This window comes from Solanum dulcamara, chromosome 5 (assembly GCF_947179165.1).
Source record: "Solanum dulcamara chromosome 5, daSolDulc1.2, whole genome shotgun sequence".
NCBI lineage: Eukaryota > Viridiplantae > Streptophyta > Magnoliopsida > Solanales > Solanaceae > Solanum > Solanum dulcamara.
Window position 1 is genome coordinate 69636533 of NC_077241.1, and position 64845 is coordinate 69701377.

The 64845-nt window shown below is 31.9% G+C and overlaps 3 protein-coding genes across 18 annotated transcripts in view; 2 read left to right on the plus strand and 1 right to left on the minus strand.

Moving 5' to 3' along the window:
- Positions 1-8800, plus strand: part of LOC129890708 (pectin acetylesterase 8-like) — an 11883-nt gene extending 3083 nt beyond the window's left edge. Inside the window, exons 2-15 of the mRNA XM_055966202.1 lie at positions 105-212; positions 6112-6176; positions 6353-6480; positions 6558-6640; positions 6732-6861; positions 6988-7067; positions 7175-7261; positions 7418-7542; positions 7644-7704; positions 7797-7850; positions 7965-8042; positions 8158-8263; positions 8359-8504; positions 8624-8800. Coding sequence (XP_055822177.1) covers positions 105-212; positions 6112-6176; positions 6353-6480; positions 6558-6640; positions 6732-6861; positions 6988-7067; positions 7175-7261; positions 7418-7542; positions 7644-7704; positions 7797-7850; positions 7965-8042; positions 8158-8263; positions 8359-8504; positions 8624-8716 — 1344 coding nt within the window. The 3' untranslated portion in view covers positions 8717-8800. The remainder of the gene's footprint in view (positions 1-104; positions 213-6111; positions 6177-6352; positions 6481-6557; positions 6641-6731; positions 6862-6987; positions 7068-7174; positions 7262-7417; positions 7543-7643; positions 7705-7796; positions 7851-7964; positions 8043-8157; positions 8264-8358; positions 8505-8623) is intronic.
- Positions 8801-33725: 24925 nt separating this feature from the next.
- On the minus strand, positions 33726-51645 carry LOC129889529 (carbon catabolite repressor protein 4 homolog 4). Of its 16 annotated transcripts, none has more exons than XM_055964860.1 (11): positions 51237-51645; positions 41973-45848; positions 39286-39386; positions 39154-39194; positions 38488-38537; positions 37923-37992; positions 37489-37610; positions 36886-37013; positions 35461-35608; positions 35218-35365; positions 33726-34226 (listed from the first exon to the last, which is right to left on the minus strand). In XM_055964860.1, exons 2-11 carry the CDS (start codon positions 41984-41986, stop codon positions 33921-33923), a joined length of 1128 nt encoding a protein of 375 aa, XP_055820835.1. In that variant the 5' UTR covers positions 41987-45848; positions 51237-51645; the 3' UTR covers positions 33726-33920. The 16 variants fall into 16 exon arrangements, with proteins under 16 accessions (XP_055820835.1, XP_055820841.1, XP_055820842.1 ...); XM_055964866.1 differs by lacking the exon at positions 41973-45848 and adding an exon at positions 39497-39565 and having other exon boundaries at positions 51237-51644; XM_055964867.1 differs by lacking the exon at positions 41973-45848 and adding an exon at positions 39497-39565 and having other exon boundaries at positions 51362-51412.
- A 7250-nt stretch (positions 51646-58895) lies between these two features.
- On the plus strand, positions 58896-60655 carry LOC129890709 (uncharacterized). Its single transcript, XM_055966203.1, has 3 exons — positions 58896-59222; positions 59462-59908; positions 60626-60655. Exons 1-3 carry the CDS (start codon positions 58896-58898, stop codon positions 60653-60655), a joined length of 804 nt encoding a protein of 267 aa, XP_055822178.1.
- The last annotated feature ends 4190 nt before the right edge of the window (positions 60656-64845 follow it).

Below are 64845 nucleotides of genomic sequence, written 5' to 3' on the forward strand. Positions count from 1 at the left end.
GGAAAATAGAGATCTAGAAGTTTGAGCTCCAAGCCCCTATTTCACAACACATCCCCTTCCCAAGACGTATTAAAATAGACCCTTCATGTCAAATTCGATTCCAGGAGTTTTACTTGTCGAATGCGATTCCACAAAGCCGTAAATGTTCTGTATCATCCTGGCTATCAGCTTATCCAAATAGAGCAGAGATTCGATCTCTCACTATTCACCAGGTCACCCTAGACTTCACCTGACTCAGAATTCGTCCAAGTCTGGCCTAGGCTAAATTTTTCTCAAGTTACTACCCGAAGTATCTGGCCCAAAAATCTTTCCCCACTGGCCTATTCATAATGACGGGGGACAGGTCGTTACACTGATAGACTCTTTGTATTTTAAAAATGAAATACTTACACTTCTATATTACAAAAATCCCGCAGTTATACCCCTATGATGTATTCCTTTCCTAAAAAATTTAAACCTCTTATATAATGGAAACTTTGCAAAAATGAAACTTCATCTAGCTAAGTCTAATTAAAATTATTTGGAGCGAAAGAATTAAAAAAAAAAAGCAGAGAAATTTCAAGATAAACAAATATTATTATAATTAAATAAAATTATAAATAACTTACATATTTATAATGCAAGAAAGTTATTATTAATTAATTCACCTATGGAATTGATAGTATTATCACGGCTTATAATTTAAGATCGTGACAAAAAGATTCACTACAGAACAATGTGGGCCTCTTATTGATCACATGCAGAGCAAAGTGAGATCTTGGACCTATCTTAGCGAGGTGCGGGTAAAATTATCGGGGCTCAGTTAGTTGGAAACAAGTTATTTTAAGATAATTAATTTAGAAATAGATTATTTTATTATGTATATATGATAATTTATTTCATTATTATGACAAAAATGATGGAATAAATAATTTAAAAATTATCTAATATCTCCAATCAAAACTGAGATAAAATAATACTATATCTTATCCTAAGATTGTTATACCTTATATCTCATGATTAGCTCCTTAAACATTGTATTGTTTAGTTGTAAATATTAAAATTCCATATAATAATGCAATGTTATTTACCCAAAAAGGCTATAAAATTAGAGAATCAATTAGATTTTGGATAAAGTTTTAAGTATTATGCATTACATTTAATTTATCATGAGAAATATTATTCTTATCGTAATAACATTACATATAAAGTTATTTTGATAATTTTCTTAAAAAAAGATGTAAACCATGTTAAAGGTGTGATCATAGTCTAGGACTATAGACATGGCATTCTAGAGGATCTAAAAAGGTGTTTTATTGACGGTCTCAACTCTTAAGGCTACAAGAGAAGTTTGGAAATGATCCTTCATACAGATTTTTCCAACTTCGACAATATAAAGAAAAACACACGAATCTGCTCCCAAGCCATCATTTTGTTCATATTTCCTGTGAAAATAAATAATTATTCAATAACATTAAAGAGTTTCATAAGCACAATTAATACCACTTCAATTAATATTTTGAATAATTCAAATGATTATGGAGTGGAGGTAGACAGAAATTACGTCTAAAACAGATCGATGATTACTTTTCTCGAAATATATGGTCTTTCCAATTAGGATTAGCTCAATTTTGGTTCTTAAAATGGCATTTCAAAATATTTTACATGTGCCTAAATGTCATTTTTGCCCTCACATAGCCAATTGTTTTGCCTTTATCCAAAAATTTAAATGCAGTTTAACGTAATTAACATAATAATTTACATTGCATTTGTATGGTAATTGGAGTAAGCTTTTAAACATTTTTGGCGTATAAATAAGTGCCTCCATTATTGATAAGAGATATTTGTGTTTAACAAATTTCAAATGTAAAGAATGAAAATTGTATTCCAAAGTATAGAAGCATGAATATTAAGAAAACAAGAAATACACAAAAGCATGAATATTATAAAAATTATTGCTTATCTTTTCTTCTAATACACGTCATGAATGAATAAATATTTAATTAAGAGCTGAAAAACTCTAGTGTTCAGATGAATAATTTATTCGGTCCATATTTACTCAATGGTTTTAAAATGGACATCAATGAAGTCTCATTAATATGAGAGGAAAAAACTATTAACAATTTAATAACATCACACTCTTCTTTACATAACGAAAAGAAATAATCAATATATATATTTGTTTTAAAAAGTGATGTAGCACCTTTCTTTGCCAAGGATCCGATTTATCTTTTTCTTATTTATTTGACAGTTTTTTCACTATATTTTATTTATTTATTTATTATTATAATGATAATAATAATAATAATAATAATAATAATAATAATAATAATAATAATAATAATAATAATAATAATAATAATAAAAATTATGTCAATTACTACTCCCTTCATTCATATATATATATATGTATATTACTATTCCAACCTTTCATTTCTTTTTTGAAGAAATGTTTTTGTTAAAATAGAATAGTCTAATATATATATATATATGCCATAAAATCTTTGTCCTGTTCAATCCGTCAATTACCTTTCAAATTGGGGGGTCAAACTCAAAAACAAATATCCTCCGAATAAGCCTCGTTATCCAAGCCATCGAGAGATTGTTTGGATCTGATATACTACAAGTATACATGCTGAAAACAGGAAAAAGCAAGCAAAAATACAGAATATACATCAGTATACATCAAATGTATACATAAGTATACATACATTATTGAAATGGGTCAAAAACCCAAACGATTAGCAGCAGCAGTCCAAAAGGACTAAAGTAGCAGATTTCTGGAGGAAGAAAAATGGGCTGAAAAGGGCCCAAATGATGCAGCCTTATGAGAATTTAAGAAAATTACGCAATATATATTAGTTAATTATTTATTATAGCTATAATTTGAAAAAATTACTTCTCGCCACTAACATATAACTATATTTACGCGGGCCAAGTTTGATTTTGGATAAGGGAGTATAATTTGGTTTTAACCAATTATACAAACTATACTTTCTCGGTCTCCATAATCTCTTTACTTTTTTATCTCCTTTTTTCACTCAACACAATCAGATATCAAAATTTAAAAAAATTCACCTTTTCCTCTCAAATTGTGCTTCCATATTTACCGGCCAACATTTGTGCGGTTTATTTATTATTATTTTTTAGTTCTGACGATTTCAAGCTCCTTTTTTCATTTGTGTTTGTATGTGACTCTTATTTTATTTTATTTTTCAGTTTTTTTATTAGATACAATCAAAATCATGGATGAACACAACAAATTTTGTTGGATTTTAATTCAAAAGAAAGGAACAAAAAGAGGATGGTTCAAGCGAGTTCAAAAAAGAAACCGAAAGTAAAAGAAATGATCTAACTTTGGTCCGTTTAGGGGGTTAAGAATTCTCCTACTTAGGTGTTAGCATAGAGTAGGTGTCCGTACGGCCCGATGGATTGAATCGTGACAATAACATTCTTTCACACAAAACAACAAATTCATATACATCACCACTATTGTTTAATTCACAATAAATAATTTCGGTAGAGTTAGATATGCACTTTACCCACACCTAATTTAATTGTACTTTGAGGACATGATATTTGAAAATTTTCATTTAAAGAAAAGTGAACATATGATGTAGGAACAATTTGTATGATAATGAAAGGTCTATTAAAATGAGTGGGCGGCAAAATTTTATGTTCCTGTAGAATATAATACACTAAGATATCGGTTGTATTTAAGAGTGGTAAACGGTGAGATTAGATTGGATATGGGTGGATAAAAATGATTAAACAAAAATAGTTAAAATATTTGATTTATTCATATTTAATATTGATAAAAAATGAATTAATCAATGAATAATACAAATATATATATTATTCCTAGCAACGACATCTTAAATTTTCTTGATCGTTCTAGTAACTACTTAGCGTATGTTACTTTCTAGATATTTACATTATTATCAAAGAATGTTCTGTAGACCATTTGAATTTTAGATTATGACAGTCTATTCTTGTTAAAGAGCATTGATGAGAAAACAACAACATACGTAACATATCTCATCAACTATTCCAATTAAAAGAATACATAGTGCTCAGACACAACCTAGAATCTAATTGTATTTCAAGGGCAAAATGAGTTTTTCTTGGCTTCTCTCTTAGTAATCAACATTCTGAAATTGTTTGGTCTTTGAATATTAGTAGTAAGTAGTTTCTTTTCACTATCACATAATAAATTACTGCCATCACATGTGCACTTAAATCTTAAATGTCAAACGCTATATGTGCAGTGCAATTATTAATTATGAATTAAAAACTTATTATTGAGATATATATAGTATTAATTATCTTTTTCATAATTGCCCTTATCTAATATAAATTCTTTAAAAACTTTCTAAGGATTAATCTTTCAAAACCTAGAAGGGGAGCCTTGGAGTAACTGGTAAAGTTGCTGCCATGTGACCAGGAGGTCACGGGCTCAAGCCTTGGAAACAGCCTCTGGCAGAAATGCAAGACAAGGTTGCGTACAATAGACCCTTGTGGTCAGGCCCTTTCCCGGACCCCACGCATAGCGGGAGCTTTAGTGCATCGGGCTGCCTTTTTTAATCTTTCAAAACCTTACATTTTATTATGCATTTAATAAAGGATAATTTAATAAAATACTCACTTTATTAGTATTAAAATGTTTTTTAATGAACGAAGAAAGTAATTGATATTTTATGTGTCTTTTAGCAAATCAATTTTTCAAAATTCTTTTTCCTAATATTATTTTTATCATCAATTAACTACATAAAGTATTAATAGTCCAATTTAGATTTTTAAATCATAACTAATAAATTTAATTTTATAAAATTCACTCCTAATAAATACTTTTTTAAGAAAAGTGTTAAGTATCCAAGTAAAAAAAACCATAACATATATAGAAAATCTGCCAAAAAATTGCATTTGAAGTGCGCACATGCCATGTAGCAGTATGCATTATTATTTAGAATAAATGACTTACAGAATATTTGTAATTTACATTCCCTTGAAAGAATAATGCACAGACATTTGATGTAGCAATAAATTATGTGGGAATGAAAGAAACCCACTTATTCATTATGATCATTGAACAGATATAATTTTAGAAAGTCTATTATGAAGAAAGAAATTGATAATATTATATTATTTTCTTAATTTCGTATAGAATATAATTAGATAGTTTTGATTATGCATGGCTGACCACTGTGTGTTCCTTGTAAGGATACTTTTTTTTTGACATGTTATGAATGCTCCTTGGAAGACTAGACTAGGGTATTGGGTGAAACGTCAACGTCTATCTCTTCTTTCACTCGACATATAAAATTATCATATGACCGATCATTATTGATAAAAAAAATAACTAAAAATTAATCCGTCTTAATGAGATCTTCAAGCATTCGAACTAAGTTGAGATTGAAAATGGTAGATTTTTCAACAGAAAATGACAATTTGTTCCTACAAAACAAACTTATTTCAATTCTTTGGGCTATTTCAATTCATTTTTCCAAAGAAGTTTGATTCAACCGCCTGACGAGTCATTTACTTAAAATAACTCTTTCTACAATATGCGACTAAATGAATTATTTGGTAATGTATTAATACTTATTAAATACAAAGAAAGATTTTCAGGTCGTTTAGCTTTGGATTTTGACTTCAAACTAGTCCAATCACCTTTAATCATCCTTACACTTTTTATATACTCCCTCCGTTCGAATTTAATTGTCAATTTTTTGACTTGACATGTCTATTAAGAAAATAATAACTAATATAGCGAGTTTACCATTTTAACCCTATTAATTGATTGGGTCATAAATATATTTACTCGTTACATTATTCAAAGACATTAACTCAATGAAAATAAATTTAGGATATATTAGGAAGAAAAATATTGTATTTTCTTGATGAATAAAAAATGACAAGTAAAAGTAGGAATCAAATTAAAAAATTATACAAGTAAAAATAAACGGAGAGAGTATACAGTTTCGTCTATGTGTTCCCAGCGAACTCCAACCACAAAAAATAAAAAATCAAATATAATTTCAAATTAAGGATTCAAATGAGTTTTTAGGAAGAAAACACTTGATTAGTCGTTTGAATAAGAATTAACTGTTTATTATTTTTGTTTATAAATAGAGGTTAACTCCTAGCTGTCCTACAAATCTACTTCTACAGTATAATCATAAGCATTTGTGTGCTTGGTTTCTCCCTCTCTAAAAACTCCTTTCATTTAAGAAGAACAAATTTGTTGCTGTTAACATGTAATTCTTAGCTCAAGCTTGTCTGTTTCTTTTTGTTTCATTTATAACTAACACTTGTCTCTAGCTCTTCTTACCTTAGCTTGTGTAAAATTTACTCTTGTTTTTGCTCGTTGCAGGATAAAAACATTTCACTGGGTTGTTGTTGTTGTAGTACTACTACTTTGTACAACTCATGTTCTTGGCGCCGAAGTTGATTTGTACGTCAATATAACAATAGTTGAAAGCGCAACTGCCCAAGGCGCAGGTAATTAATGTCTAGCTAAATATACTCTTAATTCCTCAAAGAGAATCATTTAATTTATTCATTTGTTTTGTCAACAGTATGTCTCGATGGTAGTCCACCAGCATATCATCTGCACAGAGGACATGGTAACGGACTTCACAGCTGGATTATCTACTTGGATGTTAGTTACTTAGCTTGATGCTTAATTACTTCTTCTTTTTAATTGATTCTCATATTTAACATAACTAATGAGAAATAGTTCATATTTATAGGGAGGCGGTTGGTGCAACAGTATCCTAGATTGTCTTAATCGTTCAACTATGTACTTAGGTTCTACCAAGAAGATGGATAAGCAAGGTTTTTTCGCTGGGATACTTCATAATACCTCCAAATATAATCCAGGTGATGAAGCTCGCACTCATATATATTGCATTTCATTCACACTATTATTGTTATTTTTTTCTTTTTTGTGCATATGTAAATTTTTACACACTTGTTCTAACTGCAAACAATGTTGGAATTTGGTAGAGTTTTACAATTGGAACAGGGTGAGGGTGAAGTATTGTGATGGTTCATCTTTCACTGGTGATGTTGAACAAGTTCACCCTGTAAGAAATATATATGTATATATACTGCACAGTTATATATCCTTACATATATATTATTAATTCCAGTAACGTTTTTCTGATTAAATTTGTCTATTAATGTACATTAGGAGAACAAATTGTATTTCCGAGGGGCAAGAATATTTAAGGCTATTATGGAAGATTTATGGAGCAAAGGAATGAAAAATGCTGAAAATGTAAGAATATAGCATATTGAATGAAGTCACTATCTAGCTTCATATTCCTAATTACACATCATATATGTACTACCTTATTTTATTATATCTTCTATTTCTTCTTTTTTTTAAAAAAAATCCTACTTGGCTATATCTTGAATATCAAAATATTGTCAGGCAATCCTATCTGGAACATCAGCAGGAGAGTTGGCAACTATCTTGAATTGCGACAAGTTCAAATGCCTCCTTCCAGAGAATGCCAGAGTAAAATGTGTTGCAGATCCTGGCTTCTTCATCAATGGGTCAGCACACTCTTCTTATATTTACGTTGTGTGATCTCAAGAAAATGATATTTATTAGTGTTTAATCCGATTCTCTTGTCACTTTCACGATTTATATGCAGCAAGACAATCTATGGTACTTCACATATTCAAGAGATGTATCAGAAAATTGTTAACCTACATGTGAGTCACATCTTCTTTTTTTGTTTTAGTAATTTTGGTAAAGTTAATCGTTTGCTTTAGTAGAATAACTTTTTTCCCTCTCTCTTTCTCAGGGATCGGCTAAAAATTTGCCGTCAGCTTGCACGTCCGCAATGGAACCAAGTTTGGTAATTAGAGTTTAAGCTTTCAAAACAAATTACTTTTCCTTTAATTATGCAAGAGAATAAAGATTGACTTCTAATTATAACATTATTTTTCCTTATTGATGATATATATTGCAGTGCTTTTTCCCACAGAATATTGTTCCATACATTCAGACTCCACTTTTCATAATCAATTCTATCTATGACACCTGGCAGGTCAAGGAAACAAATGTTAATTTCTCTCAGTTTTAAGAATTTTAATTGTTTCTTCTTTAGCTTCTATAAATCTAAAAAGAAATCATTCTGATTATTCAACGCGCTTCAACTCCAGATTACTAAAACTTTGGTTCCTGCATACCTTGATCCTCAACATGCCTGGAAAGATTGCATCAATAACACAAATAGCTGCACATTTAGCCAACGTATAATTATTCAAGGTTAACATTTCTCTGGGTGATTAACTAATGTATATACGACGTTACACATGTATAATGACTCTTCTTCTTCTTTTACTTATATTTTTTTAATATAGTCTTTGGAGTGAATTTCTTGAAGACATTTGAGGGACTACCCCCTTGTTTTACGAGGGGTTATTTCCTCACGTCTTGCTATTCTCATGGGCTAATTGTTGCATCGTCATACTGGTTCAGTGGTAGCTCTCCAAGGTTGCTTAATAAGGTAATGTTTTTGTTTGTTTTATCCATATAAAATTTGAATACACACTTCTTTTTTGAATTTTATTGAATGCCTGTCATTCTTAACAAATTTTAATTTGCCGTAACATTTTATGTGTGTAGACAATTGCAGAAGCTGTTGCAGATTGGTACTTCGAGAGAGCAGAAATTCAATATAGAGACCCCTACCCTTTTGTCCGAAATTGCCCTCAATAAAATTTTGTAATGAATACGCTTGAAGATGTTGTTCTTGCTGCTTATTTGGTGGTACGCATGCAGTTGTTGAGGAGTAGCTGACTGTTGCAGCAAAGAGAATTTTTATGTAGTTAGTTCAATTTTGTTTCGTAAAATGGCATCTCAAAATATTTTACATGTGCCTAAATGTTATCATTTCCTGTTTTCCAAAAATTTAAATGCAATTTAAAATTTAACATAATAATTTTGTTATTGCGTCTATAATTCTGTATGGTACCTGAAGTTAAATATTTATGACCAACGAATTTCAAGTGTAAAGAATGAAATTTGTATTCCAAATAATCAAATATAGAAGCATGAATATAATTAAGAAGCAAAGAAATGCACAAAAGCATGAATATTATTTTAAAAAAATAATCTTTGCTTACCTTTTCTTGTAATAGCAAAACAATGTATAATTTAAACTTAATGCTTGCAAAGACAATGTTGCAGTGTATAAATTACAGGAAGCAATTGATAGTATTAAGTTATTTAATAGACGTTATTGATGAATATTTAATAATTTTAATTAAGGGCTGAAAAAACTCTTTGTTCATATGAATCATTTATTTGGTCTTCCTCTTCACTCAATGGTTTCAAAAGGGTCTTTAATAAAAGCTCATTAATATAAGAAAAAAAACCCTCCTTACAATTCAATAACATCACATGCACTCTTCTTTAATTAATGACCATAAGTGACGTTATCACGTTACTATAACCTTGTTTGAAATATATACCATAAGTTCTTCACAATTCTGAAGTTATTTTTCAATATCTCTTCTTTAATGATCATACAAGTGTTCTTGATGTGATTGTGATTATTTAACTTCTACTATGTGTAGTTTTTCAAATTCAGGAATCATATGCCGTGTTAACTAGTAAAATTGGCGCATTGGTACTTTGAGAGAGAAAGATTGCAATACATAGACTCATACCCTTGTGCTAGAGATTGCAAGCTATAATTAAGTTAGTGAACTTGTGTAACTAATAGGCTTGCAGATGTTGTACATGCTTCTTCTTTGGTGATACATAGCTGTTGAGGAGAGATGTTACACGAGTCAGTATTAGAATTTAGTAAAGTTTCTCATTGTTTAGTTTATGCCCAACTTAAGTTTTAATGTATTTAAATTTAGTCTAATCGAGTAAATTAGAGATTATATTGTGGAATCCAATATAGGAGTCTTTGTTGTATTTAGAAGGACAAGTGTACTGATTTATGTTACTGTGAATGGAAAAATCTTTATCCTCCCGCTACTAAAAAAATATTGATATTTTTCATTGAAAAATGTTTAGTGGCTATTTCTATTAATATTATGGTTGAATCGATGAGAAAATAATAAATACTAGTGTTTTCACATAAAAAAAATATCCAATATTGTAGTGGGGAATCAATTTCTCACCGGCCATGTATTTTTCAGTGAGCTAGTTCAATCGAAAATGACTGGAAAATCATGGCCGTAGAAAAAGAATAGACTGACATTTTAATTTCTGAACAAATAAATCAACTCTTTTAAGAAAGACCGTTAATTATATTACATGTCAACGTCAATAATAATTCTTTATTTATTTTCATAAGTAATATTATTATTATTATTATTGAAATGAGATTACAAAGTTATTGTCAAAGCTAAATAAGAAATATGCAAAGTAATGTTACTATGGGGGAGTACATGATAGATCATTATCTAAGGGTAATTTGGGATTGGAAACGTCACGATTACTCTCATCATAAAATATTTCGAAGTCACAAATAAATTGTGGTACTACTCCATCTTTACATCTGCTTTCTAAAGTCTCCAAAGGAATATTATATTGGCTTTCTCCTATTATTAAATAATCAACACATTATGAAATACATGCTTCTGATCACGGATATGTTCTACAATTTACTAATGTCATAAACAAAAACATGCAAATCTGCTCCAATGCCATCATCCGCTTACAAACCATTGTTTTATTTATTTATTTTTCCTCTGAAGAAAACCAATATTATCCAATAGTTTCATTAGCACAACATCAATTGATTAATTAGTTGAACAATGAAGGAGATGATTGCATGTGACCTACAATTTCAAGTGTAAAAAATGGAGATTTCATAATAATATAGAAGCACTTGTATTGAGAAGTAAAGTTTTACACAATAAATAAATAAAGGAATAAAAGGAGAACAAAATTAAACAGTGTGCTTACTTTTTGATAACAGAACAATATATAGTTTAAACTTACCTTTTCAGAAGACAAGGTTGAAGGTTATAAATAAAATAATAAAGAGAGCAATCAATAAAATTAAATTTAGATGTGTAACGTATGCATGCACTTTAATTAAAGGTTGAAAAAGTTCATCAATTTTGTCACTTTTCAAGTAACTGTTTCAGAAAATATGTTAATTAATGTGAAGAATTGAGCAGATTATTCTTCAATATTGAATCTGAGAGAAAATTCAAGTTGTTGTACAATGACTAGCATACATAATATTTAGGCATAGGAAGAGCTTAGGATTAACTAATTCCTAATTACTGTTAATTTTTCAACCACTCACCTGATAAGTACATGCTAATTAGTAGTATAACACTCAATACAGGATATTTATACCAAATAAGGTTTAAACCTCAACAATCACACTCAATACACTACAAGAAACAAAGGTTTTTTCATCGTGAATCAATAAAAACTTATTTATGTTATAAAACACGATTTTTTTATCGAACTAACTCACTAAAAAAAATACATGATGAAAAATAGATTCTCATTGAAATATTAGAAAGATTCTTAATTTTATCTTGTGAAAACACTAATATTTTATTTTTTCACAAATTCAATTAAAATAATTATAAAAATAACCTCTAAATATTTTTCATCCAGAAATTTAGGAAAAATAGTAATTTCTTAATAGTGAAAAATGTCTTAAAAGATACATAAGCTGAAAGAAGTTTGGTTATCACTTGAAAGAGTCAACAAAGCTCACCAGCTATATCTATAATTAACTACGTACGTGTCTTGTCACCTACGTCCTCAACACCTCTACACGACACAATTCCTCTGAAAGGTAACCAGTAATAAGTCTTGTTGACAACCCCATAAACGGTGGAACATTTTCAATGGTGCAATGCTTTTTCCGCACAATGTCGTTTCATATACTCAAACTCCACTTTTCATAATAAATTTAGTTTTTGATTGCGGAAGTTCAAGTTAAAGAAAAATGAAAAGTTTTTTTTTTATTGGTAGAATAAAGAAAAAGAAAATTCTTTATATTAGAAAATACTTCTTCTAGTTTTTGAAGAGTTAAGTAGAGGTTGGTCCCTCGCATTGTTGTCGTTGTTCGCTCGGCTTTGACTTTTGACTGAATTATTTATTAGTTAATTTGTGAAATTAATTTGGCTTTGGTAATTAACTCAACGGAATTAATTTTAAATTTGTGAAATTGTTTTGAAAAGGACATGTTCCTTTCGAATCTTTTCTCAAAAGATAACATGCTTGTTCGGAACATGTAAGTTCGCACCTATCATTTTCTATAAATAGAGAGGTATTCTCTCAGTTTTCTGCATCAAATTTCCTCCATCTTCACCATACATTTTCTTACGAGCAAAGTAGAGCTTTCGTGTGATTTTGTTGTTAATTTTTGAGTTTGCTAAAGTTATTGAAGTGTGAGGTACTGTTATTTCTTTAATAGGTATTTCCGTTTTATCTCATAAGAAAATAATCCACAACCTCGAATACAATGAGTGGATTAAATTCCTTAAAGATACATAATAAATTCTATGGACTTGGATATTTCTTTCTTATCAATTTAACAGTGTTTCTGATTTACTATTCTAGATACAGGAATTAACACCTTGTGCTAAAGATTGCAAGCTATAGGCTTGCAAAAGCTGTACCTGTTGCTTAGTTGATGATACATTGTTGTTGAGGACAAGGTGATTGTTGGAGTAAAGAAAGTTTTTATATTACATTAGTCTCTCTTTATTTTGTTTCACAAGTAATATTATTATCAAAATGAGTTACATAGTTATTCTCAAAGCTAAATATGCAAAGTAATCTTACTATGGGGGAGTACATGATACATTATTATCAAAGTCACATTTAAACTCATGTGGTACTACTCTATCGCTACATCTACTTTCTAAAATATCTACAGGAATATCATATTGGCTTTCTGATATATATTGTTAAATAATTAATGCATAGTGAAATACAACCTTCTTGATCTATTGACGGAGGAGGATATGTTCTACAGTTTACTAATGTCATATAAAATATAAACAAAAACATGCAAATCTGCTCCAATGCTATCATCCGGTTACACGCCATTGTTTTATTTATTTATTCGTGTGAAGAAAACCAATTATCCAATAGCATTATAAGAGTTTCATAATTAAGCACAACTTCAATTGATTGATTAATTGAACAATGAGGAAGATAACTGCATGTGAGACCTACAATTTCAAGTATAAAGAATGGAGATTTCATAAATATAGAAGCACATGTATTGAGAAGTAAAGTTATACACACTAAATAAATGAATAAAAGGAGAATAAAAATTGTGTGCTTACCTTTTTGTTTTTTGATAACAGAACAAAATATATAAACTTACCTTTTCCAAAGGCAAGGTTGAAGGTTATAAATAAAGAGAGCAATCAATAAATAAAATTTAGCTAGATATGTAAGTTGTAACGCTTGCACTTTAATTAAAGGTTGAAAAGGTTCATGAATTTTGTCACTATCCACACAACTGGAGGCGGATCTATGTGTAAGAGAAGGGCATTCAATGCCTCAGATTGATTTTTTTTTTTATATATATGTGTATATTTATAAGAACTACAATATATATTAACATTGTTGCTGGGAGTAACAAAAGGCTGAAGTGTGCCAGTGCCAAATGGCTGAACATTTCACCTAAGTTACACGCGGGTTCAAAACTAAACTATGTGCAGCCAAAATTAAATCCGAGTTTTGCATGTTGTGGCTTCAAGCTCTTCTTGTTTTTCTTTTTTGGGTCTTTTTCTTTATTTAATTCTTTACTTCTATTGTTTATTAATTCAAATTGATTCTTTTTTACTTTAATTAATTTTTGATTCTTTCACAACTATATATATGCAAAAAAAAAATTCATTTGGATTTTTTATGCTCCTAATGTTTTGGGGCATCTACGTAAAATCTTCCAACTACTCAATTTTACAGGTGTGTACAAGGCCCAGGAACAAATTCACCGCCGTATGGCTGACCGACGATTACTAGCAATTCCGGCTTCATGCAGGTGGGTTGATGACTATCAGTTCTGACTCTTTTTCCAAAGAAAGCGAGTGGCAGTGGAACTCCTGCAGGTAATAAGAAGCTTAAAAAATGAAGCTCTGAATTGTGCAGGATTGAGTCCAGGCCTTGGAAGCCATCCATTCAAGCCTTTCCAGTTCTTTTTTCTAACATATAAAGGCAATGCAATTTAAATATCCTTAACAGTATTAGGTGATTTATACAAGCTGTTCTGATTTTAATGTGCATTTATTTTTCTTTATCAATTTTTAGAGAATAAGATCTCTTATTCCTACATAATAAAAATGGACGGCTAATTTAGATATCTTGAATATTAGAATATCTAAAACAAAACATTACTAAATATGCATATTTGATCAATTTGTCTACAAAAATAAAAAAATATAAATAACCCGAATTGTAATTCATAATTGAAGAAATCAATCCGTTTATTTTTTAAAAAAAATATGGCACTTAAAACCTTCAAATCGTGGATCCGCCTCTGCACACAATCGTTTTAGAAAAGATATTAATGTGAAGAATTGAGCAAATTCTTCAATATTGAATCTAAGAGAAACGATTTGACGTTTTGGGTTTTCATCCATCTAAAATTAAAAAGAGATATAATAAAGACCTATAATGGGGACCAAGATATTTGGACCTTTGATCAAGAGGGTAAAAAAGCTTTAAAGGTTCATATTCTTTCAATGGACTAACTAACACACTTTATTAGTAGTTCCCAAGTCATTTTTCTTATATATTTACTGAAATTTTCAATACAAATATTTATGGAAATAACTATTAAATATTTTTCAATAAAAAAATATATATTTTTAATAATGATAAATGTCTAAAAATAACATAAGCTGAAAGACATTTGGTTATCACTTGAAAGAGTCAACAGAGCTCATCAAATACTTCTATAAATTATGCCCTCGATATAACTACGTATGTGTACTACGTCCTCAACATCTGCTACATGACACAACGGCTAAATAATTGCAATGAAATACAGTGAATAGAAAAAAGAACAATTCATCATTTAATTAATATTGAAATCTTTAAATTAAAACTGTATTATGAATTCTAAAGTATGCACTAAACTAAGTGCATGCTTGGCTTAGTTTATCTAAAACAACTTATGAGTTAAAAGCTGCTTATAAGTCAAAAAAATAAGTTAGGGTAACCCAACTTTTTTCTTGGCTTATAAGTTGCTTTCGGCTTATAAGCTATTTTAGATAGGAGAAATTTCACAAATAACCACTATAATAAGTTTAATTAGGTTTCTTAGCTATAATTTGCATATTTACGGGCTATAGATATAGTTTAAGTTGTTTCATTTGTATAATTCGCGGGTTTGTATATTTGTGGATAATTTGAGTTACGTTATTTTTGTATAAACTCAAAATAATGAATTTTCACAAACACAAACATTTGAACTTTAAACAGTTATACAAATTCTATTATAGAAAATTACATTATCCAAAAGTTATACGAATTATATTATACAAATTTTGAATTATACAAACGTGCGAATTATACAAATTCAAATCGTAATTAACGCTAAATATTAGTGACGAATTGTAAATTAGCTAAACTATAACTATATTAACTAATTAACTAGTAAATGTTGCTTATTCGCATAATTTTTCCTTTTAGATAAGTTAAGCCAAAAAGACCTAATTATTTTTTGGGGCTTATTTTAAGCACAAAATAGTTTTAAGTTGGTCAGCCAAAAACTAAAAAAAAAAAGGGGCTCTAAGTATTATTAAAACTTAGTTTTTAAAATTTAAAATTAAACCAATTAAACTAAAAAAATTGTGAAGTTTGTCTTTTCGATTTGCTTAATTAATTTTTTATTTGGTTCAATTTTTCGTTTTATCTGTGAATAACACCATTACTTAGCTGTAAGGCAAGGTCTTCAAATAGCAAAAGTTACTAAGATAACACCTTTAGGAAGGTTATGTTTCTCCCATTCTTCTTAGCAAGCAATATAAGTTGACAATAAATATCTTCTCATATTAATTAATGAGACTTCATTAATATTTCTTTTGAAACGATATTATTACGTGAAATTAGTCCAATTAATCATATTCATATGAACATATGAGCTTGTTCAGCCTTTAACATAAATGAAATATGAAAATCCATGAAATAAATATTTGTTCACTCATAACGTACGTGCATGTCTAAATCCTATTAATTCCTTTGTCTATTTATACCCTATATAACATTGTCTTCAGAAAATATCAGCTTAATTAACCAAAATTGTTGTGCTATCAAGATATATACAGGGTTAATTAGCAGGATCTTTTTCCTTCACTCTTTATGAACTAATTATTTAATTTCTTTCTTTTTTAATATTTTTTGTTATCGTGTGCCTAATTCAAGAACCGAAATTGAGCTAGTTTGGGTACTTGAAAGAAAAGATCTTATATTTTGAGAAAAAACGAGCATCCATGTGATTTTTAAAACTATTTGCGAAGATTTTCTTAAATGTTTAATGTTTTATACATAAGTTGTGGGTAACAACAGATATTTCGACAAGATTTCCAACTCATGTCATAAAAAAATATACAAGATTTGGTAGCATTAGAAATGTTTCAGTTCCACTATTGTTTTTGTTTTCACACCCTAAGGCTGTTAGTTTTATAGTTTGGGATACATTTTTTTTTATACATTAAAGACTATTTGCATTAAGAGAAAAATATCACAGATAAAATAGTTCAATCCCTATACATTACGGACCATTTTAACCATGTTCTCATCTATACACAAGAGTTCACTCTTTGTGTACAATATTTCTAGTTTATATAAATTATGAACACGGTTGCATATGAAACTAAGTATAAATATAAATTATTTATCTCTGCAGGAATTATAAATATACACAAGAATGGCTGGTAACAAGATGATGGCATTGGAGCATATTTGCGTGGTTTTCTTCATATTATGTATGACATTAATTAGTAAATTGTAAAAAATACCCTCCAAGAATAGAAAGGATTTGTCTTGAAAATTTAGTCGTACGCCTCGAGCGGAGTTAGAAAAACTATGTACAGATGAAGAAACAAGATTTGATTGTAAGCTCATGTGGGGATATGATGGAGGTTATATTAATTCGTGATTCCTAGTAATTAAGATAGTTTCACATATGTATTGTTGACATCCAATTTTGACCAACTCATGACTATTTTTGGATTGCTCTCTTAATAAATAAGCATTTTCAAAATTATTTTCTTTATTAAATAAATCAATTTATATTTAGTTTTACCTAATAAATCATATATTTTTACGTTTGTAATTTAAATTATTTTTGCTATTTATTAATATTCTAACTATTATCTTTACTTTTTTTTAGTAATGAGTTTCATATATTTGAATATTTTTTACGTATCTATTGAGTATATATTATGTATGTGTGTATTTTCTTTATATATATAAAAAATATATTTCTTAACTAAGTTTATTTTATAATTTACTTATTCATATTAGCATGCACATATTACATATCTATTTTAATACGTCTTATATATATGAGTTTATAAATTTATTACTTAATTAAGTTTATTATATATTTTAGTTAACTATATTAATTATAGCTCTATTTTATTACATACTATATACATACATACATACACATGTATTTACATAGTATATATATAAGTAGTTACTTTATGTATACAAATATTACTACTTGATAAAGTTTATGATTTTACTTATTCAACATATATATTATAGTTATTATCTAGATAAGTAATCTATTTAATTTTCCTCCATTTTTATTTTTTAAGGTGTAGTGTTCTTTATTCAATTTATTAAAATTTTAGCCAAATAAGATTTAATCACATCCACCCATTTCATCTCCATCAAATACGAAGATCCAATCTCAGCCGCTTATCAAAAATCGACCAATGGTCCAGATTAAAAGATAATTTATTTCCTATTTTTATCCCTAAAGACCCAAAATTCTAAGAAAACTAATTTTTTTTTTCTCTTTCCATTATCACACAAAAAGACTCACTCTCTCTAAAAAACTCTCTTCTTCACTATCTCTCTCTCTACACTCTCTTCATCTTCTCCAAAGAGAAAACAAGGCAAGTTACCATCCTCACCATTCTCCCCCTTATCTCTCTCCTTTCACGCACCACCGAATACCTCTCTCCCACTCGTCTCCGGCGAGATCTCCAACGAACCACGCCGTAAAAGCCACCAAGCCACCGCTAGACTAACAAGACGAGAGGTCGAAGACGGATCTTTACAAATCCGTTTTGGTATGGTTTCGTTTAACTCTTATTTTACTATATATGTTGCGTTCCTTTAGATCTAAAAGTTTATTTTTTTTTATTTGTGTATATGTTGGGTTGATTACATCTTGTGTTCGGTGTTCTTGATAAATTTTCTTGCTTGAAAGATTTAGATCTTTTTCATGTTAGACTCCGTTTACTAATTTTATTTTTCATAACAAATGTTGGATGATTGATTACTCTAACCATTATTGTTATTTTCTTGCTTATAAGATCCATATTGTTCACATGTTACTACATCACTTTAGTTCTTTATTTTTGCTCCAAATGATTTGATAAACTCAAGATTAAAAAATTTTTGTTCATTCATAATTGATTGAGATTGAAAGGCATATTTATGTTATTGTTGTTCTTGTTCATGTTCATATTCATATTCATATTCATGTTCATATTCATATTCATATTCATGTTCTTACATTTTAATTATGTTCATGTTTATATTCTTGTATTTAATTAAGTTTTCATGTTCTTACATTTTAATTATGTTCATGTTTATATTCTTGTATTTAATTAAAGTTTCTTGTTCATATTCATGTTCTTATGTTTTAATTATGTCCATATTTATATTCTTGTATTTAATTAAGGTTTTTACAGTGAGATTATTATTATTTGCTATTGTCTAAATGCATATCTTTTAATTTGGGTATCTATTTGATTAGCTAATTGATAACCGATATTTTATTTTCTTGATTTAGATTTGAGAAATGTTTAATATTTTGCTAATCAGGCATAATTTGTTGATTGAAATATTTCACTGTTAGGAAATAATTATAGTATTTTTTATAAAATTTGCTAGCATGTAGTAATTATTTTGGCATTTATCACAATTAATCTTGCATCCCTTTATTAAATTTGAAATAAAGTTATTACCCTACTACTTTAAATAAAGTTATCACCCCACTACTACTTTAAATAAAGTTATTACCCCACTACTACTTTAAATAAAGTTATTACCCTACTACTTTAAATAAAGTTATTACCCTACTACTTTAAATAAAGTTATTACCCCACTACTACTTTAAATAAAGTTATTACCCTACTACTTTAAATAAAGTTATTACCCCACTACTACTTTAAATAAAGTTATTATACTACTACTTTAAATAAAGTTATTATCCTACTACTTTAAATAAAGTTATTTCACCACTACTTTAAAATAAGTTTTAAATAGTTTTTATTATTTTAATTATTTGGAGGGATGATTACATGTCTACTACTTATGTAATAGACTTTTATTTTGGCCAATGAAAAAATCTCTCCGTCGGTTTTCGAGGCCTCTCCATATTCATAAGACGGGTTTTATTTTTTGTATTAGTATTATTATTATTGTTATTATTATTATTTTTATTATTACTATTCATATTATTTATTATAAACATGTTTACTAAGTATTTTTACAGGTACTGGAGCAAAATTGACTGATATGCAATTTCATATATATCTGATATACAAGAAAACTGTTGGTTGTATGCACTAATATACAGTGTATATACAGTTGTGATATACATCAGAATTGGCCCAAAAGCCCAAAATGTAGGTGGCCCAACAGCTTAGTCCAGGCGTACAGAAACTAAGTGTCGGGCCATATTTTTTATATGTTCATTACTTATTTTTTTTTTATTATTATTATTTTATTGATTCGGTTTGTAATAATTAATTTATTTATGTCGTTCATGATTGCTTAGATATTAATCTTAGTTTAATTTAATTTAATTAGAATTCCCTAAAGATAAACCAATTCGTGTCAATTTACTTTTAAATGATTTCTAGTTTTAATTATTTAACCTAAGTTTGGCCGGTAATCGTTTTTAACGAATTTTAAAGGATGCTTAATCCCTTCCCTTTAGAATAACTAGAACCCTTACCTAGAATCACATAAGTTACGTAGATCATTAAATGGAGTTAATTTTAGCATTACATTAGTTGATCATTTAGGTATCCTAATTTACCTTAAAAATAATTAGGTGGCGACTCCTTAAAATTAAATAATTTAGGAATCATCAATATGTTGTACACCGTTTGACCTCGAGTTAAAATAGGGTATAACATGTATAATTATTTGTTTATCAAAATAACTTTATCTTTGTAATTTCATTGAATTAAATAAATGGAATACAATCAAAGCTTTATTAAACATTACAATTATTTCTCTGATTTATCACTTATAATCTAATATTTTATGACTCATCATTTTTTTTTTAAATTAGTTGTATATTCACATTAGAGATTTTATTGTACGCACATGGTTAGGGGTGTTCAAGGGTCGGTTTGGGTCGGTTATTGGTCAAAATCAAAATCAAATCAATTTAATCGATTTTAAAATTATTAAAATCAAACCACACCAAATAAAAGATACATCCATTGGTTTAGTTATTTTCGATTTCGGTTTGGTTTGGTTCGGTTCAGTTATTCGGTTATTAATAACTATACACAAAATAAAAGAAATGATTCATTCAAAAGAGAAAAAAAGACTAATTCATTCCAAAAAAAATAATTGTCTTCGTATTATTTTGGATCTTATAATTCTTATACAGAAATTTAACTATGTTTAACTTTTTGCTTATATTGTTAGGGATCGTTTGATGTGAAGTATAACATCAAATAGTCTCAAGATTAAATTATAGTGCTATTTAATTTGTCGTTTGGTTGGCAAGTCCGGATTAACTTATCCCAAAATTAATAATTAGTACTGCGATAAGTTATTCCTCCTCTTTGGTGGCATAGTAATCCCGGAATAACTTAGCTCGAAATAAAATTAAAAAATAACAAAAATATTCCTTTATATCCTTTTTATATATCACTTATCAAATCCATATATATTCACATTATTTTTAATATCATGTATAATAAAATTTACAATCTTCACTACTTATTTTTACGATAATTCTTTATATTTTTTAATTAAAAAATTAGACTATACAAATATAATTTAATTTATTTGACTAATTCTTATGTTTATTTATGTTTTGATTTCTCTACTACTAAATTACATGTTTTTAATTATATATATATTTTTAGTCACTCGAAAGCTTGTATTTTATATATCAACTAAAATAAAAACTTTAGTATTTTACAATTTAAGAGTGACATGTGATTAAATGAAATGATATAAATAATAAATCCTCTTTTACTTTAACAAATTTAAGATGAAAATTCTATTTTAAAACTAAATAAGATGAATGTTTTATTTTAAATACATATGGTACCTGTAATCATTTAAAATTTATTAAATATAAATTTATAAAATGATTCGGATTATATTAAATCATGAATATATTTATCCAAATAAATATTATGAATTAATATAATTGGATTAATTATTTATGTCCAATAATTAAAGGAAAAATTATCTATTTACACATATTATAATATCATATTTACTAATATTTCCTACCATATGAAAAAATATCAAAAATCCCTCTTTTTTAACTTTCTCCCCATCTCACAGATACATCACATTTTACTTCACTCAACTACCCTAAATTCACGCCTAATTTCAAGCTCCGCTTCGTCAGTTTTTGGATTTTGAATTTCTGTACATATATTACTCAATTTCAAGATTCTAACTAAGGTATATTCAAGTTTTTTCCTTATCTGGAATCTCACTTCATTCTCACCTCCTTTGATTTCCTCTGCTTTCTTTTATATTTTTTTGTGTTTTTTTACTCATATTCTTCACTGATACATATGGAATCCGCTCCATCTTTTAGTGTTGGTCTCACATAGTTGAATAAAAATTAAGGAATTCTTATTTCACCGGGTTTTAATTCATCTTGGGAAGGTTACATCGAGGTTAGATCCAAACATCGTAACGATCCAGCAGTGATGGATAAGCTACGTGAGAAATTGAAGTCAAAATCTCCCGTTCAACATGCACCCAAAGAAGCAAACAAGAAGATTGAAGGGGTTACAACACCTCCTAATCTCCTAAAGGTATGAGTTCATATAAGATGTGTTTTTTTTAAATGTCATTTTTTCTGAAGATTTACTGCTTCTGATACATCTAGTTTATGTATCAAATTCTCATGTATCAAGCTTTAATGCTTCTGATACATCGTGTTTATATTTTATTTTATTTTTAAATGTTGTTTTTTCTGAAGATTTACTTCTTCTGATACATCCTGTTTATGTATCAGATTCTCATGTATCAAGCTTTCCTGCTTCTAATACATCCTGTTTTTGTATCAGATTCTCATGTATCAAGCTTTAATGATTCTGATACATCTTGTTTATGTATCAGATTCTCATATATCAAGCTATACTGCTTCTGATACATCTTATTTTGGTATCATATTCTCATGTATCAAGCTTTAATGATTCTAATACATCCTATTTTTGTAACAGATTCTCATGTATCAAGCTTTAATATTTCTGATACATCTTGTTTATATATCAGATTCTCATGTATCAAGCTTTAGTGTTTTACCTCGGATTGCCAAACTCTAGAATGTCTCTGTAGTATCGCGATATTCATCTCGATTCGCTTTATGAAAATTGAATTTTGGATTGAATTTTTTGTTCGCAGTTATGCTCTATTTTTTGAGTTTTTCTTCCTCTTCATAACTGTTACGTTTTTTAAGAATTATTTCCCTTAATTAGCACGGTAATTTATTGAAATAACAAATCCTAACTTCAATTACGTTACTATCCATATATAACTAAACATCATTAATTATTCTACACCCAAAGCCTGATGTATCAGCAAAATACATAATGTATCAGAAATATGGAATAAAAAGGGAAATCGGGTAATTTAAAAAAAATGAGGAATATATTGTAATTGGGTTTTTTCACTATGGAATTTAGGTAAAGTCTACTTAATTAAATATGGGTTTAATTAAAGTCCAAATTAATTTATTTGGGCTATAATAGACGAGCCCAATTTGTAAAGCCCAATGTCATCTCATCCTAAAGGTTCATTTTGGGTGCCACATGTCAATTGACATGTCATGCCAAGTCAAACAAATAAACCAATATGATCATGCCATGTGTCAAAATGACAAGTCCATTTGCTAAAGCTCAATATGTCATGTCACTTAAATTTGATTGGCCGGAGGGAAACATGTTCTTATCACAACTCCTCTATTCCACAACTATAAATAGGGATCCTCATAATTCATAAATCACACCTAAATTCTAACAAGAAGCCAGAGAGAGCTCATGGATCAAACTCCACAGATTTTTCTACAAGCTACAAGTTCAAGAATTCAAGATCAAATTCATCAAGAACAACTCAAGATCAAGACCACTAGATTCAAGAACAAGCCCAAAAGCCCTTGAATTCAAGAACGAGTCAAGATCAAATCCATCAAATTCAATATCACGCTCAAGAGCCCTTGAATTTATATTCAAAAAGATGAATCAAAGGATACATAGAGATTGTAACACTTATATCAAATACTACGATTGTTGCGATATTTTCCAGTCTTGATTATTATTTTTTTGATGTGAATTTTACTGTCCACAAATTTTGGCACGCCCAGTGGGACAATCTCTACCTCTCATCTCAACTTTTCAAGCATCAAAGAATATCGAAATGACTTCTAAGAAAATCAACTTCCTCTAAGATTGTTGACTCCAAGTTCTTTGTTAATGTAGAAGGAATTCTTGGTGTTACCTTTTGAAGTTTTGGAGTTGTTATAAGGAGCAAGGCCACTGTGTTGGGACAACAAGTACGTCAAGTGTTGTCCACATCAACTCCTATTTTTGGGTCTTCAAAAAATCATCCAGAACGGTTATGAAGATATTAAATTCTGAATTTTGGATATATCGTCGACTAAGAAGTCTAGTTTCTATAAAATCAAACTGTTCGTGATTTCGACATTTCTACAATAAGATATGAATTTTCTACGACAAATATGTCAAGATGTGGAAAGGGTGATGAAAATCAAAGGAAAGAGAAGAATAAAGTACCACAGCGCTGATCATCAAGCCACATTGATGCAAAACAATGAAAATCAGGCATCTATTTATAGAGGTTTATTGGCATCTACCGTAACTAGACTCAAACCTGAATTAGGCTTCTACAAAATTGACTCCTAAGCGAATTCCAATTGTACAAGCGGTGGAACATTGCCTGTTCCATATAGAAATTGACTGATGTGCATGTCATTTAAGGCTTAATATCCCTTTAATCTAATTACAGGAGGTGGAATCCTAAATAAATAACAAGCATATACCCCTTTTTTTTCTCTAGCCTAATTGGTCAGAACTAAGGAAAAAATGGTTGATTGGCCACGTGCAAAGCTAATCCTTTTTTTTTAATTCTTTCCTAATCCTAATTGGCACTATGATGACGTGAATAAAAGGGGTTCTATGTATTGAAAGTTTTGATCATTGCATGCTTTAATTAGGTTACTCCAACAATGATGGGGCGGTGCATCAAAATAGTATGGATTCATGGTGCATCTCAAAATACATGGCATGTCTTTATCGTATAATTAATACTCCAAGCCTAGTCTTCAAAAGATAAAATATCTCGACAAGACTTGAAGCAAAGGGCATTTGTAATCATTTAAAATTTATTAAATATAAATTTATAAAATGATTCGGATTATATTGAATCATGAATATATTTATCCAAATAAATATTATGAATTAATATAATTGGATTAATTATTTAAGTCTAGTAAATATGGGTTTAATTAAAGTCCAAATTAATTGATTTGGGCTATAATAGATGAACTTAATTTGTAAAGCTCAATATCATCTCATCCTAAAGGCCCATTTTGGTTGCCACATGTCAATTGACATGTCATGCCAAGTCAAACAAATAAGCCAATATGATCATGCCATGTGTCAAAATGATAAGCCCATTCGCTAAAGCTCAATATGTCATGTCACTTAAATTTGATTGGCCGGAGGGAAATATGTTCTTATCACAACTCCTCTATTCCACAACTATAAATAGGGGTCCTCGTAATTCATAAATCACACCTGAATTCTAACAAGAAGCCAGAGAGAGCTCATGGATCAAACTCCACAGATTTTTCTACAAGCTACAAGTTCAAGAATTCAAGATCAAATTCATCAAGTTCAAGAACAACTCAAGATCAAGATTACTAGATTCAAGAACAAACCCAAAAGCCCTTGAATTCAAGTACAAGTCAAGATCAAGTTCAAGAGCAAGGAAAATCAAGATCATCAAGTTCACAAATCAAGATCGAGACCACAAAATTCAAGATCAAGCCAAAAAGCCCTTGAATTCAAGTACAAGTCAAGATCAAATTCATCAAGTTCAAATCAAATTCAAGATCAAGATCAAGAGCCCTTGAATTTATATTCGAAAGGACGAATTAGAGGATACATAGAGATTGTAACACTTATATCAAATACTACGATTGTTGCGATATTTTTCAGTCTTGATTATTATTTTCTCGATGCGAATTTTATTGTCCATAGTACCATCATGAGAATGCACACACAAAAATATTTAAGCTAAATAAGATGAAAATTTTATTTTTAAGAATGAATAACTAAGCTTGCAAAGAAAATATAAAAAACTAAATAAAGTGAAGGGTATTTTTGTAAACAACCAACTTGTTCTTAAAATTTATGCAATGCATATTATTTTGAACACAACAAACCAAACAATCAATAAGAAATAATCTCAGCATAACTTATCCCATCATAACTAATCTCATCATAACGTATCCCATCATAACTAATCTCATCATAACTTGTATTCAAACCAAACGATCCCTTAGTTAATCCAATATACTAAACAACATAAACTTTTTAAGCTAATGATATGGCTATACAAATAAAAGACGCATCATATCTTACTATTTTAAATTAGTGTGCTGCATTTTTTGCACAAAGAAGTGTTCATAAAAAATAATATATTATGTCTATATTTTTTTTTAAAATATGTATATAATTTGTCGGTTCGATTCAGTTATTTCTTTTTTTAAAAAAAATAAATAAAATCAAAGCCAAATCAAATATTATCGGTTTTTAAAAATGTAAAATCAAACCAAACCAAACCAAATAAAAAATCAATTTATTTGATAGATTTGGTTTGATTTTTCGGTTTGAATAGATTTTTATCCTAATCGTGAACACCCCTCTGTACATGTACATGGTATTAGAATAAAAACTTTGGTAAACCCATTTCATAATTGATTGTTGCTACAGTTATGAATTTTGATTCACTTGGTATGTAGAAGTTTAGTCAAGGGGATCGTGACATTGGTACTTAGTTTATTTAGTGTGATTTAATGATATGATTGTTTTGTATCGTAGCAGCCTAGTAGGCTAATTTGAGACAAATTGTTGAAATTTCTATAAATTTGAGAGACTTGATAAGATAGATGAAGTGATTAGTCTCACATTATACCCCTAGCTTGGTCATGACATCTTATTTATACTTGTATAATTTTAGTCTTTTTCATCATTTATTTACTCAGTATAGTCATAGAGTTATTTTTTATTAAAATCACCAAGGATTGGTGGGGGGTTTGACATGACCTCAATAATCCATATATATCGTACAAAAAGTTGAGTCCAAATCTCAAACTTTGGCTCTGACTTTGTTTTTGTATTAAAAAATTAAAAAAATTGTCTCCGCCTCTTCCTATCTTAAAAAAGACATGTTCCTTAGGAAACTATACGTGCTAGCTAGTTAATTACGTTATTAGTGGGTCAATAGAGACATTGTCTTTGGCATGCTTTGTCGAGTAATAAAATTTGTCAAATTGAAGATAAAAATTTGTAAAAGGCTAAAACGTATAGTACAGATGGATTGTTATCTCAAGACTCAAAAGAGAGAGTAGAAGAATATATATATATATATATATATATATATATATATATATATATATATATATATATATATATATATATATATATATATATATATAATATGGTAAAGAACATGCCCAAAAATTTCTACCTCTTAAATTTATCTTCAGTATGCTAGTACTACAATTTTGTGACTAGAATATGTTCAGCATAGTAGGTATCAATTAATATGGGCCAAAAATAGTACTAAAGTTGGTACACTAACCCTGTAAAGAGCCTTTTGAAAGGCTAACAAAATTAATGCAATGTCCTTTGACCTAAAATTTCCGACACAAGATCCTATTGTCGTTAGATTTGATGGATAAGGGTAGATAATTTTGTGATAAAGTTTGAGTATCTCTTTTAAAATCAAAAAATTTGAGGTTTTAAAAAAAATTGGCTGATTAAATGAAACTCATTAAAATAAAAATAAGATTATTAATTTTTCCGTTTCAATTTATGTGCTACACTTTTTTTTCAGTATGTCCATTCTCAAAAATGTCATTTTTCTATAATTAGAAACAATTTAACTTCAAAATTCTCCTTTTATTCTTAATGAAATGATTTATAACCACATACAAATGGTCAAATTAAAGAGTTTTTTAAATCATAAATTTGAAAGTTTTTCTTTATTTCTTAAATTTTGTGTTAAGTTAAATAATATCACGTAGATTGAGATGAAGAGTATAACCCAGAACCGAACATATAGTTATAACTCCATCATATCCAAGCTTTTGCAGAGCTCAGTTATAAACACAAAGTTGGGAGTAGTATCTAGAAATCCAAGGATGGAGCTAGCAAGCTTGATGGACCTTTAATGACTTTGATTCAAATTCTATATATTTATTTGTTGAGAATTCATTATATATAGATAGATAGATAAACTTTAAATTTGTGATACACGTAAAAGTCTATACTATAGCTAGCTTTTATCCAACATCAAAAGGATATATCAAATCTAAGAGTTATATAGTTAATCAAATTATATTTTTGCATTAATTATCTTCACTTTGTTTTTTCCACCATGTCTTTCCTTCTATAAGGCTACAAATTACAATGCAGTAACATTATCGGAAAAAAGTTCTAGTAAATATAAAATTAGTTTTGGCATCAACTCGAAGATTATAACTGTTTAATTTTTTATTATTATTCGATTGGCTTATTTTTTTAATTTTTCTTTTACTTCAGGAGTTTTTTCCACTATGAATTAATGGAAAATTTATGCTATATAAAACATGATTTTTCCCACCTCATTTCCATCAAACCAACTCATCTGATATATTGTTGTTCTTCTTGTAATTTATAGTTGAGGTAGTCCAATACATACTTTAGTTAATGCATGCACTATTCTATTAATGGAGTGACCCTTTCCCAGTCGATGTGGTCACTACTCACTAGATCTAAAATCTAGAACCATCCTATGCACTGTTTTAATTGTAGGAAAATCATTATTGTGGAGGACCACTCTTTTTCATTGAATATATATGACCCTTTGAAAACCTCAGGTGTTTGGCCAAAAATAGGATCAAAGAAAATCATAGATTCCTAATAATCATCTTCTTTATCATTTTTATTAATTAATTTATCATACATGTCCTCTAAAGGAGTTTATTTTCCTCTAATTGACAAGTTTATTGGATATATTAAAGTATAAATTAACTTGTACGACACTTCTTCGTTAAAAGTAGTTATCTTGAAGCCAAAAATAGACTCAAATAAAGTGGGGAAATGAGAATTATTACCAATATATATGTCATCCATTTTTTTGCTTGTGGCATCTTGTCGATCGATTTCGTATTATTATAAAACTAATTAATGAAGACAAATTAATGTCTAATAACTTATGTTGTTAATCTAATAGATGTAAAAGTGTTTGGTGAAATTTTTGTATATAGATCACTTGGTGCTTGTTTTTGATGCACGTCCTATGTTAAAAAAACAAAATTCAATAACGCAAAGTCGGTATATATTTCAGTCGTATAATCCGTTTAGACCTATTATTGAAAATTATTGATTTTTGTTGAAGGTCAACAAGATCACGATTAGACATGTCTGAAATAAGACAAATGATAATTTTCTAGCAAATGCAAAATACAACCATGAAAAAAACTTTGATATAGTCTGAAGTCAACATAAAATTTCTTTTTCTATCAGATAAGTCATGTTTTTTATGAACGATTTTAAGATATGCATGTAGTTTGTTTTTCCACCGTGCAAAAAATAAATAAATAAAATATCAATCATGTCTGTTTGTTTTTTTTTGTCATATCTAATTATCACACACAATCACCGACCTATATCTATTTACTCTTCACTAAAGTTAATCTACATGTACCAACCTTGATTTTTAGGGAACACACGTAACTTTTAAATTTTGAGGAAGTGATAGATATATACCCCTCTTTTATATTCTTTCCTATTTTGTAGTACTACACAGGACAATATTATATATTATTTATTTTCACTATGCTTTAGACAAGAAAGTGGAAAGACAACATGGAAATAGTGTGATCCAGTGACAAACATCAAAAATTCAAAAAAAAAAATATCGCTGCACAAATAGTGGTGAAGGGAAGAGGGTGAAATTTGCTCTTCATAGCTAACCATATATACATAGCTTTTTCATACTACATAACACATTGTCTGACGCATATATTACTTAAATATTAAAGGACTATATTATCTTAATCAAAGAAGTATAGTAATTAATTATGACTAAAAGAAGAGATTTTGGTAATTAAATTTTTTAATTTTAATAAGAAAATATCCATTTTCCAAAATTTTGAGAACAAATGAAATTACTTCAGTTAAATAATATTAATTTTTTCATATACAATGAAGAACTATAGTTTACAACTTGAGTCACCATCAAGATCTATAGACAGTTTTTTTAAAAGAAAAAATCTATCTATTTTTGAAAAAATTGTCTAACACAAAATTACTTTATTTTTCTTGGATATTTTATGGCAAAGTAATTTTCAATTCTTTTTATTTAATATGTAAATGCTATAAATTCTATTTTATAATTTACAATTTTCTTTCTTCATAAAATAACTTATTTAAATGTTGATTTTTAATTGGCAGAAATTTGTCTGTGAAGAAACATTTTTTTTTCTGAATGAAAAAACTATAGATAACTAAAATAATTTAAATAATGGTGCTACAAAATTGTGATATGACTTATTTTATGGCTAAAACTATATAGATTTAAATGACAGTACATATCCTTTAATCATAATTAAGACACTTGATTACTTAAGAATTTGCATCATTGATTTATGAATAAGACATAGAGAGGAGCTGTATTCTCCAATTATCAACCTCCCTCGCCCGCCTCAGCCTCACGCCGCTGCTGTTGCTTTCTCCGTCGATAGTGGACGATCGATTTACTGTGGTACCCAAAGACTTCAAATTCTGAAATTGCCTCTGCACATTGACATTAAGAACTCTTCAAAGAGGAGACTGACTTTTTAAATTTTTGAAAAGTTTACCACAAATTAAACTAAAAGGTTAACTCAAGCTTACGTTCTTTTTTAATCAAAGAAAGAAGAGCCTTCGATTCAGACCCTTTCCTACCTCTTTAGTATGTTTTCTTTTTTATCTTCTTTTTTCATCGCGTACTTAATTTGAATCCTATTTTTGGATATGATCACATTTAACTTTGCAAATCCTCATTTTTTTTAATTGTACAATAGGCCCGATCTACATAAGATAAGCATTAAATTTTGAATTCATAATTTCAAACGTTGAATGAATTCAATGGTAAAAACTTAAATCTTTGTGGTAAATTCTTGTGTCTACATCCCTACCTAAAACATTTCCATACATCACGTGTATTTATGAATTGTGGCTGGTGAGCCTCAAAGTAACAAAATCTCACTTCTTTCCCATTATGTCTTTAACCAATATCATCCCATCACCATATATATGAATGTGACCCTTCCACTTTAGAAAGTCCTAGTTCATTATAATGAGAGAGCTAGCCCCCACTCCATTCACAACCAATTGTTCTATAGACAAGTCGAATGCATATATGTTCAAGTCACATAGACCGGGTTGGTTCGGATTTTTTACGAATCAAACCAAACCATTTGTGTCGGGTTATTAAATCTATAAACCAAACCAAACCAATTAAAGTCGGTTTTTTTATATCAATTTTCTCTCGGATTTTTTCGGGTTTTTGGGTTTTTTTGGGTTTCTCGGGTTTTCATAGTATCTAGTAAAAAGCACAGAGCAGTACTTCTTAAAAAGAGTTCTAGTACAAAATATCAACATATAAGATGGATGCAGAATATTGTTTGAAGTTTTAACTTTATAATATAACTTTATAAGATGAGCTTTTTTTGTATATTATTTAGATAAGCTTCTCAAATCTAAATCTAAATGTAAGAAAGAAAATAAAAATTATGAAAAAGTTTTAAAAAATATTTATAAATTACATTTTAATAAATATTTTTATGTATAACATAATTTAAAAGTAGTATATCTATAATCGGGTTGGTTTGGGTTCGGTTTGACTTTTTTTAGTTAAAACCAAACCAACCCTATAATGGTCGGGTTTTTTTTTCAAACACCAAACCAAGTCAAACCAAACCACTAGTCGGGTTTTTTTTCCGGTTTGGTTCGGTTTGTCGGTTTGGTGCGGTTTATCGGTTTGCCCTGTACAGCCCTATGTTCAACCATGTAGCTGGATCTTATTATTCCTGATATTTCCTTAGTTTCTGTTTAAAAAGAAAGAAATATTTCTAATTTTTAACTATACCCTTTCTGTTTTATCTTTGATGAGAAGCTTTTATAACTACATAGATGTTATGGATGTTCATTCACCCTCACTTTCATAAGTTTGAAAACTTTATAGCTATACAAATAGAGTTGATTTCTCAATTTATCACTATTAACTTAGAAAGTCATGTTTCTTTTTTATTCCAATTTAATTTTCTTCAACAAAAAAAGTGGTTTTCTAATATATATAATAACTATTAATTGAGTGACTATCTGAAAAATCAATTCTACGCAAATATTATGAAATACTCCATTTAAGATCACAAATTTCAAAAAAATTTACTCTCTATGGACATTCTAACCTTTGTCACATAAATTGGAAGTTAAGGAGGGAATATCCTTCACATAGAAAATCAACATCAAAAAATGAAATCTAACTTTCTCCCAAAATTATTGCCAACCACTGAAAACGAAAAGCACAATTCTTGTTCTTGATAAACTTGTCCAACTCTTCATATTGAAAATAACTTGTACTTAATAAACGTCATTCCTTCCAATTTAAACCATCAGGCACGCAGTTTAGATCATCCTTGACCAAAAATACTCCTCACAACTCCATCATCTCTAACCCCTACTCCACATACACGCGTTTGAGATTTTAAGATAAAAACGCGTTGGAAGAATAATTCAAAGCTGTAGAAAACCTGTGAGTCACCTTATTTAATTACTTATACAAATACTTTATACTAAATGGGGTCTCAAAATAAGTATTTGATGCAAAGAAGAGGATCAAAGCACAAGAAGTCATGTGGAGAGAAAAGTGATGAGCAAGAAAGCAACAGCAACTCATCATCGTTGTGGGTGGTGGCAGCTTATTCCTACATTTTGAGAAAGGCTAAAGCATTTTATAAGTGGGTTTGCAGCAATGGCAACGACGACGAGGTACTGATGCTGGCTGATCCTTACTTCTCCATCCCTGTCCTTCCTCCGACCACTCCAAATTAAGCTTAGCTCAATCGACTCTGTAATTTAACATGTTATAACAAGTTGTCGTTCTTTGTTGTTACTGTGACCTAATAGTGTGTGTAAGAATTCTTATGAACTGTTTACATATGTTAAAGTACTCTCTAAGTATAGGTTATCTTTGTTGTGCAAAAGTATGTACCTTGTGTAGATTCTTCTCAAAATTTGGAGATTTGTTTAGAACTGAGACTTAATTAATGGATTTATAGATTGATTTAGACGTTGATCTAGATTACTGTTCAAAGCACTACCTTTGTTTTGGAAAGTTTTGATGGATCCATCATCCCATGTACCTTTGTTCACAACATAACACAACACAACAAGAAAGCACTACCTTTGTTTTGGAAAGTTTTGATGGATCCATCATCCCATGTACCTTTGTTCACAACATAACACAACACAACAAGAAAGCACTACCTTTGTTTTGGAAAGTTTTGATGGATCCATCATCCCATGTACCTTTGTTCACAACATAACACAACACAACAAGAAAGATAGGTTTCACAAAAACATCTGACTATATATATGTTGTTAAAAAAACGTAACTACGTCATATATACAAAAGTAGGACTACTGTGGGAGTGTACGGTACAGAAGTTATAATTTCAGTTCATATTTTATCCTCCTTATTTTTTTCCCCTTTTCTCTTGGGGTGAAACTATCACTAATTTAGTTGTTTTAATTTCTTCAATAATACTTTATTATTAAGAAAAGAAGTCATTTCAACGCAATCAGCTAAGAAGTGAATCTGAAAATAATTGTTAGGATCAAGCGTCAAGTTATAGCTGATAGTAAAGACACAACTTTTATTTCTTAACTAAATCCACCACATGCAACTTCGATCCGGGCCACCTATGATGTTGGCATTACCCAACAATAATATATCACTACCAAAACTTATAATGATAAACTAATTAAAATATACTTAATTCTCATTTTAATGAAACCAAAAATTTATTCTCCACGCACTAGTCAAAAGAGTTGACATTGTGCGTTAAAAAAACGGCTTAAATTACAAAACAATTGCAGGTTCAAATAACTCTTTAACCACCAGACAATAATGATAGGGAAAAAAAAACAAGTCAATGATGATGGTAACAACATAACTACTGAACTATTTCAAATTCAGCACCAATTGGGAGATGATCACTAGGATGATAGTAATTTGGTAGGCCACCTTGTACATCTGATGCTTCGGGCTCCGGAAGTTCGAGGTAGCTGACTGGCTTGATGTCCCCAGAAGGTGAAAATAGTATGTAATCTAGAGTTTCAGTAAATCCAGGAGTGCAGTTTGTGAAGTGTGGTTCTCCTCTAGTACTTGCATATACACTGCACAATGGAATGGGCACATCATCTGAGCTTTCTGGCAAAGTTCCCACTTCTGACGAACCTGAAATAAGGTACTGATAAACCTGAAACAACAAGAAACAAAACCAACTTACAAAACACACCAATAGAAATATAAGGAATAAAATGATAAAAACACACCGAACTTGAACGAAAAGGTTTCTACTCATCCTAATTGACAGTTACAGTATAAACAACTTCTATATATGTACCAAGCTTACTATATATATAAAACTTGTTTGGTACCAGCAAACGACTTGAGTGAATATATCCAATATGATAATTTGAATTCATGAGCTTTGTGACAATGTCTGTTTAAGAGTATTTTTTTTTCAAAGAACGACAATCAATTTCAGTGTTTGGACCTACTCCAGTAAGACCCCAAACATCAGAGTAAACCGAAAATGAGACTCTGCTCGACTTACGCCAACAAGAAAATATAGATTGGCTGTATACCCCAAGTTGACATAATAACTGACTAATAGTCTAATGTAGACAAGTTAGACAAACTGGGTACCATCTTCTAATGTTAGGGTAAGTTAGGATGCTTCAATCATCCATTAATTAGTATGGAGAGCCAGAAGCTAGTAAATTTGCAATATGGATTCTCACATTGGTTGAGAGTGGGTTGCTGTCCCCTTATATGGTCTAGGAATCCTCATTTCATGAACTAGTTTTTGGAGTTTGATTTTGGCCCAAGATTTATTTTTATGTACATGGAATAAAAGGCAATCCATCTCTCCTATAGCATTTTAATGTTGGGCTCCTATGGTATGTTATCCACACTCCAATATGTCCATGCCTGGCATAAGAGGGGTGTTAAGAGTATCCCAAATTGTTGACCCATATTGGCTTCGGATAATCCTCACCTCATGAATTAGCTTTTGATGTTGAGTTAAACCCAACGTACATTTTTCTTAATTAGAATAATGATTCCTACTAGAAATATGAGGAAATCAAATAAAACGAATGCAACTTAGATAAAGTCAATGTTTTTCAATAGATCAAAGCAAAAGGACCAAATGTTTCAAAAGGTAAAACAAGAGACTAGCTGACCTGATCCCCAGGGAGGGAGTTGAAATCACCAGCAACAATCACAGAAGGAGAGCAATCAAATTTGTCTGATACTCGTAACTTGAATTGAGCTAAGCGTGAAAGCAAGTATCGAACTTGTGCAAGTTTGACATCGGCCAATTCTGGATCCCTGTAGTATCATTCGTATATGTCAACAGTGTATAGAGTTAACAAATTAAATATCCAGACATACTGCAATAACAAAAGAATGGACAACGGGCATACCAGTAAATGTGAGTGTTGGCCACAATGATAAAATGACAAGGATCCTTCAGCCTGAAGGCAGCCATAATACCCACACAGTCACGTTTAAATCTAACACAAGGATCATTTAGGTCTCCATGATCTGCTCCACTGTTTTTCAAACTGGCATCTGAAATTGGAATGAGAAAGATCACAGTTACCAACTATCAAGGTGATAGGATTGAAGCTTAAAGCACCCATTACCACAAAATTTGTGCATTGAGGGGCAAAGATGAATCCATAACCCATCACGTCACTACATTTTATTCACCTCCCGAAAATGAGATGTGTAATAATCTCCCCCTCTTAAGTTTTAAATTTCAAGTCATTTAATTCTGAAAGAGCTGATTCTTTCTGACTATGTAGTTTCCTTCAGTGTCCTATTCGAAAATGCACTACTACGTTAGATCCAATATTGGTTCTTCATACTGCTGATAGTTCAAGAAATATGCTGCGGCAACTCGCAAGATCAACTCTACTGGTGCTGCTTCCAGCCATGGATGTTTCTTTTACAGTGGCCATCTTCCCTCGCAAAACCCTCAAGTCAAACTTAAATATGATTCTTTCCTCACATATTGGTTGTTGCTACCAAAACATACCTTAACATATGATCCAGCACAAGGGTATTAACTAATTCAACTGCAAATGTCAATCCAGGTTTCTGCTACAATATGAAAGCCTCCCTTATATTGCTCTGATAACAAGTTAATGATACAGTAGAGCTTACTATAGAAGTTTCTATTTAGTTGATACAGATTGACTTGCTACATTAAATTAGAGGCTGACAACTTCCAAGCTCCAACATTATTCAGCTTTCAAGGTAAAAAAAGGGCAGCCCGGTGCAATAAAGCTCCCGCTATGCGCAGGGTCCGAGGAAAGGCCCGACCACAAGGGTCTATTGTACGCAGCCTTACCTTGCATTTCTGCCAGAGGCTATTTCCAAGGTTTGAACCCGTGACCTCTTGGTCACATGGCAGCAACTTTACCAGTTACTCCTCAGCTTTCAAGGTACCAGTTCCATAAATGGAAAACTTTAATTATAATTGTACAAGAATCTTTGGATCTTATCGCGACATGGCAGTTCAAATACTATTCCCCTCTTTCATTATGATTATTAAGCCTTAGATATGAAATTTACACATACATCAAACTGTTTGAAGGAAATTTGCTATAACTGCAGTACTAAACCAACCCACATTCACCCCAAAATAAAAGGGCAAAAAAGGATAGGAAGAAGACGAATTGCTTTAATTTGAAATTTCATTCGAATCATGTTGGACACAGTTTTTTTAGCAGTTTACTGTATAAAGACATGTTTCCCAGACTCTATATGTGACACTTTTAAACCAGACCATGCTCCAATTTGTAAAGACAAACCCTAGGTGGGCAAAAGCAAGAGTATACCACCTTTTGACGCTAAATTTTTATTACCACCAGCAGGCAAATTCTCCTCTTTATCCTCAGAAGAAGTATCGTCTTGAATTGAGGGTACAAGATCATTGTACTCTATATTCTCTTCAATGACCAACTCTGCACTATAAATAGCATAAAATTTCAGATAAAATGAGTTATGTAGAATATTTATTCTGCCTGAAGAAGTTATAGAAACATATCAATCCAAACCATAAGAATTTCTGATATAGAACTGAACTCCCTCAGTCCTTAACTATGCAACGATAAAACTTTAGCATGATAGAAGTAACTTAATCTACTGAAGAGGTGGGGGTAAATGATGTGAAATAAAATGTAGTTTTGTGTCGTATTACTCATCTCTTGGATCCAATGAAGTAGCAAGGATACAACGCCAAAGCTTTATTTAAGCGAACTTATAACTAATCATCTTATTTTTTAGCTAGAAAGTGTGCATGATCATGTCATAGTACTCTCAAAAATAATGCATCTATAAGATGACCAGCAAGTCTCCTCAAATAATACAAATAAAGTCATCACTTAGCTCAGCCTTTCTTTTAGTTATAGAGGTTAAGGAAAGAAGAGAGAATAGATGGTCACCTATCCTGCTTATAAAAGATCCCGCATCCATCACGCTTCTTCCCACTTCTTTGGACATAGATACTTGAATAGCCAACACACTCTATATTTCTTTTATAGAAGCTACCATATTCATCCAATTCCTGGCACATAACACAATCTTGATTAAAATATAACCTAGAAGAAATTAGAAGTTTCATTCTTCTTCTTTTTTTAGTTTCCCTCCCGGTTTCTAGTATCTACTTTAGGGCCCAACTATTATGGATACGCGTCAGGAAGACCCACTTTCGGGGGTAAAGCACCCCCTACCAAAGGCAACCTCATTCCCACGGCTCAAACCCGAGACATCCGGTTAATGATGCCACTCCACCACAACCTTTTGTGGTAGAAGTTGTAATTAGAAGGAAAATGGATGAATGGATATTGCTCAATCTTAAATATCAAAAAATCCAAACCTGTAAGCAAAGGAAATCAGCCCCGAGGCTCTTGAGAACTTTCAGGATTGCCTGTGAACGGACGTTCCACCTAACACAACACTTAACAAATGTTGATTCTGAAATTACGAGCAAAAGAAAGAAATTGAAAACTGTCTCAATGAAACTTATTCCACATGGCTTCAAGTCACAATGCTTTTAAAAATAAACAACATTAGTTTCTCTTCAAATACTCGAAGAGGAAACTAGTAAAATTTACTTAAACACAACTATGTATCTTTCAATTAACGCTAGCTTAGAGAATTACTAAAATCCAATAAAAGTCATGTGCTCCTGACTCCAAGTCTTGAAGCATTTCTCGGATAGTCATGAAGGCAAGGAATATAATAATAATGTACCGCAATATGAACAATCATATTGGAGCTTCACCTTATATTCCATAAAGGAAGGCATTATAAACAAGTCAATTTGGGTCCACTCAAACATGTAATCAATCACATTGGACTTCCAAGGGAGAAGAGAAACAATATCTGACAGACTGTGTATGAGAAATGCAAAAACGAAAACTTGGATATAGATGACGTACTTGAGACAAGGCCCTGGGGAGTGTGGAAACAGAGTACCCTTTACATATGCCTACAATTGAAAAATCTCAGAACAATGAAATATCGGCAAACAGAATCCATACAACCCAATAGATTAAATGACTTGAATCTGTAAGAAGAAAAACTAAAACTGACTAACGTATCAGAATACAAGTGTCAAGGTATGAGATAATATCACTTGAATTGTGCACTATAGTCTTAAAAGAAAAATCAAAGGACATACCAAGCATGTTGGTACACTAGATTAATTAACAGCAATTGTGTGCAGTGATAAAGGTTTTCCATCCAGATATGTATGCTCTAATTTACACAATGGTTCAACCACAGGTGAGCAGAGGAAGGCCTCAAATATTTTTTGTTAGGATCAAATCTCTCTCTCTCTTCTGACTTTCATTTGTTTGTTTGTCCAAAATTTGATATGTTCACAAAGGTCACAAGAGTACTTTGGCTGATGAATAAATACTTTGTTTATTTGGTTTTCAAAGTCAAGATGATAAACAATTTACATTGTATTAGCCATGTAAGGATGCTCAATAGTTTAAGAAAGCAGCACTTAACTTCCCTAACTGAAGTATTACTTGCATGCACTTTATAAAAATAATAAAATACATGAATTTCTTCAAGAAATTTGAACATGGTTGGATTACCTGAGCCAAAATGTTATACGATACCAAACTGAACTTAAAACCTGCAACAGAAGACAAAAAGTACAACACTAACTCCAGATGTATAACAAAAGCATACAAAAACGAAAAAGAAAGTTAAAATAATTTACTTACCATCTGATTTACTTACTGAAGTAATTTCACTCTTTTCAGCAGGAACAAATTTTGGAGACAGAGGTGCAGGTGTTCTGCTCATTTTGGTGAAACGAATTGCTCTGTAGATATTGTAAACCAAGAAAAGAAGAAGAAAATGAAGTCTCCAATCAAAACTTAAAGGGAGATAATACATGAGAAGCCCCTAATATTGGCTCCGTTTACAACTTACACAAACTATGGGTGTTTGTATGAACCCCCCGAACGTTCTTTTTCCGTACCTATTACCACCCTGGAGTACCTAGTGATATGAAGAGTGGTGTGGTGTCAACACCTGTGCGATGCATGGGAGCAAGAAAAAGATGGAAAACAGCTTATTGTGGCTTTTTTTTTCAACAACTCATTACCACATGGTCAGATGACTGTTTGTTTTAACAGTGTATTTTCTTATTCCTCTTTACAACAACAACAACAACAACCCAGTGAAATCCCACAATGTGGGGTCTGGGGAGGTTAGAGTGTACGCAGACCTTACTCCTACCAAGGTAGGACGGCTGTTTCCAGGAGACCTCGGCTCAATAAAAGCATAAAAATTGGTCAGATACGGTTAAGAAAATCAAAGCTCTATGGGATAACAAATAACTAAAGCATCACAGATAAAAATAGATTAATCAAAATATAGAAAGTATTATATAATAATAACAGAAATCCGAGCACAAAAAATTGTAATGCACTACTACGCCTACGAATAGGGAAGAATAACGAGACTATGTGATAGCCTTCTATCCTGATGTGGGTCCTCCACACTCTCCTATCTAAGGTCATGTCCTCTGTAAGCTGTAACTGTGCCATGTCCCGTCTAATCACCTCTCCCCAATACTTCTTCGGCCTACTCCTACCTCTTCTATAACCATCCATGGCCAACCTCTCACACCTCCGCACTGGGGCACCTCTGTCTCTCATCTTCACATGTCCAAACCATCTCAGACGCATTTCTCTCATCTTGTCTCCCACCGAGGCTACTCCCACCTTGGCCCGAATAACCTCATTTCTAATCCTGTCACTCCTAGTGTGCCCACACATCCATCCCAACATTCTCATCTCAGCAACTTTCATCTTTTGAACATGAGAGGTCTTAACTGGCCAGCACTCCGCCCCATACAACATAGCCGGTCTAACCACCACTCTGTAGAACTTGCCCTTAAGTTGTGGTGGCACCTTCTTGTCACAAAGCACTCCGAAAGCGAGCCTCCATTTCGTCCATCCTGCCCTAATACGATGTGTGACATCATCGTCAATCTCCCCGCTACATTGCATGATAGACCCAAGGTACTTGAAACTACTTATCTTTTGGATGGCCTGGGCACCCAGCCTAACTTCCACGTCAACCTCCTAAGGTGTCCCACTGAACTTGCACTCTAAGTACTCTGTCTTGGTCCTACTCAGCTTAAACCCTTTAGACTCCAAGGTATGTCTCCAATCTTCCAGCTTAGCGTTAACACCGCTACGAGTCTTATCAATCAGGACTATGTCATCCGCGAAAAGCATACACCATGGCATCTCCCCTTGGATATGTCGCGTAAGTTCATCCATCGCTAAGGCAAATAAAAATGGACTAAGAGCTGATCCTTGATGAAACCCCATCACAACTGGAAAGTGCTCTGAGTCCCCTTCTACTGTCCTTACCCTAGTTTTGGCACCCTCATACATGTCCTTGATCACCCTAATGTACGCCACAGGTACACCTTTAGCCTCCAAACATCTCCATAGTATCTTTCGTGGAACTTTATCGTAAGTCTTTTTTAGGTCGATGAATACCATATGCAAGTCCCACTTCCTCTCCCTATACTGCTCCACGAATCTCCTCATAAGATGGATTGCTTCTATAGTTGAGCGTCCCGGCATAAATCCTCTTTATTACTCATTTTATTTTTAAATTTTTTTGAGGGGTGGGGGGTAATCTAACCCAAGAAAAATAGAGTTGTGCCAAACTTGTTACAATTTTTTTAAAAAAAAAACCAGCCCCAATGCACGAACACCTTGTGTTGACATAGGGTTTGGGGAAGGGCCGCTCCCCAAGAGAATGCAATGTACAGTCTACCTTGACGGAAATATAAGTGACTGATTCCACAACTCAAACCCTTGACTTATAGGTCGCACCTATAGTCACGCCAAAAAAATTGAAATTCCGGCAAGCTTGTGGGATTATACCACGTATGTTGTTGTAAAATTTAGAAATTTAGCTATGCTGGAAAAATAAAGAGTTCCATCAAGTGTTTTACAGATCTGGCCGAAAAAAGTTGTTTTCGAACAATTATAAAAAGAAAATAATTAGTGTTGAAAAAATGCCACATGCTTGAAAAATCAACATGGCCGGTATGATTATCACTTCCCGCCAAATTTTGGTTCAGAGTGGTAATAGATACGAAAAGAAGTTTAAACAGGTAATACAAGCACTCTATAGTTTAGGTGTGTAACTTGCAAACAAAGCCAAGGGGTTGGCTACCCGAACTTTCACCATGTTGATGAGGGTTCGATTCCCCACTTTGTAATCCCCTCCCCATTTCCCCTTTCCTAACCCCAATTTTTTTCTAAAAAAAATTGCAAACAGAGCCAAGTTCAAGAGATTTAAAATTTTCTAGTGCAGCAGCAGGCCTTCGCAACCGCGAGGCCTGGGGTCTCGATCACACAGGGTTTGGGTGTTGTACCTCACCGCATTCATGTGATGCTTCTCGTGATCACCTAGGGTCCCTGCTTAATTGTTCTTTGACCACAAAGTACTCTGTCGTAGTCATGAAGCCCTATCGCCTGGCAATATAGAAGCTGGCAGTTAGGGATTTAAGTTTATTTCATCATTTATGGGTATTGAAGTCTCCCCTTGTGGGCGATTTAAAGGTGGGATTTCATCACCAAAACATTAGGGGTAAGTGATTTTAACTTGGTTGTGATCAATTATTTCGATTACTCACCGACTGTAAAGCCTAATCTATGAAGATTTAATCAAAAATTGGGGAATATTACCCAAATATTACTTGAGGAATTTTGCTCGGCCTATCGTTTAGCCAATGTCCCCCGAGAAGCAATTATGTTGCGGTTTTTCCCTTTCATGGGGGAAAGCCACCTCTTGGCTGGGAGACTTGCCCAAGGAGTCTATTACAATATGGGTGGAGTTGACCGAAGCCTTCCTTGAGAGATTTTTCCCTTCATCCCGGATGTTGCAACTTCCTGTCAAAATCAACAACTTCCAATGAAAGACCTTCACGAAACTTGGATTCGATTTAAGAACAAGATCAAGCAATGTCCAAACCACGGGTTGCCTGATGATGTACTCCTCCAAACATTCTATAGGTCTCTTGATGCGGTAAACAAATCGGCAGGGAACAATGTAGCGAAGGTGTTCCTTATTGAAAATTCTTTCGAAGTAGCTAGTGGTTTGCTGGACAAGCTAGCATAGACTAATCAAGCTTGGCATACAAGGTAGTCGGAAGTGATTGGGGGAGAGCCTTCTTATAAAGATTGAGATGAGAAAGAGGTCAAAACATAATCTTATTAAACCTGTCAGCAACATTAAATACATGAGCTACAACTGACTTAAGCTAAACTGTAGGCAACTACTCCTAGATATGCTCCACCATTAGGAGACTTAGTCAATGTATAATAAAGTAATAAATGAGATAAATAAAATAATATCCTATGACTTGGTCAAAATAAGCAGAAGATAAGATACGTTAACACACACCCTCAAGTTAGGCATGGTGTACCAATGCCTAACTTGGAATGACATCTAGTAAAGGCTGATTTAGGCCGTGGCTTGGTGAAGGTATCAACAAGTTGATCACAAGCTTGAGTATGAGTAACATGAACTCCATGAGCTTGAACCTGGTCATGGACATATGCAAAATCTGCAGCAACATGTTTTGGAAATCTGCAGCAACATGTTTCAGATATGTTGTGAGATAAATAAGCAACTCCAACATTTTCACAGTAGATTGTTGGCGTCTTCGAAATGGTGGCATGTAACTCAAGAAGTAAGGTTCGCACTCAAGTGAGCTTTGCAAGTGCATTGGCGACTGATTAGTACTCTACCTCGGTGGATGAGTGAGCCATAACATGTTGCTTTTTGACGACCAACTGACTAGATTTGGTCCAACGAAAAACCTAATGTAGAGATTCTGCCTTTCGGATCACCAGCCTAATCCGCATCAGCATACATATACAAATTAGAATCAGAGCTGCAAAGGATGCGAAGTACTGAACTTGCAGTTTCTTTGACATACCTTAGTACTCTTTTAACTGCTTTCCAATGTCCATCAATTGGATCATGCATAAATTGTGACAATTTATTGACTTCATAAGAAATGGCAGTCCTAGTAAGGGACAAATACTGCGATTTGCCAAGGGTGCACCGATAGCGCGTGGCATCAGTAGGTGGAGAACCATCAGCTACTAGAAGTGGGACACTGGAACACATGGGAGTAGAAACACATTTACAATTGTCCATATCCACTTCGGAAAGAATGCCCAACATGTATTTGGATTGAGAAAGAATGAGACCATCTGATACTTGCTTAACGTCAACACCAAAGAAATAGTTCAGGTAGCCAAGATCCTTCAATGAAAATCTTTCTGCCAAAGAACTGATGACAAATTTAATCACTTGTGGATGATTTCCAGTGATTATGATGTTGTCAACATAGACAAGCACATAAATAGTTACAGCCATATGCTTCCATACAAATAGAGAGGTGTCAGATTGTGTTCTGACAAAGCCCATTTTCAGCAGAAGTTCAAGCAGCCTTCTTCAGCTTGCAAGCATGAGTTGGTAATTGGGGATTAATGAACCATCAGGGTTAAAACATAAAAACTTCTTTATCCAATTTTCCTGGTAGGAAAGCATATTGAAATCAAGTTGATGGATTGACCAATTGCGTTGCACGGCTATAAATAGCACCAATCTTACGGTTGTCGGTTTGAAAACAGGACTGAATGTCTCATGAAAGTCTAAGTCGGGGCGCTGTGTGAACCTTCTGCAACTAGACAAGCTTTGAAATGGTCAATAGAACCATCTGTTTTTCTCTTGTTCCAATACAACCATTTGCAGTCCACAACATTTTTGGATGGGTCTCGTGGTTCCAGGTACGAGTTCCAAGTCTGATTTCATGTTAAAGCATCATACTCTGCTTTCATCGCTTGTCTCCACTGTTCATGTTTATCGGCCTGTTTGAAAGCTACAGGCATAGCCCCGTAGGCGTAGGATTGGGTGAATAAAAGAGTCTCTTCTTTTTCGCTTGAAGATATTATTCTGGGACCTAGTGACAATCAGGTTTGAATTGGTGGGTGGGGGATCAACTTCTTCGTTTGTGGGATTTAAACTTCTTGGGATGGCAGGGGTGGAGGAGTGGCTTCTCTAGTGGTGGGGATTGCTTGTTGGGATTGTAGGATGCTAGCTGCAGTTTTGCGTCTATGATATGTAAGCAGAGGCTTATGTGGAGCAGTGGCATTCGAAGAAGAAGGGGGAAGTAGTTGCAAAGAAGAAGGAGAAGGGAGTTGTGTATTACCTAATGTCTCTGCAGCTGCTGGTACTTGGCCGTTGTTGTTGGAGTGGGCATCACTTAGGGAATAGTTTGTAGTGTTAGAGTTGGACTCTACAGGGATTGGAATAAGTAATGGAATAGAAAGAAGGGAGTTTGAATTGTTGTTGAACTGTCCTCTTTGGAGTCAACAACTTCTCAACTTAATTAGGAAGAATATATTTTCGTAAATAAATGAACATTCTTTTAAAGGATATTCTTTTTCAAAAAATTATACATCACAACTTACAAAAAATTTGGATTGAACTGGGCCAATGTAAATATGAGCATCGTGACTCTAAGAGATACCTAAATACACACACGGGGTGGACCGGGGCTCGAGTTTATTTTTGGTATAAATTTAAGCCATGGGTAACAAAGACAACCAAAAACTTTGAGGATGGTATAGTCAGGAGATCGACCAAATAATTTTTGGTAGGGAAACGCATTATTCAAGATTGGAGTGGGAAGTCAGTTAATAAGGTAGATAGCATAATGACAGGCAAAGGACCAGCTATGGCAACACGTTGTGGTGTGTAGGTGAAATTAAGGGTTCAATGCCATGTCTCTCAAGATAGAGTTGAAGACCGATGAACTCACCCCCTCCGTCTGTATAAAGTGAAGAAAGTTTTCTTTGAAGAAATTTTCTATTAAAGGATGCAACTTTGGAATATTGTCGCAACCTCACTTAGTCCCATAAATCACTAAAGATAATCGGAAGAGGAACATTACTAGACAAAGTGAGTTGTTGGAATGGCAAACAATGCGCTTTATTAGAAGAACAAGCATTACAAAGTTCAAATTTTTCTTTGCTAGCAACAACAGGTAAAGAAAATTTTTGCAGAATAAAATTTAAAAATTCTAGGGTGGGGATGACCCAATGGACGGTGCCAGAGTTGAAGTGGGCTTTTTTGGAGGCAAGGTGAATGGATGGTTTCCTGGATTGCAGATGCGGCCACTCATACAACCATTTTTATTTCGACGTTGTACCAGCGACTTCAGAGTATGCAAATCCTTCACAACAAAAGTTAAAGGAAAGAATTTAATAGATGTGAAGTTATCTTGACAAAATTTAGCAACAGAAATGAGATTCTATTTAATTGATGGAGCACAAAGTGTGCCAGAAAGCTTAAAAGCAGTTTAAGATGCCTGAATTAGAGTTGAACCAGTATGAGTAAAGGGAAAGGTTTTATCGTCACCCATAGAGATTTCTACAGTTCCTATATACTTTTCAAGGTTGTGGGGTTCGATAGTGACATGGTGAGTTGCTCCAGAGTCTAGAACCCAAGAATTTCCATATGATTGCAGGACAGATTCAAAGTTAGCCTTAGCTTCAAAATGCTTATGCGACTTGGAGCGACAAACATCTGCCGTGTGACTCGGAAAGCCTGATGGCTTTAAAGGATAGGGGAGACCTTTTTGGGTTAGTGCGCGCCGACATCGGCGGAAACTCACTCGGTCTGCGCGTTTTCGACCCACCGGTAGACCAAGACTTGAACGGATAGAATCGTACTGCCGCTGTCGATGCCGGTGCTGCTTGACTTTTGGCACAATTGACATTTGACAGATTGCTTAGATTGTCTCCTATTTTGCTAATTGTTGGAATTCCATAGGCGAGACTACGATGGTTTCCATGGTTGATTGTTGAAGCGAGGATTGTTCCTGTGGAATTGTGGAGGCGTGTTGGACTTTTGGGCAACAACAGTTGTGATCATAGAGGATGGTTTTTTCAGATTTTGATGTTTTAGGAAAAGCTCATGATCTGTGAGCTTGTGAAATAATTCTTCAAAGCTTAAAGAAGAGTCTCTTGCGCGTATTGCAAGATACATTTCACGGTACTCAGGGCCAAGGTCACTTAAAATTTGGATAAAAAGTTCATCGTCATTGAAAGGTGAACCAATAACTTTGAGAGCATCATAGAGAGAACGAACCTCCTTAAGTATTCTGCAATTGATCTCCCAAGCTAAAGATGTGAGTATGGATTTTGTTGGTGCAAATTGTATGAAGGAGTTGGCATGCTTTGTCAGCAAATAGTGTTGCTGCAACAGTTGGAGAATTGTAGGATCGACCGGTGTCATCATTGCTTGTTGGATTAATTGATCCTGAGAGAACCAGATCTGATAATTGGGATTTGGTACAGTGAGATCATTTTGGGTAATGTAGGTGATGGAGCAGTTGTGGTTCCATCATGATGTCCCATAAGTTGATGTCCATTTAGTAGCATCACAAGTTGTGTTTTCCATGTTGAGAAAGTGAGGTCACCTTGTAGTTTAATAGGTAACTGAGCAACAGGGTTAAATTGTACCACATCAGTGGTGGCAGAAACTGCAGAACTGCTAGCAACAGGAGCATCAATAACTGGAGCCATAGATGAGAAAGCTTAAGGAAAATGAAAGGGATCTAACTCGGTGGAGCTTATGGGAGCTTCTGATAGCATATAAAGAGTGAGATCAGAAGGAGGTCAAAAGATAATCTTACTGAATCTGTCAGCAACAATAAATACATGAACTACAACTAACTTAAGCTAAATTGTAGGCAACTACTCCTTGATATGCTCTACCATTAGGAGACTTAGTCAATGCATAATAAAGCAGTAAATGAGATAAATAAAATAATATCCTATGACTAGGTCAAAATAAGTGAAGATAAGATATGTTAATACTTCAAAGTTAGTCTAAGGAGCCAATCAAAAAGGAGGAAGAAAGAGAAAAAAACATGACCAATTGATGACACAAATGGCGGTGCTCACCATGCATGTTATGGGAGCTAGCACCCGAAAAGTGAATTTAGTTGGGCCAAGTGATGTGGGGCCCGAAATGAAGAGTGTTATCAAGTGTTTGAAGAGGAGGATCAAGAGTCATGACGACAAGGTTCAGGAAATCAAGGACCAAGGAGCTCAGAACAAAGGTTACAACCATCGAAGCCCAAATGCCTATGTCCCTCCAAGAGGTAGCCAACCGTCTACTAGTGACACCACAAGCTCAAAGATGGAGGATATGCTTTCAAGAGTGTTGAGTCTACTTACTCAAATGTGAAAAAGGTTAAAGATGGCTTATCAAACATTGGGTAGTCAACTCCCACTCAACTTCAATTAAGCAATTTCAGTCTCAACTTAGCCAAATATCGGTTTCCCTCAATCAAAGGCAAAAGGATGCACTTCCGAGTGATACGGTGGAATATCCAAAGAATGATAATGGGAATGGTGCCCATTGTAAGGCCATTACTACACGAAATGGAAGGGTGCTAGGCGATGAGGTGGTGGAAGTTGAAGACTTACCAAATGAAGAAGTGATAGTTGATGAAACCGATGTGTTGGAAAGTAACGTAGATCATGTTGACACCCAATTTTGTCCCTTCTTTCTTCTAATTCATTTCATTGAGCTTCTAAATTATTGATAAGTCAAATATTTGATATTCACTACTATTTTCAGTTATTACTATTGTTACCGTTGTTACTTATTAGATAATATTATTACTATTAGTTAATTATTATTATTATTATCATCATTTTCACTCTTCTTAAAATTATATTTTATTATTATTATTATCAACATTACCCCCATTACTTTATTTCAAGTTTCATACCTATTAAATTAATTATAAACATTTTACCTTTTATAGAGTTATTAATTATCAATGGTTAAGATATATTGCACTAATTATTAAATTAGAAGCTCAAAAGAATCGGTGCCTGTTTGGATTGGCTTATTTTAGGTGTTTTTAAGCCAAAAATACTTTTAAGCAATTTTGAAATGTTTGCGTAAAGATAAAAAGTGCTTATATGCACTTATTTTAAAGCCAAAATAACAAAAATAAGTCAAAAGTCATAAGTTAGAAATCCTAACTTATGGCTTTTGGCTTATAAGTCATAAGCCAAAAGCCAATCGAAACAGGCTCTCAATTTAAAGAAGGAAAAGACTATAAAACAAACTAGTCCAAATCTTGCACCCAATTAAATCACTTAATGTCTTAACCCAATAAGTAGCAGCCTAATTGCCCCAAGACAAAAAGCTCATGGCTGGCCACAAGTAACCCAACAGTCCACATTCTAGATTTTTCCTACCAGCCAAATCCCCAAAGCAATCTCATTTAAACTTTCAAGGCAACCAAAACACTTTGAATCAAAGAAAGTAATGAGTGACAAAGGAGTCGGATTTACCTTTGGCGGGACAGTGACTGGGACTTTGTCGACATCTCGAATTCTACACTCGTTCTTCAAATAAAGTTGAGCTCCCTTGTGAGTGTCAAAACTTGGCCTTCGATGAAATGATAAGATTATATTTATAGGAGAAGAAGCTAGGGTTCACGTTTGCTTGGGTTGGGCTGTTTGGAGGATTTGGGCCGTTATTTGAGCTAATTTTGGACATATTTTAAGATAGAAAATGGGCTAGTCCTGAATTGGTTTTTTCCTCTTTAGGCTTCTAATTTAATAATTAGTAAAATGTATATTATGAAATGAAAAATTAATAATTCTGTAATAGGTTCAGTACGTAAGAAACTTAAAATAAAGTTACAACAATCAATTTTAATGAAGACGAAAATAGAGCAATAGTAGTAATGTTAATGATTAAAAATGTAATTTTAAAATAGTGAAAATGATAATAAAAGAATGATAATCATAAAAATAATAAAGTTTAGAGTAAAAGTAATAATAGTATCTAATAGATAATCACGGTAACAATAGTAATAAACGAAAATAGTAGTGAAATATAAAATATTTGACATTAATAATTTAGAAGCTCAAGGAAATGAATTAGAAGAAAGGAGGGACAAAATTGGGTGTCAACAGCTTTTAAACAAGGTTGCTTTGAGGATTTGGCTGGTAGGAAAAATCAAGAATGTGGATTGTTGGGTTATTTGTGGCCAGTCATGAGCTTTTTATTTTGGGGCAATTGGGCTGCTAATTATTGGATTAAATGATTTAATTGGCTGCAAGATTTGGACTAGTTTGGTTGAGGTCTTTTCCTTCTTTAAATTGATTCTTTTGAGCTTTTAATTTAATAATTAGTGCAATATATCTTAATCATTGACAATTAATAACTATATAAATGGTAAAATATTTATAATTAATTTAATAGATATTAAACTTGAAATAAAGTAAGAGTGGTAATGTTGATAAGAAGAAGAAGAAATATAATTTTAAGAAGAGTGAAAATGATAACAAAGGATAATAATAATAATAATAATTAGCTAATAGTAATAATAGTATCTAATATATAACAAAGGTAACAATAGTAATAACTGAAAATAGTAATGAAATATTAAATATTTGACTTATTAATAATTTAAAAGCTCAATGAAATGAATTAGAAGAAAGAGGGGACAAAATTAGGTGTCAACAGATTAAAGAGAAAAAAGACTTGTATTGAGAAGCCTATTGATGTTGATGAAGCTACAAGAGGTGTTGAGACTCCCCCATTCAAAATGAAGAACTTGTCAAAGGCAAAAGTAAAGTGGAAGCCATATTGCCATTGCCAACACGAAAGCTTCCTCCCCCATTCCCTAAAGTCTCTTGAAGAAGGTGGAGAATGGAAAATTTTGCAAGTTAATCACAATGTTGAAACAATTGTCGGTGAATATCCCCTTGGTGGATGCACTTGAACAAATGCAGAAATATGTTAAATTCATGAAGGACCTAAGTACAAAGAAGTGGAGTGTGAGCTTTGAGACTATGAATGTTACCCATCATTGTAGCTCCGGTGTCTCAAACTCGTTGGTCCAAAAGAAGGAAGACTCGAGCGCATTCACCATTCCTTGCACTATTAGAGTCTACCAATTTGCCAAAGCTTTATGGTGCTAACATCAACTTGATGCATGCCTCCTGCTGTATTCAAGAAATTGGGTTTGGGTACTCCTAGACCTACAACTATGAGGTTGTTGATGGTGGATCCTACGGTGAAGAGGCCGGTTGGGATTTTATATGATGTGCTTGTGAAGGTGGATCGATTTATTTTTCCTGCTAACTTTGTGATTCTTAAATGTGAGGTGGACTCGAGACTCCTTTATCTTCAGAGTACATCTCTAATCTTTATACGAAGAAATATGTCATTTGACATGTCAATAAACATCCAAACTTTATTTCCTTTTTGAGAAACGGGGAGTTGTTCAAAGCTTTCAGTGGATTTATGTTCAATAATTTATCAAGGTGAAGCTTTAGCCACAGAATCAATAAGTATATCGATTAATTCTTTTTCTTTTTATGAAGGGCAGAAATTCAACATCAAAGCAAAGGATTATCCTTAAAAAAAAAAAAAAAAAAAATCCCAGGTAACGTCACTGTGGCAAATCATCAAACAGGTGACACCCAGTAATGTATTCAATCATTTGAGCTATAATTATCTCCAATTTCAATGCAACTTCATACATGTAAGAACAAGTAATAGAGATACAACAACAACATACCCAGTGAAATTCCTCTGAGGAGGATAGAATGTACGGAGACATTACCGGTATCTCATGCAGGCCGAGAGGTTGTTTCCAAAACATCCTCCGCGAACAAGCAATAAAGCTGTGACATATATACATACCTGTGGGGTGGAGAAGCTAAAGGAAAACGAGGAAGCAAGAAGAATGAGCTTTTCAACATTGCTTCAAGCTTTGAGATTTCAACGTTAATGGTTTCTTAAGTTTTAGCCTTTAGGTTTCAACGAAGCCCAAAAGTAGATACATGCTTGATTCAGAGCCCAAATCCAGTTTTGGATCATTTGGGCTTTTGGGTTCAGAATTTTGTCTTGGGCTTATTCTACGGCCCAATAAATATGATTCTGTTATTTGGGAAAAGTGTTCCGTACACTTCGACCATCTGAAAAAAAAATTCTCTTTTTTCTTTTCCTTTATGTGAGAACCAAACATATATGCAAACCTAATTATAACTTAAATTTAATGTTTAACAAAAATAGTTTAAAACAATCAATAGATATTTATGTAGTTGTAAATTATTTTGTTAAGGATAAAAGAGAATTTTAAAGCTAAAATATTTCTAATTATAGTAAGATGATATTCTTTTTGAAACTGATTAAAAAAAAATAATGTTATATAAAATGGCACAAAGAGTATGAGCCCGTTTGGATTGGCTTTAAGTTGGTCAAAACCAACTTAAAGCCCTTTTTTAGCTTCTGGACGTGTTTGCCTAATGCTGACTTTAAGCCATAAAGTTCTTAAAGTCAGTCAAAAATGAAAAGTTAGGATTCCTAACTTTTTTTTCCAAAGTGCTTAAAGTCATTTTCTTTGACCATGGAAGTTACTTTTATATCCCTTATATTTTAACTAAATTCTCAAACTACCTTTTTTTATTCTTTTAACCCTAAAATTCACATCATAAGCACTTTTATCCAAACACTCAACTGCTTATTTATAAAAATAACTTTCAGCACTTCAAAGTTCTAAAAGCACTTCATACATAAAAAGTTACTTTTTTTAAGCCCATCCAAACGGGTTCTATATAAAAGTAGGGGAACTTTACCCTCCTACTAAGTTTTTCGATATGTTTGAATTAGTTGGATCAGTGCATGCAACTAATTCAAACTTCAAAATTAAACTTATTAAATCGAAATCTTGAATAAGCCTAAAAAAACTAATCAAACTACTTAATCCCTAGATATAAATGGCTGACAATCAGCTATCTGATCCACAAAATGAGCACAACAGCAAGTCGCATCAAATGAACATCACTTTTGCACGGAATCTCAATCTTATCAAGTTTGTCAAATAATCGAATTCTATTTTATACTAAGAAAAAAATTATGATAACTTAATCTTGGAATATTACTTTTAAGTTATAAAATTGCAATTATGTAGGAAAGCGATTACTCAAAAGGAATACTGCAGCTTTTAAAAACTATAGGGTTTTGTCCTCTGTACTAAAAGCAATAGCATAATTTATTCTATAAGGTGGAATTTAGGGAGATCAGATATACGTAAATTTTATCACTATTTTAGAAATAAAGAAGCATTTTCTGATAGATTCTTGCCTCGATGAAATAGGGATAAAAGCAATTCAGAATTAAAAGAAAATAATGGAAATGAAGAAATTACGGTAAAATACTATACAAAAACATGACAAAGCATCCAGTAACTATAACAGAAAAATACGATAATTGAAGTACAAAAAGCGACAAATAATAATAGAAATTGATGAACATGAACTACAAGAGTAAAACTACGACTACTAGTATGGAAGGATAATTAAGACCACACTCTACTACTTGTTAACCCACTACCCTAATTCGTGTCATCCACAACTCTTATCCAAGGTCATCTCCTCAATAAGTTAAAATTAAATTGTGTCGTGTCCTATCTATTCACCTCTCCTCAGTACTTCATCGGCCTACTCTAATTCTCCTAAAACCATCTATGGTCAACCTCTCACACCTCCACACTAGGGCATCCGTGCATCTCTTTTTCACACATGTCCAATCCTTATTTCTGCAACTTTCATTTTCTGAACATGAGAGTTCTTGACTAACCAACACTCTACACCATACAACATAGTTGGTTTAACAACTATCTTGTAACATTCCCTTAAGTTTAAGTGGCGCCTTTTTATCATACAAGACTCCGGATGAGAACCTCTATTTCATCTACCGTGCACCAATATAGTGTGTGACATCATCGTCAATCTCCCCATTTTCTTAGATAATAGATCCAATATACTTGAAATTACCTCTCTCTTGGATGGCCAGAATATCAAGTCGTACTTACAAGTCATCTTCATGTGTTACGTTATTGAACTTGTACTCTATTCTATCTTGGTCCTACTCAACTTGAACTTCACAGTATGTCTCCAAACGTCCAGCTTAATACTAACTCCGTCGCGAATCTCATTACTTAAAACTAGATCATCCATAAGTAACATATATATACCAAGATAACTCTCTTTGAATTTATCGAGTCAATGCATACCTAACATCATCATGTCCTCTATACCTCAGCCAAAAAGAAACAAATAATTAAATTAATTAGCAAAATGAATAGACAAGTAACAAAATTGGATAAAGATCTTATCGAGAAATATAAGTCTATCTACTACTATTAGTTGACAATTGATCATGTTGCCAACATGTTGATCAAATTCTTTTAACTTATGTAATAAAAAAAAATCAAGTAATTAAATAAAGATAGCTTGAAAGTGAAAGCATAATTGTAGTCCCATTATGCACATCAACCAAACAATTTGATTGACTCTGTGAAGTTGCGTAACCTATGGAACTGATAGAGAAACCAATCTCACCAGAACAATGGACAATGACATTATTGGCATTTGGCTCTAGCTAACTGGGGGAAAAAATTAACCAAGAAATATAAGTGGTGTTGTGACCAGTTAACTACTTATGGTCTACTTATACTAGGGTCCAGAGCTGCTTTCTTGATTTCATGGCTTGATTAACACTATCGTAAATCATTATTTTAGTTTATCTTTTGGTAGTAACGTAAAAGTATTATAACCAAAATTATATATTACTAATTCTCGGTGTATTTTGTTGAGTCCCACATCGATTAATTAAGGGTATTTGGTTTTATTATCAATTATAGACTTCCGTCATAATTCTTCTTTTTCTTAAGTTGAAGAACTATCGAAAATAACCTCTCTACATAAGGTAGGGATAAGGTTATACATGTGTACACATTATCCTTTCTAATCCCTACTAATGTGATACACTGATTATGTTATTGTTGTTGGACTCATTGCTATTTGTGCTTGAAATTGAGCAAGTAATGCGGAATTACTTGAGCTTATATTGTCTATCCTTCACAATTTGGATTGGTTTGATTGAAAAAATAAAATAATTAAAAAACGTCATTGTTCGATTCATTGAGCTCGTAAAGAACTTGTTGAAGAAGACATGGTCTATTGGTTATTTAACTTTTACGTTGAATCTGACCTTGAAAATTGTTGGGATCGGTACAAAAAGATTGTACAATATCAAATTTGGAGTTGAGATTTCTATAACAAAATATATCCATAAAATTTTTATACAACAAGTTATTATGATCAGTAAACATTTTATAAATAAAATTGGCGATTAGTTAGGATTTGTGGTCATAATTATTTACCACAAATCGATTGATCAATCAGGATTATTTATGACCGGGCATGTTTTGCCAGCAATTTGAAATTGTTTAGATTTGTGATCAAAATCCTGACGATTCATCAAGATTTAACCAGAAATTTCAGAAATTATTTTGACAAGGCAAGTTTGGTCACCTAACAATAGCATACACATATGAATTTGTGCAGTACTCGGATTTAGAGCTATTAACCCAATGGCCATTGTAATTGACAATAAAAGGACAGTCTGGTGCACTTAAGCTTTCGCTATGCGCAGGGTCCAGGGAAGGATCCGACCACAAGTGTCTATTGTACGCAGTCTTACCTTACATTTCTGCTAGAGGCTGTTTCCAAGGCTTGAACTCGTGACCTCCTGGTCACATGGCAGCAACAATATATACTTACAATTATTTCTCACTTTTATTTTTCGTGCATTTCAAAAAAAAATAATTTTTTTGGCAATTCTTTAATTACAATTTTTCATCCATAAGATTAAAGGACATTTGTATTCAACATATTTTTAGTTTAAAATCACAAAATAAAAAAAAATACTTTTTTAAAGTACTAAAGTTAAAATCAGACAAACAAATTAAAACGAAAAGAGTAATGCATAAGGAAATTGTGGCAATAATTTGGATTTAATAGAAGGATAAATCTAGTACTTTACTACTCCCTCTAGCTAGTCCATTTTGCTTGCCGTCCTACTAAAAATAAATAGTTTAAAATGGTTAACATATTAAAAATTAAGATATAATTAATTATTACTTTCCACCTTTATTCTTACGTAATAAATGTGGAGAAAAATTAACGCGGTGAATAAAAAATAAGTAATATTAATGAGTGTGGAATAAAAAAGAGAGGTGCGTTTCTCAAACTAATAAGTGATAGTTTAGGTATAAAACTCACGCTCCCAATAGTTTAGGTATGAAACTCAAAAAAAAAGGATAGTTCAGGTGTGTTTTTTATACTTATTTCTAGATTTTAAGGTGTATAAAAAAAAATCACAAGTAATTCTTATGGAAGGTGTAAAAAAAATATCACAAGTAAAATAAAAAGGACTAGCTGAGAGTATATAAGAAACCACATCATCGATGGTGGAATCAAGAGTCGAGGGTGGAGCCATGAGTTTTACTAAAAAATTCAAAATAAAAAAAAGATAAATACATAAAAAATAAAGAAGATTCAACATCTACAATAAAAATAAAATAATTTTTCACTAAATTTGTCTCGAATAAATATTGATCCTATCTGACTCCACTCATGCAGCAGCCTGATCAGTTCTTTTATGTCATATAATATACAAAACCCTTCTTTTCATTGAGAATTTAACTTATATATAAGTACAAATATAGGAATTGGGACTTGTCTAGTACCCATGAAGAGAATCTAAGGTAGAATCTTTGCACATACATAGTATGTATTTTATTATAAATCGTGATTTAAAAAAAGATCCCTACATGACAAGAACCATTCACAAGGACATGACTTATTTTTGTTGCAGTTGTCATGCCATGCACATGGATCGATCTCTAATATTGTGATATTGTTAACCAATAAAAAGCACCACTAATAGAAAAGTTGATGTAATTGTCTCCTTTCTTTTGGCCCATCAAATGGATTATTATAAGAATAATTTACATAAATTTTATGGTGATAAAGAGTTAATTACATTAATTTCTTATTTTTTTTTTAAATTACAAAAATTTCTTAATATTTATGAATTTCGAATACATAACTGAACTTTCAGATACATCAACAAACATCCGGATACATAGGGGAGGAATGTATCAAAGAGGGTATTGAGATGTATCAGAGAAGGAATTGGACATCTGGATACATCCGAGAGGGGAGGGATGTATCAGAGAGAAGAAGGATGTATTCAAGAGGGTATTTTTAAATTTTTTTTAAAGGATAGGAAATTTAAAGATTATGATAAAATAAGATCAGGGGCGGAGCTACACCTTGCATAGGGTGGTCAGATGAACAATCTTCGTCAAAAAATTTTTGCGAGTATATATGTTAAATATCAATATTATAGAATATATATTAATTATTGAACACTTTTGACATACTAATAAAAGATAATCTAGTGGTCAAGGGTATGCTATTTTGCCTGAAGACCTGGGTTTGAGCCTCAATAGGGACGTTTTTTTTTTAATTTTTCTAATTCAATTTTGTTTTTAAATTTTTTTGATTTTTTGATTCCGTTTTTGTTTTTAAAAAATAGAAATCAGTTCCAATTTTTCTTTATTTAAAAAATAAAAAGTCCTCGTTTGACTTTTTAAAATTAAAAAATAATATACCCACTTAGTCATTAAACAAAATCCTTTACCCTTTAGATTTTCCTTTTCTTCTTCAAAATTCTCCCATAATTCTTGTCTTTTTCAAAAAGAGAAGCAAAAACCCTCTTCTCTTTACCGTTCTCTCTTCTCAATTCTTAATTTTGCATACCCCTTTTCAAGATTTAAGAAGACGAAAACCATCAAGAACTATTATATTTTTTCCCTCAACAATCATTGTAGTGAGAAAAGATATTCCTAAGTTCTTTATACCCTTTATTTTAATTTTTTATTTATTTTTGCTGAAATTACTTTTATGTATCCTTTAATCTTTTTGCTTTGAAGAGAGTAATTTCATATTTTATTTTATTCTTAGTCATGTTCACAAATTGATAGCTTAGTAGTTGATTTCAGATTGGGGTTTCAATGAACTTGGAGAAATATTTTCGTAGAGTACCCTAAACAAATACGGCGTCTCAAAATCAAAATCAACTATGTCGAGATGAAAATGTCGACCAAATAGAAATACCATGTCACTCTTCTCAGAAACAAGAATTTGATATGAATGATCTAAAGGCTGATCCAGCTGAAAGAACTTCAATTTTGAGTTAGCATCCAAACATTCGTGATGAGATAAGGAGGGCATACATTATAAAAGGCCCTTGCCAACCTCAGACTCATCAGTTCCCTCAAGTTGACTTTTTTGGAATATCACGCCGTTTTGTTAATACGTGATTTAATGAACATCCTGATTGGTTAAAATACAATACTAGTAGAGATGTTGCTTATTGCTTGGAGAAAGCATTCATCAAGGTGGTGGTAATATTTTTTCAAAAAAAGGGTTCAGAAATTGGTATAGAAAAGATAGCTTTGCTATACATGTTGGTCCATCGAATATTGTTCATAAACAATCCAAAAGAAAGTGTGAAGATCTAATACGAGAACAACAATCCATTCAGGCTGCATTTTACAAGTTGGATGATAAAAGTAAGCATGAATATTGGGTTTACTTAAACGATTCAATTGATGTGGTAAGACTTCTATTGAATCTAGGTTTTACACTCCGTGGTTACGGTGAGAGTGAATCGTCATCAAACAAGGATAATTTTTTTGAAGTTCTTTCTTGGTATGCTGCTAGATGTGATGAGATTAAACCTTTTGTGTTAGAAAAAGCTTCAAAAAATAATAAAATATTCTCATGATAGAAAGATATTGTGACTGTGTGTAAGATTAAAACGATTAAGGTTATAATAGAAGATATAAATGGTGACTATTTTGCTTTATTGATTGATGAATCTAGAGACATGTAAAGAGCAAATGACTATTTGTCTACGAAATGTTGACAAAAGGGGATTTGTGATGGAGACTTTTATTGGACTTGTTCATGTTAAAGATACTAGTGCTTTATCTCTAAAAAAAGCAATTGTGGATAGACTTGCTCAACATTCTTTGAGTTTATCTTATGTATGTGGGTAATGTTACTATGGGGCAAGAAATATGCAAGGTGAGCTAGGTGGTCTTAAAACATTGATTAAACAAGAAAGTAGATCGGCTTATTCTGTCCATTGTTTTGCTCATCAACGTCAATTGACTCTTGTTGAGATTTCTAAAAAGTGTATTCAAGTTGGAGAACTTGTACAATTGATTTTCAATATTTTGAATATTTTGGGAGCTTCTTTTAAATGTGTGGATGAATTTTGAGAATCTCAAAAAAAACTCTAAGAGGCACTGGATATGGGTGAATTAGAAACGGTTAGAGGATTGAATCAAGAACGTGGTCTTATTAAAATCGGTGATACTCGTTGGGGATCTCACTACAAGTCATTTGAAAACTTTATTAGTAGTTTTGCCTCTATTGTTGATGTACTTGATACTCTTGTTGTAAATGCAAGTACTTTGGAAGAAAGAGCAAACGCATCGGAATTTCTCAGAAGTTGTCAAACGTTTGAGACTGTTTTCTTATTGTATTTGATGACTGATGTTTTAGGAATCACATATGATCTTAATGTGTCATTACAGAAAAAGGAGCAAGATATTGCAAATGCCATGATTCTTGTAAAGGTAGCAAAAAGAAGGTTGCAAGCTTTAAGAGATAATGAATGGGATCCTCTCTTAAAAAAAATATTGGATGAGATTCACTTTAAAAAAAGATAGATGTATTTTGTATCAAGCATAAAATTCCATTACCCAATTATGATGATCCATATGCTAACTCTGAAAGATCACGACGTAAAGTAGTTGACTATACCACTTTACACCATTATCATGTGGATGTGTTCGGTAAAATTATTGATTGGCAGCTGGAAGAACTTGATGACCGTTTCAATGAGGTGACAAGTGATTTTATTAATAGAGTAGCTTGCTTAAATTCAATTGATTCATTTTCTAGTTTTGACATAAAAAGGATAATGAGAATGGTTGAATTATATCCTGATGACTTTGATGAATTCAAAATCAGAGATCTTGAGAATCAACTTGCTAATTACATTATTGATGTTCGCGATACTGATAAAAGGTTCTCCAATTTAAGTGGACTTGGGGAACTTTCAAGAAAGTTGATTGAAACAACGAAGCATTTAACTTATTATCTTGTATTTCTTTTAGTGAAGTTTGCTTTGCTTCTATCTGTTGTCACTGCAACACTTGAAAGAACTTTTTCGGCAATGAAGTTTATCAAGAATGATTTGCGGGATCGAATAGATAATGAATTCTTAGATGGATGCATAGTGCCTTATGTAGAAAAAAAAGTATTTAAAAATATTTTTAATGAGTGTATTATGAAAATATTTCAAGAGATGAAGTGTCATGAATGCAATTGTAGTTATGAAGCTATTAGTTAATATATTGTCATACTTCATCTTCTTTAGTTTATCCATTGATATTTTATAAGTTTTGTTTGAGATATTTTATTCTGGATAGTTAGTTAATTTGATATTGAAAAGGGAAAGAATATGAACAACTTGGAGCACTATGTAGAGATCAACAGTTCAACCTAGAGGCCGAGGATAAGGTAATGCTTGTTCTTGACTTCTTGCCATGAATTTAAATACAACAATGTTGTCTTCTAATACTTAGTAGCATCTTGAATAAACTAACCCATCTATGAGATGAGGTATGGCTAGGTTGTAGCCAATCTTGATAATCTGATTATCTAGGTGTTTTTCTTTTTTTTCTTACTCGTCCTAAAGTATGAACATCCTTGACAAAATTTTTGACTCCGCCACTGAATAAGATGTGTATTTATGTAATTTTTCCTTATTATATAGTATTCAAATTGAGATGATGACTTAACTTCTTTTAAAAGGCTCTACGTATTGCACCTAATTAATTTATAAAACAATGGAGAATTATCTCCAAAAAATATTACTAAAGAAAAAGTGCAAAACCACGTACACATGTAGCCCAAAATGTGTTGTCTTTAATACGTTGAAATTTTTAATTTTTCATGTGATACGAAATTGTAGATGGTTTGTAAGGAAGGAAAAGAAGGGTAAAAAAGATTAATAGTAAACTGAAAAGAAAGATTAACTTACCAAGGAGAAAAAATAGACAATTAGGAAGAGAATCATTTCCTTTTCATTGGAGTAGAACAGAAAAGGTGTGAAAAGAAATCAAGTAGAGAATTGTGTTTAAAGGTTATTCTTGTTATAAAATAAACTAACTTAGATGTTATAAAATAAACTAACTTAGCAAATTAACAAAAAAATAAGAGAGAAGGAGAGAGAATTGTGTCTTTTCCTTAACATTTACATTGTTTTTATAGACACAAATAAGGGTAACATATTCCTTGGACAAGGGAATATTGCTACAATGATATATTCATTGGATGAGGGAATATTGCTACAATGAGCATACACTTGGCCTATATTATTTATAATACTCCCCTTTGAATATCCATATATGCGAACAAATCTAGTAATACGCATTGAGAGATGCCTCATAAAAAACCTTGCTAGAAAAATCAGTGGGACAAAACCTAGACTAAGAAAAAAAGAGTGCAGCGCGTATTCTACTCCATTTGATGAAGACCACGATTCAGATGGTTATGTTTTGAGGCTGGTAAAAATTTGGTGAATAAATATGTTAGATTATCACCTGAACGGATTTGTTGTACATCAATATCACCCTTCTTCTGGAAATCATGTGTGAAGAATAATTTTGATGAAATGTGTTTCCTTCTATCTCCTTCTATGAAGCCTCCTTTCAATTGAGCTATGCACGCAGTATTGTCTTCGAACATAACCATGGGTACTTTGACATCATAATCTAGGCCGCATCTTTCTTTGATGAATTGTATCATTTATCTCAACTATACATATTCTATACTTGCTTCATGAATCGATATTATCTCAGCATGATTTGAAGAAGCAACAATGGACTGTTTCATAAATCACCATGATATAACAATTCCTCTGTATATGAACAGATAGCCTATTTGAGATCGAGCTTTATGTGGGTCCAATAAATAACCTACATTTGCATAGCCAACAAGGTCTACACAACCTTTGTTAGTATAAAACAGACCCATATCAACAGTCCTTTTTAGATATCACAGAATATGTTTGACACATTTTCAATGTCTTCGGATTGGAGAAGAACTATACCTTGCTAGTAAATTAATAAAAAATGTTATATCAGATCTGATTGCATTAGCAAGATACATAAGTGCACCAATAGCACTGAGATATGATACTTTAAGATCAAGAAGTTTTTCATTCTCTTCTAGAGGTCAAAACGGATCTTTATTCATATCAAGTAATCGAAGAACTATTTGAGTACTTAAGGGATGTGCTTTGTCCATGTAAAATCATTTTAAAATTTTCTCAACGTAGGTAGATTGGTGGATGAAGACCCCATCTGCTAAATGTTAAATTTGTAGACCGAGACAAAATTTTGTCTTTCCAAAATCTTTCATCTCAAATTCTTGCATTGGATATTTAATTGCCTTTTGAACCTCTTCTGGGGTTCCAATGAAATTTATGTAATCAACATAAACTGCGAGTATCACAAACTCTGATTATGTCTTCTTAATAAAAATACAAAGACAAATAACGTCATTTATATAAACTTCATTTATCAAGTACTCACTACGACGATTATACCATATACGCCGTGATTGTTTTAGACCATACAATAATCTTTGTAATCTGATTGAGAACATCTCTCAAGACTTAGAATTACATGTTTTAGGTAATTTTAATCCTTTTGAATTTTCATATAAATTTTATTATCAAGTGAACCATAAAGATAAGTTGTAACTACATCCATTAGATTCATTTCAAATATTTTCATGTATAGCTAAACCTATGAGATATCGAAAGGTTGTTGCATCTATAAAAGGTAAATATGTTTCTTCATAATCGACATCGAGTCTTTGAGGGAATCCTTGTACAACTAGGCGTGACTTGTATCTTACAATTTCATTTCTCTCATTTCATTTTCGAACAAAAATCCATTTATAGCCAATTGGTTTTATATCATCAAGGGTTTGGACTACATGTCCAAAAACTCACAATTAGCAAGTGAGTCTAATTCTGATTGAATTGCCTCTTGCCATTTTGGTCAATCACATATTTGTCGACATTCTTCGACAGATTTAGGATCAAGCTCCATACTGTCTTGCATAAGATTAATTGCAACATTATATTCAAAAATATTATCTACAATAATTTTCGATCGATCTAAATTTATCTCATCACCAATAGAACTCATTGAAAGTTTTTCATTCACTTGAGTCTCAGATTCACTAATTTCTTTAGGAATATCAGAATTAATCATATCTTGAACTTCTTCATGAACTTCTTTTATAGTGTCATCTTTATCATTTCTCGCGCTTCTTTTTCTAAAAATTTTTATCCTTTGAACCCAATGGTCTATCATGCTTCAGGCTGAGCGGACAATTCTGAAGAAATGATAAGATATGGGTAAGAGTGTTTGGGAGTTCAGAAGTTATGACACTAGTAGATGGTCTTATTGGAATGTTAATCTGGATAAGCACATTCACTGTAGGAATATGTGACTTAGTTATCCATTTTAAATCAATAAATATATTTGACATTTGATTTGCTATTTTCTGTAAGTGGATGATCTTCTGGATATTCTGCTCACATATAAGGGCACGTGGATCAAAATGAGATAATGATAAAACTTTTCACTCACTTTCTCTTTTGTTGGGTTCCTTTTTCTCCCCGTCCCCCTAATTGTGGGAAATTCATTTCATCAAACCGACAATCTGCACAACGAGCAGTGAACAAATCTCCGGTCAACGGTTTAAGGTAGAAAATTATGGAAGATGAGTCAAATTCAACTTATGTGCCTAACCTTCGTTGAGGGCTCATCTTAATGCGTTATGGTGGTGCTATAGGCATGTATACTGCACAATTAAAAATTTGTAGATGAGCTATATTTGGATCATGATCAAATACTAATTATGACAAAAAATATTTATTATAATTGATCGATCTTAGATGAACGAGTGTTGTTGCATGTAATATAGCATGACTCAAAATAATAATGGACAATTTCGTTTTCATAAGTAGTGGTCTTGGTATCAAATGTAAGCGCTTAATAAATGACTCTACGAGATCATTTTGATTATGAACATGAACAACAGGATGTTCAATTTTTATCCCAATTGATAAGCAATAATCATCAAAATCTTGGGATGTAAATTCTCCAGCATTATCGAGGCGAATAACGTTAACAAAATAATCTGGAAATTGCGCCCTAAATCTTATTATTTTTGTCAATAACTTTGCAAACTCCAATTTGCGAGATGATAAGAGACACACATGAGACAATCTTGAATATGCATCTATTAGGACCATAAAATATTTAAACAACCCACTAGGTGGATGAATAGGTCCACATATATCCCTATGTATATGTTCTAAAAAATTAGTGGATTCGATGCCAATCTTCAGTGATGATGGTCTTGCAATTAATTTGCCTTAATAACAAGCGGCACATGAAAATTCATTATTTGTAAGAATCTTTAGGTTCTTTAATGGATGTCCAGTTGAATTTTCAAGAATTCATCTTATCATTATTGATCCAAGATGACCTATTCGGTCATGCCATAGCATAAAGGCATTTAAATCACTAAAATTCTCGTTTACGATCGAATGTACTTCAATTGTACCAATTTCTGCATAATATAGGCCAGAAGACAAGATTGGTAATTTTTTCAAAATATATTTCTAGCTTAAGACACTCTTGGTTATACCAAGGTATTCAATATTTATTTTATTTAGTGTCTCAACGTGATATCCATTTTGATGGATATCTTTGAAACTTGACAAGTTTTTTGTGGATTTAGAAGAGAACAACGCATCTTCTATAACAATTTTTGTCCCTTAGACAGAAATATAATAGCTCTTCCGGAGCCTTCAATCAATTTCGAATTAGCAGAAATTCTTGTGACATTTGCTTTCCTTTTAAGCAAGTAAGAAAACTATTTCTTATCTTTGAATATGACATGTGTTGTTCCACTATCAATCACACAAATATCTTCATGATTGATTATTGATTCAAATAAAATTTAAGGCATATTCATATTTTCTCCAAAAAGTAGACATAAACAAAGTAAATATTATTATTAAAGGGGGCTATTATACAAACTTTATTTATTTACAGGGATTAAAAATACATAAAAATACCAACTAACATAAACAAATAGAAAAAA

Bases quoted from the DNA above. Each gene is read 5' to 3' on its own strand.
- LOC129889529 (XM_055964854.1), bottom strand. From the start codon at position 39,460: ATGTATTATCTCCCTTTAAGTTTTGATTGGAGACTTCATTTTCTTCTT. The intron at 39,195-39,285 runs GTAAGTAAATTA...CTTCTGTTGCAG, and splicing joins TTCAGTAAGTAAATCAGATG to GTTTTAAGTTCAGTTTGGTA. The intron at 35,609-36,885 runs GTGGTATACTCT...TTCCAATTTCAG, and splicing joins TAAAAATTTAGCGTCAAAAG to ATGCCAGTTTGAAAAACAGT.
- LOC129890709 (XM_055966203.1), top strand. From the start codon at position 58,896: ATGGGTGAATTAGAAACGGTTAGAGGATTGAATCAAGAACGTGGTCTT. The intron at 59,223-59,461 runs GTAGCAAAAAGA...ATTGATTGGCAG, and splicing joins ATGCCATGATTCTTGTAAAG to CTGGAAGAACTTGATGACCG. The intron at 59,909-60,625 runs GTATTTAAAAAT...ACGAAATTGTAG, and splicing joins TGCCTTATGTAGAAAAAAAA to ATGGTTTGTAAGGAAGGAAA.